The 72089-nt window shown below is 42.7% G+C and overlaps 1 protein-coding gene across 1 annotated transcript; it reads left to right on the plus strand.

Moving 5' to 3' along the window:
- The first annotated feature begins 236 nt into the window (after window positions 1-236).
- On the plus strand, window positions 237-29144 carry ITIH6 (inter-alpha-trypsin inhibitor heavy chain family member 6). Its single transcript, XM_033112198.1, has 13 exons — window positions 237-365; window positions 1582-1736; window positions 6107-6217; window positions 7038-7285; window positions 9435-9604; window positions 14317-14433; window positions 20035-20206; window positions 20928-22997; window positions 24397-24489; window positions 25804-25839; window positions 26024-26137; window positions 27101-27478; window positions 28388-29144. Exons 1-13 carry the CDS (start codon window positions 264-266, stop codon window positions 28597-28599), a joined length of 3978 nt encoding a protein of 1325 aa, XP_032968089.1. The 5' UTR covers window positions 237-263; the 3' UTR covers window positions 28600-29144.
- The last annotated feature ends 42945 nt before the right edge of the window (window positions 29145-72089 follow it).

Consider the following 72089-nt stretch of genomic DNA (forward strand, 5'->3'; position numbering starts at 1 on the left):
TAGTTTCCATTCATCTTACAGCTGGATGGGGAAAAAAAGGGAGGCATGAAACTGGCCCCTCTCCAGGCAAGATGCCAGCCCCAGCTCTTGGACAATCCTGGCTTGTGTGGACCTCAATGCTACATTCAGAGCCTTCTCCACCCTTCAGAATAGTCCCTCCCTCTCAAGAGAAGGGATACCTGGAGGTTTAAAAGAGCAAGAGTTTAAAGATCAGGCTCAGATCTTCTGGACGTGAACAGCAGACCTGGGCCAGAGGTGGCATCATGTCTGGGTGGAGGTGCCTCATCTGTGTCAGCTTTTTGCTGACCATTCTCCTTGAACTGACATACCAGGGACCTCCTGCCCCCACCTCATCAAGCACAAAGGTCAGTTCTGGGATGAGGGAACAAAGCTCTGGGATTTATGAGAAAATTAGCTCCTTGGGGAGAATAGGGGAAGGTTATTCAGCCTGTATCCTCAGTCCCACAACTGATAAGCTTGGGCCAGAGAAAAGAATTACTATTTGCTGAGCACATGTCAGGTGCTGCACCAGGAATTTTAGAGTTATGATTTCATTTAGTCCTCACATAATCCCTGTGAGGTAGGCTCAATTATCCCCACCACAGAGGAGGAAACAGAGACTCATAGGTTAAGACACAGGAGGTGGCAGAACCCAAATTTGAACCTAGGTCCATCGGATCCCAAAAGCCCTCATTTCCCACTCCCCACACTGAGAATGAGTTAGATGTACATTATGTGTAGGTAAATGGAGGGATCTTGGCTTCAGGAAAGGTGAGGAAGAAGATCGATATCTTGCTGTGTCACCTCAGTCTTTGGGCCTACTTAACACATTCATAAAATGTGGACAATAATAGCATCTAGCTCTTAGAGCCAATGTGAGGATGAAATAAGATCATGGATGCCAGCCAAATGCTTATCGTGCCTTTAGTGTATGATTGCACTTATCAGGTGCAATTCTTCACACCTGAGACCCTAAAGGGGATATATATATATATATATATATATATATATATATATATACGCACACACACACACATATAAAGGGGATATATATATATATATATACACATATGTATATATATGTGTGTGTGTGTGTGTGTGTGTATGTATGTATGTATATCAGTGCCTTGCACAGAGTATGCCTCAATAAATGACAGTTGCTTTGTCATATGCTAAAGACTTGCTGCTCAAGTAAACTCCATGGACTGGCAGCATTAGCCTCACCTGAGAGCTTGTTAGAAAGGCAGGATCTCAGGCCCCACCCCAGACTTGCTGATTCAGAATGTGCATATTAACCAGATCTCTAGGACATTCGTGTGCACATTAAAGTTGGAGAAGCCCTTGTCCAGAGGTCCCTTGATTTGTAATCTTCTGTGAGTCTTTGGTTCTTAGACTTGGTAAAGCTCACTGAAATGTTAGACAGATCCACGAAATGGAAAACAGTGACACTTTCTCCTTTCTAGACCTCAGTTTCTCCACCTGTACCCAAAGGCCTGTTCAGGAGTCCTGGGTTCCCAAGGACTAGCCCATCTAGACCAAGGATAGAGTCTACCTAACTTACCTGCTTGCCTTCTCTCCCAGTTGTTGATGACGAGTTATTCCATGCGTGCTACTGTGGTCTCCCGCTATGCCCACACCTTGGTCACCTCTGTCCTGTTCAATCCACATGCTGAGGCCCATGAAGCCATCTTTGATTTGGATCTGCCTCACCTCGCCTTTATCTCCAATTTCACTATGTAAGTCTGCTTCCAAACTCACTGTTTCATTCATTTGTGCATACATTCACTCATTCTTTTGTTTGTTCTTTTAGCAGAGCATAGTGATGAAGAGCATGCTCTCTGAGATCAGGCTTCTTGAGTTTGAATCCTGGTTCTGCCAGCTATGGGACTGAGGACAAGTTACTTCACTTCTCAGAGTCCCATTTTACACATCTGTAAAATAGGAACAAAATTAGAACCCATCTGCAAGGATTAAATGAGTTAATATATGTGAAAATGTATGTTAACATCAGCTCTGAGCACATAGTAAGTCCTTGATAATATTAGCTTGATACTTTTTTAACAAACATTTACTGATGCTGACTGTGTGACTTACACTGTACCGGATACTATGGGAAGAGGAAGATGAATTACACATGGTCCCTGCTCCCAAAGAGTACATAGTCAAATGGGGGACATGAAAAAGGAAGCAGATAATTTTAATAAAGTATGCTGGGGGGAAAGAGAAGTGTGAATGTGGGATAGTGGGAATGTTGAGGTATACCAGGAGATAGTGGCCAGTTCCCCAACCCCAGGCAATCATAGAAAGCCTCACAAAGATGACATCTAAACTGAGGCTTGAAATATGAGATGTTCACTAGGCAAGCAGGGTGAGGACAGGGCTGCAGAATATGGGCAAAAGGAGGACAGGAGCAAATATCCCCTCATCAAGGGAACTGCAGGTACTTCAGTGTCACTGGAGTGTAGGGCACAAGCAGGGATAGAGAGGGGTCAGAAATGAAACTGGAGAGATAAGGAGAGATGAGGTGGTAGAGGGCTGCCAATGCCAGACAAAGTACCTAGCCTTTACTTGATGGTCTCCAAACCATCTTGTGTTTGCACACCCATCAGGAAAAATTGATCATGTACTCTCCAGATATGTATACTTATTAATTTATAAATTATATCAATATACTATTGAGCAAATATATTAGGTACATTGTAAAGCAAACGCAAAAATGTAAGGAATGAGGGCAAAAAAAACTATAAGTAGAGTGTTATTCTTTTCCCACTCCCTCATGATTTGTCCCCAGCACCCCCTGGAGCATGAGCACCCCATTTTAGAAATAACTATGGCTCATAATGAGGAGACTTGGCAAGGTTTTAAGCAAGGAGTGCCAATAATGAAGTCAGGGTGGGCTAAAGGGGCCAGCTGGGAAGCAGGGAGCTCAGTAAGGAACCTGTGGCAACGACCACAAGGGATGCCGAGGGCAGAAGCAGTGCGGTAGGGGTCGGATTTGAGAGACCATAACAGGGAAGAAACAACCTGATGTATATGGGAGCAAGTAACTGATTTCAGTTTGTCTGACCTGGTAGATGACAGTGCTTTCCTTGAGAGAGTGGATATGGGAGGAGGAGCAGATAAAGGAAGCTTAATGGAGCCTTATTAGCCCATATAGCACCTTACTGTGAGTTAGAAAAAGCCTTTGGGGAGAGGGACTCAGATTTGGCAGATGAGTGAGGCTGGCACAAGCAGACTTTCAGCCCTTGCTCAGACTCCCTTACTGGAGGAGGGCATTGTACTATAAACAGCTTGTAAGCCTCAACAACAGGCCTGGAGTCTGCGCTTTGTCATCAGGAACCTCCTGGCCTTGATGAGCAGCTGGCACTCTCCTGGAGAGAGGAAAGTTTAAAGGAGGTGAGAGGTGTGCTGCTGGCCAGGGAGTGCAGGGGAGAGGTGTGAGGTAGTCAAGGAGGACTTCCTGGAAGCGGGATTTCCATATGGGTAAGATCTAAAGGGACCAGGATCACTGCAAGTGAGGGACTCAGGGGGACCAAAGGCAAACAAGCAGACATAGGTTTGGAGTACAGGGTGATAACTAGAGAGGTTGTTGGTCAAATGATGCAAGGGCCAAGCAGTCAGACAGAATTTGGATTTTTGCTTCAATAGAAAAAAAACCAAAAGAAATTTTTAGAAAACATTAAGCAAAGCAGGCTGGAGGAAATGTTCTTGGGCAGACTCTGTGGAAAGTATGTTGGCTAGAGGCAGCACACACAGAGGCCCCAGTGTGTTACTGCCAGACCAGCTCCACCCTACACCCCCACACTCTCCAGGAGACCTTGGGGCGATGCCAGTTCGGGCTACCCCCACACTAGCCCAGCCACTAGTCTGTTTCAACTGCCTAGAAACCCTTACCGCCTGAGTGGTCTCTTCTGCAGTCTGTATATCCTCCTCAAGTGCTCCTGGAAGCTGCCGCTTTGGTCAAGTAATTTTCTCCCCACCACCACCAACCCAATATCCGTACCTCAGTTTCTCCATTTGCAAAATACAGACTGTTGTTCCCGCCTCTTACAGAGTTGCACTAATGTTCTCTAGGACACCGCACTATCTATCACTCCTCAAAGGCCAGATCTGAAACATCCCTCCACTTTTCAAGATTTATCCATGACTCCCATTCTCCATAGAAAAAGTCTTCACTGCCATATGAGTTCATTGAGTCTGGGTGTTCAATGCCCTTTGTTATCTAGGCCTACCCAACCACTCCAAACTTCCCTCCATACCTCCTTTCCCTGCTCCTCTGCTACAGCCAAACCTGACTAACTACTTGTTCCCTGAAACACATTCTGTGTTTTCCTGCTTTCTGTCCAAAATGTCCATTCCACAGATAATTGTTGAGTGCCTGCTGTGTGCTAAGCCATATTCCAGGCAGTGAGGATACAGCAGCAAATAAGACAGACAAAATCCCTGCCCTCAAGAAGCTCACAGTCCAATGGAGAAGACAGACAAGGAAAAAATAAACAAGGAAGTATATGTTTGTTTGTAGATGAGAAGTGCTACAAAGAAATAGGAAGTAGAGCAAAAGAGCTAGAGAGTGAGTGGGAAGGTGTTATTTTAGAGTGATCAAGGATGTCTCTCTTGAGGAAATGACATTTGAAAAAAGACCTGAAGGAAGAGAGGGTATCAGACTGCAAAGATCTGGAGGAAGAGTGTTCCGGGCAAAAGGAACAGTAATTGCAAAGACTGACACAGGTGTGTGATAAACAAATCAAGAAACAGTTAAGGAGGCCAGTGTGGCTGGAGCAGAATGAATGGGGGAAGAGTAGGAGGAGAAGGGCTTAAAGAGGTGACAGTGACCCAGACTGTGTAGGGCCAGGGACTTTGACTTTTACGCTGAGTTGAGATGGCAGCCACAGAGAGTTCTGAGCAAAGATGGAACACTGCCTTAGGATTTAACAGAATCACTCTGACTGCTGTGAAAAGAACAGATAATAAGCAGGCAATGCTTTAAAGAGTGGGCCCAGTTAGTTATTGCATTTATCCAAGTAAAAGATGGTGGTAGTTTGGACCAGGGTAGCAATTGTGGGAGTGCTGAGAAGTAGTCAGATTGTGAATGTATCTAAAGATAGAGCCAAAATTCCCTGATGGATTAGATGTGGCGTGTGAGAGAAAAAGGGGAGTCAAGCATGACTCTAAGATTTTCAGCTGAACAACTATTTCCTGAGATAAGAGAGACCAAGGGAGGAACAGATTGGGGAGGTGGGGGAGGTGCCAGGAACTCGGTTTTGGATATGTTAAGCTTTAGGTGCTTATTGGTCATTCTACTGGAGATATCAAGTAACCCTGTCTTTCATGCCCAGAATCAAGGCCACATCCTCTAGGAACCTTTCTTGGAGACATGGACAAAAGTGTTCTCTCCCTTCTTTGAACTCCTTTACGCTTTATTACCTTCCTTAGAGCAATGGGAAAAACAGGGGTAAGCAAGTCTGAGTGAGCATCCCATCAGTCTCTGAGCTCCCTGAAGTCAAGGTCCCCTCCCTACTCAGGGTCAGATGCCTTTACAGAAATTTGCATTCTGCTTTCATAATTTTTACTGCCTGTACCACCTACCACATTATTTACTTAATACATTTTCTTTAAATAGATACACTTTTTAAGATTACCTAAGTTAGTCTTATCCTAAGAAACAATATGTGAGCTCACAGGTTCAATGTGATACTTATATGTTTAATGCACATTACAGTAAATACATAACAATTATAATTAAAATATTCAGTTGTGTCCCACCTCAAATCATTTTGTGTGCCAAAACATGGAATTTATTCAACACTTTAGGAAACATAAAGTCCTAACAGCAGATCACATGCCAACTGTGGGGTCTCTATTTCCCCACATGACAAAAGGAAATAATGATAACTGTTCCACCTGGTTTTATTTCCGTCTCCTCTCCTCTCTCCTCCTGTTCCTGCTCTCACTCTGGTTTTATGGTACTATTTTGCTCTTTTTCTCTCTCCATCTCCCATCCTCCTCCTTCATCTTCTTTATATGTCTCTTTCCCTCTCTGGCTCTCACCATTTCATTTTATCCTTTCTTTTTCCCTGTCTGTCCTTCTTCTTTCCTGCTCCATCAGGACCATCAACAATAAAGTCTACATAGCAGAAGTCAAAGAGAAGCACCAGGCAAAGAAAATCTATGAGGAAGCCCATCAGCAGGGAAAGACAGCTGCTCATATAGGCATCAGGTAAGGCTCCATCCAATCGGAAGCGTGACAAGTTCATTTTAGCTGTGTGATCAGGGGCTTATGCATGTTCTCTCAGGGCCTCAGTCTCTACTTCTGCAAAGTGGGGACAATAATCTCTACTTCATAGGATTACAAGAAGATGATGTGATTTAATGAATATCAAAGCCTGTAAGGAGCAGGTGTTCAATAAACGGGAGTTTACTTCCCCATTTCTACTTTCCTCCTGCCAGCAGGATGTGGCTTGCTTAAGAATTGGCATCTTCCGGTAAGGTTATGTTCGAATGAGATTTTTCCAAATTGAATCCTGTTTCCTGAGTTCCATTCTGCTGGCAGGAATGTATTGTCTTCCTTCAGTGTTTCCTCCCAGCTTCCAGAAGAGTTTTGACAAGCACGTAAATGTTAGGTTTCACTACTGCATACTGAGAAAAGCTTAGTCTAAAGCATGGGGGGGTGGGGTATGAGGGGCTATTTAAAGGGGAAGAGGCATACTGGGTTAATTGAAAACTCTTTTTGTAAAAGAAATCATTAGCCCCTTATTGTGCTATTCCAGATTCAGATTTTCACCGACAGTTTCCTTATGACTAAACTGCCTGTGGTAGAATTTCTCAGGCATAATATTTAGGAGGGTGAATGAGGGAGAAGGACAGATTAATGAGTGGATGAGTGGATGACTAACTGTGGACAAGAGACTTAGTTGAACTAGAAGCCTGATCAGGTCTACTGGGCAAAGGGTGGGGGTGGGCAGAACTAGGTCACTAACAGCTCCCATCCCCCTTATGAGATCCCATCCCCTTCCCACCCTCCTCCTTTTCATGCCCAGGGACCGGGAATCAGAGAAGTTCCGCATATCCACCACCCTGGCAGCAGGCACTGAGGTGACTTTTTCCCTGGCCTACGAGGAGCTGTTGCAGCGTCACCAGGGCCAGTATCAGCTGGTGGTGAGCCTGAGGCCTGGCCAGTTGGTGACAAGGCTGAGTGTAGAGGTCACAGTGTCAGAAAGAACGGGCATTGAATATGTTCAAGTACTACCTTTGAGGACCAGCCGCCTGCGCACAAACATCCATACAAGTATGTCGGCAAAACTACACTGAATGGGAAATGCTCTTTACACTGAGCTTCCTTCTAGTACCACTTCTGCTCGGTGTTCACTGCCAAGATATCTCCACATTCAAAAAAATGAGGAGAGATCATATTTGGAGTTAAAGATTTTTGGGTTACAAACGTGGTCTGATCCTTCCAAGCTGTGTGAAATAGCAAGTTCAATAACCTCACAGAGTTATAATTTCCCTCAAGAAAAAATACAGATTGGGGAGGGTTTGCTGGGTGGGCTCCATGAAATCTTGTGTTGACAATACTATGTGTTGTGGAAGCCACACTGGCCAAATCTTGCTTTCCTCTGGAGTCACCACTCAGAATGGAAGGACCCTGTGAAGACAATATAAAGTGCAGGCTGTCCTTGATGATACCATCTGAAGCCTGTAGGTCAGAGAGATGTCCTGGCTGCCAGCCTTGCTTCAAATTTCATTGAGAGGTGTTTGAAGGCCAGACTGGCTGCATCAGAATCACTATGTTAGAAATACTGTTCCTGGACCCGACCCTCTGAAGTCAGCTTCAGTAAGTCATGCAGGGGCCCAAGAATCTGTTTCTAACCAGTTTGCTGGTGAACTTGGTATCCGGCCAGATCACAGAACCACCAAGCAGGCCTACCAACCTCCTCTGGGATGAGAGCACAGGCATAGAGAAATCGCCCGTGTCCTGTGGCCACCCTCACCAAGCTGTTTAGCTTGGAGGTCCTGGCTCATTTGACCACGCAAACCCAGAGACACAGTATGGTGCATGCAAAGGAGAGAGACAGACACACAGACCTGGGTTCTAGTCCCAGCTTTGGCTTTCACCTAAGGTGGGACGGACGGCACATCACTCAAATGCTCTGCTTCACTTTTTCCATGTGTACAATGAGGAGATGCCATCTGTGGCCCAGGACCATTATGAGAATTTGAGAAAATTCTTCCCTGCAAATCACTGTTGCAGAGTAATGAACATTTGATGATAACAGTAGCTGCTGCATTATTGAGCACTTATTAGATCCAAGTACGGTGTTAAATGCTTTATATAAATGGTCTCATTTAATCCCCACCGACACTGTCTATGAGATTGGAGCTATTATCATTCCCGTGCTACAGATGGGGAGACTGAGGCTTAGGGAGTGTGAATAACTTTCCAGGGCCCCACAGGCAGCATCTGAGTCCTCCTGCATTCTTAAGCCCTAAGCTAAAAATGGCAGCTCCCTCCCACTGCTCCTTAAAGGTTAAAACACAGGGTAGAGCCAATCCTGTGGGGATAAAACAGAACAAAGACCTCTGAAAGGAAGGAAGCCAAGGGAATGTATGTAAGCAGGCGCCTCAGAGAGTATAGGGGCTCAGTTTGCCCCTAAGCTTCCTGACAGCTGTAGCAAGAAGGCGGGGGAATGGGGGGTGTGGGAGGGGGCACAGAATTCCCAAGTTTCCATTTTCTGGGAAAAAAGGGAGGCACAGAGACATGTCTAAATGGACATTTGTCTTGGACTGAAATTCCAGAGCAGTTGATCTTGTGGCCAGCTCAGCAAACATCCGGGACCAGAAATCCATCTGTGACTTCATGAGGCGCTAAAAGGGTTATTCACACACGTGATTCTGAGAGTCAGAAGGCAGAGGGAGAAGAAAATACATGAAATTCTATCCGAGAGGAGACCCTTGGTACACTGCAATTCCCCACAGCAGTTAAGGGGCCTAGGAGGAAACCGAAGCCCTGTCTGTGTGTCTGCCTCTCTCCACAACACTGAGTGCATGGCTTCTGCGGGAGAAGACCCGGGCCCCTGGACTACCTGGGGGCATGACACTCTTTCTGACACTGGGCCCCGGGATGGATGGCAAGTGAGCCATGGCAAAGTTGTGTGTGAGGATCAGACTGCCAGAGCCCGGGAGCTGAGAGGAGGCCTGGGTCTTTCAGGCTGGGCTTGCTGGAAGAGGCAAAGCAGGGGGAGCTCCTTGCAGGATTTGGGGAGGAAGGAGTGTGGCATTTGGGCAGGAGGAAAGTGTTCTAGGCAGAAGGAGCAGCAGGAGGTGCGGGGGTTACTTGCCACCCTCCCCAGGTATTGCTGCTTTTGACGCCCCTTTGCCTGGCTTTCAGCCTAGTGAGCCCTTCATGCCACGCCAACCCACCCTCCCCACCTGTACAGGTGAGGCTGACTTGCCTCCATCTACCAGAATTGAGAGGGGAGAGACCTGTGTCCGAATCACCTTCTGCCCGACACTGCAAGACCAGTCTGCCTTCTCCAGCTCAGGCATCATGGCCGACTTCGTGGTCCAGTACGATGTAGTCATGGAGGACATCATTGGCGATGTGCAGGTGAGTGGGCCAGGGCAATGGGAAGAGCATGGGCTCTGGAGCCACACAGGTCCGGGCAACCATCTGGCCTCCACAAGTTGCTCATTTGGTTCTCCCTAGGGATCAGGGAAGACTAGTGAACACGAACAAGAAGATGTGCAGTGACACATGACTTCACACCTCGGGGGGCACATGTGCTCCCCCAAAGGGTTGGAGACGACCTGGAACTGTATACATTGAGTCGAATTCCAAATGAATCTGTCCCTAATTGAATCCAGTCATAGTCCACTCTTATCCAGTCCTTTTGGAAAGTGAATTATTGGCCAGTAATTGGCCTCTCACACTCATGGGCTGTCACGCTTTCTGCAGCTCTGACACTCTGATGTTCTCTTGGACCTTCTTGCTCTCTCCCACTTTTACAAATTCTCTTTGCCTCACTAGAGCCATCTGCCTAAACAGGGACCACTTAAATTCTGAGCTCCCACACTCACGCAGAACAAGCAGAGTTCTCCTGCCTTACCAGAGAGGTGGAGCACTGATCCTGGTGCTGTGGCTTTACGACAATGATTGCACAGCAGCCTGAGATGTATGGTCCCAGCCTGCCTTCCCCACCACACCTCTCACTGCCTCAAGCACACAACCACCCTCCAGCTGTCCCCCACACACACCACACCACACCCCTGTTCCCCAAAACACCTGAACCTGCCATTCATCTATGTCTGAGCATTTGCTCATACTATCTGTTGTGCTGGGAATATCTTCTCCCTCCGTTCCCCACTGGTCAGTGTCCTCCTTGTCCTTAAAGACCTTGCTCAAATGCCGCCTCCCTGATGACCACACCCCACTCACAATTCCTCTCTCTGCTCTGGGCTAATATAGTGCTTTGGTTACACTTGTCTTTGTGTGCTCATTCATTCATTCATTCATTCATCCATCCGTATGTGGGCACATCTCGATTGAGCAGAGCTGCTCTAGCCCAGCCCTGTACTCAGTGACTCTGAGAACTCAGAAAAGAGTTGGACACAGCCCCTAATCTCCCTCCAGAATGTCCCAGTCTTGAAGGAGCCAGATACATAGAACCATGACAATCATAAAATGTGCTAAGCGTGTGTATAACTCTATAATGGGCGATGTGCAGATATGTATCGCTGAAGAGGTTTTTAAGAAAACCTTCCTAAAAGAATTGGCTTTTAATTAACATGGGAAGAATGAATAGCGTCCATCTTTCCCTAGGCCGGTAGGGTGATGGGAATGGCATGCAGAGAGAGGTGGAACAGCATGTGCAGAGGCACAGGGATATGGCACAGCCTGCTGTGTAAGGAGAATAAAAGTAATTCGCCTTCTCAGATTAGGAGCTGAGGGCACCCTGCCAGTAGGTGGCAGCAGGGTCTTAATCTGATATTGGGGGAGGGAGAGAATTAAGGTATTTATTTATCTGCTTGTTTATTCTTTACTGTTTCCACGATTGTCTGGAGTAGAAATACAGGTAGAATAGGTGGAGTAAGGCAATAAATAATGTGACCCATACTCCCATCTGTCGTGTGTCCTGACTCCTGTGTCCCCCCAGCAAGAACCCCTCAGTTTACCTCCCTTTCCTACTCGAGTATGCCCATCTTCCCAAGCCCAGCACGTTCACCCCTTTATTCAGTCAGTCCGGACTCCCTACTATGTGTCACACCCACTGCTGGCTGATGTTGGGAACCTGAGGTGAATCACACCTGTTCACTGTCTCTGGGTGAAACAGAGAGAGGCAATACTGTCATAAGATGAGAAGTGCCCTTTCAATGACGACCCAAGGTATGATGGAAGCCATCATGAGGGGAGAAGGTGGTCAGGGAAGGCTCCCTGGAGGAAGTGAAGAATGAGCTGGGTCTTAAAGAATGTGAGAAGAGAGCCAAGTTTGGAGGAGAGCCGTGAGAGAGCAAAGGTATTCTCGCAAACTGAGGGCTGCATGGTACAAAGAAGGGAGGCTGGAAATATCCAAGGGTGTATAGGGAATGACAAGTGGGTTGGAGTTCCTGGAGCATGGGTTTTAGGCACAAGAAAGGTCGGAGGTGAGCCTGAAGGCCGCGAGTGATGCGGGGGCATGATAAGGAACATGCAATTTGTCTTCAGGTGACCAGGGAGCCACGAGAGGCATGACATTATGAGCTTTGTGTTTAGAAAGACTTGATCGAGCAGGTGTCACAAAGATGTATGGATGGGAGGGGCCATAATAGAAGCAGGGAAACCTGAGAGAAAGAAGTCCTGAATTTGGACTTTGTAATTGTGGCATTGAGGGGAAGCGTGGACCTGAGATAGCCAGCAGTTGAAACCAGCAGGAATTGGTGGTTGGTTGAATGGGTGAGGGAGGGGGGGGGCACAGGAGGACTCAGGGGTGACACTCAGGTTTGTATCTGGAGTGACCCTGTAGATGATGGCACCTCTAAATGACAAAGGCACACAAGGGCAGAATGGGGGGTGGGGAATAATGAGTTTATTGTTGGGCAGGATGCAGCGGAGGCATCTTCAGACATCTAAGGGCACATGTCTGACAGTGAGTGCGTATGCGGTTGTGGAGGGAGAAGAGCACAGGGAACTGGACTGGAGAAAGAGATGTGGGGTCATCAGTGGACATTCAGCCATTGAATCCAAGAGAGCCAGCCAGATGCCCCAGGGAGAATGTGTGGAGCACAAGAGCAGATCCACGACGGCAGTTGCTAAGGCAGAGATTCCCACGCAAGGAACTGTTGCTCTCTTCATCCCTCAGGGTGTCCGGCCACACCAACTGCCTGTTCAGAGCCTGTTCAGAGCTCTAAATTCCCACCACTTCCCTGCATTGTGCCACACACACATAATCATTTTCTTGCATGCCATGGCCGAAAAATATTGGGACACACTTCTTAAGGGACCAGGGGAGAAAATGCAGCCCAAGAATGAGACTGAATCAGATGGGCCAGAGAGCTAGTGGTAAAATAAGGCGAGTTCGCCATCTCAGAATGTCGGGGGAAAAGATTCTTGAAGAAAGCAGAAATAACCATCCATTGTGAAACTCACTGGGGAGGTGCAGTCCGATGAGAACTGAAATACAACCACTGAGTTTGGACATTGTTGCCATTAGTGAGAGAAGGGTCAGTGTGTGGTGGAGGTGGGAGCCAGTCTGTGGTGAGTGGAGGAGTGACATGGAGAAGAGAAGACCCTCGCAGGTGCCGAGTTCATGACCGTGGCGTGTTGCAGGGAGGAGGGAAGCTGGTTTGAAGTTTAGGTGGGATTGGGATCATTGGGGGTTGTCTTCGTGGATGGAAAAAAACACGAAAACTTTATATTCTCAGGAAGATCCTGTAGGGTGTATGGGGTGGGTTGGAAAGCAGGGTCCTGACGGGTGGAGGAGGTGCTAGCGGCTAGTAGTACGTTAGGTGCAAGGCAGGAGTGTTTTGTCCTTCAGTAGAGAGAAGAGGTGCATGGGGATGTGCACCCTGTGTCAGGGTGGAGTGGGTAGTCCAAGGGACATGGCCTGGTGTCATGAACTTTGTTCATGAGGAAGGAAGGGAGACATGTCTTGAGAGTAGAAGGGCATGACAACCACCCATAGTAGAGTGTGAGTGGTTGGTGAGCTGGCTCATGCATGCCTCTGGCTTATAGGATGTGAGGTGTGGGGCCACCGGTGAGCCTGCGACCGTGGAGAGGTGGACATGTGATTTCTCCAGAAGCTCTCACCTACCCATGTTTGCGAGCAATAGAGGCGACAGCTGGCCTCTGCTTTTAGGTTGGGCAGTTGCAGGCTGGTTGACCCAGGCCTTTGGGAACTGCTGTAGAGTGCCAGGAGAAAGTGGAGACATGCACTTGCGAATTAATTCAAAGGCTGAGGTGGAGGGGAAGAGCAAGATGTCCTCCCATGTCCTCCGAGATCCCCTGAGGGAGGAGGAGAGAGAGTGTCCAGCCTTGTGATCAGAGAGTGCCTGAATGGCAGAGAGGAGAATGAGCTGGTTATCCTAGGGCAGAGCTTGCTTCAGGATACTGAGCAGCACAGACCCTCAGCAAGCTCATACTTCCCTAGGCTGAGCTGACACTGGTCCTGGGGGCCCTTCCTGCTCTCCCTCCCGTTCCTTCAGCTGTCCCAGCCCACAGGCTCTGCGGAGGGAGAGATGGAGTGGGGGAAGGGGTCAGCAGCCAATCACATCCCCTACAGCCTTAGGCATCTGCACCTGGTCTAACCAATCCCCTCTGAACAAACAACTCGCTCAGCCTCTGCTCTCTCCTCCCCTCCCTGCTCTGCCCAGCAACAGCAGAAAGGAGGTTTGAGGAGGAGAGGGAGGCCCTGCAAACTCCCAGCCCCTGGCAGCAACGGAGCTGGGCCCCAGGCTCACTCTATAGAGGGAGGTTAAAACAATACTTACAGTTCCTGGAGCCCAGGCAAAATGTCCCTAGGGGCCCTCAAGACCGTGCAAGCCCAGCTCTCATGGACAGGAACTCATATATTACAGAGATCCTGCTTCTTGGAGCCTTGGGCCACAAGCCAGTCTAGATCACTCCACAGCTCTGGGGCACGTCCTGGATTGACAATCTGAACGGCAGAGACACAGTTCTGGGGGAGGAGATGGACATTGAACAAACAAGCACACAAATGCCTATTTAACTAGAAACAGTGATAAGGCCTAGGAAGGAAAAGAGCTGTTTGTTATGTAGGAGAATAAGAGGGGCCTGATTTAGACTGGCTTTTACAGTTTGTGTTGGTTTCACTTCCTTTTGTCCAGATTTACGACGGCTATTTTATTCATTACTTTGCCCCCAGAGGCCTCCCACCTGTTGAGAAAAACGTGGTGTTCGTTATTGACGTGAGCGGCTCCATGTTTGGTACCAAGATGAAGCAGGTAACAAGGACCTTGGGGACCTTTCATAGCTCTTCTTTTATAAGGCTCAGAAAACAGAGAGTTCTGGAACATTGGTTCCCTGGGGCCAGAGACCGCACCATCGCATCACCTTTGAATCTTATAGGCCTGGGCCTACCTTAGGGTCCAGGTACCTTATCTATCAGGAGCCGTGTAGACCTGGAGCCACAGAATTTGAGGAACATTGAAACATTGGACTATGGGGCCTGAAAGCATTGAGACCTTCAACCACAAAACTCCTGGGCTCACAAGTTCCCAGAATGGTAGAGCTTTTGAGATAGAATACTCTGGTATCATTAAATGTGAGTTAAAAAAAAGAAGAAAAAAGGAGAAAACCTTAGGTGTTTTAGACTCTGAACATTTCTGTTGCCACAGGTTTTTGGTTTTTGTTTGTTTGGTTGTTTGTTTTTACTTGAAAGCCAGAAAAATACAACGTACTGGCACCATAGTGCTTAGATAGCATAGAATCCTGGGTCCATCTAGACTTAAATGTTGTAGCTCTTCTATCAGAGCACCCTTGAAACAGAATATTGGAGTTATAGACCAAAGAAATTTTGACTTTGAGCTTGAATCCTTAATGTTTTGTAAGCAGTATATCAAACCATAGTTTTCTGGGGTTCTAGAATTGTAAGGTTCAAGTGTCCTGGGGCAGTATAGCCTTTGTACCTTGTAATTATGAACTACATAGCCCATGGGACCTAAGGCTAACTGACTTGTGTTTTACCACAGTGCAATTAAATCCGAAGAAGGGAAGAATTAAAAACTATCTCCCTCTAGTCTTTGGTGTAGAAGAAGCTATATACCCAACTCCAAACCTTTTTAGCCTTCCCATCTCATCTAAGATGGTAAAAAACTGAGGAGCACTTATGAAGGTCATATTCCAGGGACACAGGTACCCTAAAAGATGAGACCTAATGATAGAGCTATGGAATGCTTCCCCTCCTCCACACATTACTACCACATCAACTATGCTCCTATATAACAAGGAAAGGTTTCAGCTGAAAGAACTGGAAACCTACATTCTATTAAGAAAGAATCTTTTGGGAAACCCAAGGCAACAGAGGAGACGATAACAGGGACCCTATACAAAATTTTATCTTCTGACACTTGCAATTGCAGCAACCAGCAGACACAATTTAACTCTTAGCCATGTAAATATAAAACCTCACACTAACGGCCATTTACCTTGGTTCCTTTTACCTGATACATCCTGTCTGGCTTTACCAGGCATGATAAAAGTAAAAACACAGTCTGAAGATGTAAATCAAGAATCAGAACCAGACTGATACGTTAGAATGATCAGAGTGGGAATTTTAAATAACTGATTAATATGCTAAGGGTTCTAATAGGGAAAGTGGACAACATGCAAGAATAGATGGGTAATGTAAGCAGAGATGGATGCCCTAAGAAAATGATAAACAAATACTATAAATATAAAACACTGTAATAGGAATGAAAAATGCTTTTGATGGGCTCATTAGGAGACTGAACATGGAATCAATGAGCTTGAAGATATGTCAATAGAAACTTCCCAACCTGAAAAGGAAAGAATGAAAAAACAAAACAAAACAAAACAGAACATCCAAGAACTGTGTACTACTACAAAAGTGTAATGTATGTGTAATGGGAGTACCAGAAAAAGAAAGACAGAAAGTAAAAGAAGAAATATTTGAAGGAATAATAGATACAAATTTTCCAAAATAAATGCCAGCCACCAAACCATAGGATCAGGAAGCTCAGAGAACATTAAGCAGGAGAAATACCAAATAATCCATACACAGGCACATTTTATTCAAACTGCAGAAAATCAAAGACAAGAAAGAAAACCCTGGAAAAAAAGAAAGCCCATAGAAAATAACACTTTACTTATAGAGGAACAAGGATAAGAATTACATCCAACTGCTCTTGAGAAACGATGCAAACAAAAAGAGTGGAATGAAATATTTAAAGTGTTGAAAGAACAAAACCACTAGCCTATAATTCTGTATACAGCAACATTGTCCTTCCAAAGTGAAAAAGAAATAAAGACCTATAAGCCAAAGAAAAATTGAGGGAATTATCTCCAGTAGACATGCCTCTCACAGGTAAATGTTAGAAGTTCTTCAGAGAGAAGGAAAATGGTATAGCTCAGATAACTGAATCTCCAGAAAGAAAGGAAGAGTGTTGGAGAAGGAATAAATGAAGGTAAAATAAAATATTTTTAAATTAATTGATCTAACAGATAACAGTTCAAAATAATAATAGCGACAATGTATTCAGTGAATCAGCTTATTGATAAGTGAAATTAATGACAGCAATGGCATAAGGGACAGAAGAGAAGAATTGGGAATACTGTTACAAGGTGCAGATGCTCCTTGACTTACGATGGAGTTATGTATCTGGTAAACCCAGCATAATTTATAATATCGTAAGTCAAAAATGCATTTAATATACCTAATGTACCAAACATTATAGCTTAACCTAGCCTACCTTAAACATGCTCAGAACATTTACATTAGCCTACAGTTGGGCAATTATCTTGAGTTTCATCTGAAGAGTAATTGCCTTCCTCATCTTCTCACCAGAAACAGGAGACATAGATGGATGTCTTGTGACATGATGGGATGTGAAATTACAAAACACAATATCCAAAAAACGCTGGCAACACAGTACACTGTGGAGTATCTGTTACTAACACTCATGGTTGTGTAGCTGAGTGGGAGCTGCAGCTCACTGCCACTGCCTAGCATCGTGAGAAACTATTGGTCCTCATGTCACTAATCCAGGAAAAGATCAAAATTCAAAATTCAAAGTATGGTTTCTACTGAATGAATATTGTTTTTGCACCATCATAAAGTCAAAAAATTTTAAGTCAACCATCGTAAGTCAGGGACTGGCTGTACTTGCACTACACATGAAGTTGCATAGTGTGATTTGAAAGTGAGCTTGTGTTAGTTGTAAAGATATATTGTAAACTCTAGGACAACAACTAAGAAAATTTTTAAAAATATAATAGATATGCTAAGAGATGAGAGAAAACAGGATCATGTAAAACACTCAATTGAAAGCAGTGAAGGCAGAAAAAGAGTGGAAGACAAAAAAAAAGAGAACAAGGGCAATGAATAAAAAACAATTCAAATATGGCAAATATTAATCTATATCAGTAATCACTTTAACCATAAATGGCCTAAATACACAAATTAAAAGACAGAGACTGCCAGTGTTGATTTAAAAACAAACAAACAAAAAAGACCCAACTATATATTATATACAAGAAACCCATTTTTAAATACAAAGACACAGATAAATTAAAAGTAATATAGTCACGGGATGTATAGTACAGGATAGGGAATATAGTCAATAGTATTGTAACAGCTATATACAATGTCAGAGGGGTAGTAGACTGGGGGGGATTATTACTTTGAGAGGGGTGTAAATGTCTAACCGTTACGTAGCTTTGTACACCTGAAACTAATACAAAAAAAATTTTTTTAAAGTAATAGAATGGAAAAAAGATGTACCATGCTAACAATAATCAAAAGAAAGCTGGAGCAGCTTTCTTTAATTTCAAACAAAATAGACTTCAGAGCAAGTGAATTATCAGGGATAAAGAGGTGCATTGTATAGTAATAAAAGAGTCAATTCTCCAAGCAAACATAGCAATCCTTAATGTGTATGCACCTAATAATAGAGCATCAAAATACATGAGGCAAAAACTGATCGAACATTAAGGAGAAATAGATGAATCCACTATAATAGAAACGAACTCCCCTCTATCAGAAATGGACAGATCCAGCAGGCAGAAAATCATTAAGGACATAGTTGAGCTGAACAGCACCATCAGTTAACTGGATCTAATTGGCATCTACACAATGCTTCATCCAACGATAGCATAATACACATTCCTCTCAAGTTTACATGGAACATTTGCCAAAACAGACTATGTATATTGTGAGCCATAAAACACATCTTAACAAATTTAAAAGAATATAAATCATACAAAGTATGCTTGCAAACCAAATGAAATTAAACTAGAAATAAATAACAGAAAGATAGTGGAACAAATCTCAAAATAATAGGAGATTAAACAACATACTTCTAAAACCATAATCTGTCCCTGGTTAACAAGGGTCTCAGAAAAGGCCATCCTCTATGTCTTAGCCCTCTCAATAGAAACAAGAATATGGTGCTCACTCCCTATCCCAGAGTGTGTGACCTCTCCCCTGAGTTCATTCTATGGCGGAAAGGACTCTGGTCCACTTAGAAGCATTCAAGTCATCTTCTATCAGTTTAAGATGTAGAAAAAGGTGGGCCACAAGTGTCCTTCCTGGGGTTTCTGGAACCCATAACGATATAAAGGGTGGAAGGTATAATATTATGCTTAAAGTCACCGGATTTAATACCTCCAAAATATAGATTTGAGTCCCTGGTCCATCAATGATTAGCTGTGTGACCTTGAGCAAGTCACTCCATCCCTCTGGGCCTCAGTGTCATCACCTGTAAATGGGGGATAATATTAGCATCTTCCTCATTGTGTTGCTGTGAGGATTAAATGAGTTGATGCATCTAAAGTATTTAGTACAGTGCCTGGAACATAGCAAGCGTCCTATAAATGGTCCCTAATACTAGAACCTACATACCTGAAACTCCTATGTGCCTAGCCCTATGCTAAATACTATCATAGAGAAGGGAGCCAAGAAGAAGAAGCGTTCTAAGCTCTGTTCAAAGAGGGCTCAATATCTGGATGGAGAATGAAAATACTTTACATAAGACATTCGGTGAAAAGTCTGAGACAGGGAATGTCTGGGTGAGAAGGGCATGGGTCAGAATAGGCAATAAAAGAAGGACTTCCCAGAGAAGGAGCAACTGAAGGAGCAGTGAAGATATGAATAAGTAAAGGAGAAGTGAGAAGATCTGCTATCTAAAGGACAAAACAATAGCACAGTCGTAGAGACAAAATGGAATCTGGGTTATCTGGGGACTGGTGAAAAGACCAGCCTGGAAGAAACAGATGGTGAGGTAGAGGAACAGAATAGATGGAACAGAACTAAAGTATGCAAAGTCATTGAAAGATAGGCATAAAGACCTGGAATCATAAAGCTCTTAAATTTTAGGGTCCTGGAATCATTGAATCCTGGGTCATGGGGTCCAAGAACCATAGAACATATGAATCCTAGCACTCTGAAAACATAGAGCTTGAATCTTCCAGACCACCACTGTCCAACAGAACTTGATAATGGAAATGCTCTAAAATTCTGAGGTTTCCAATACAGTAGCCACTGGCCACATATGGTTATTGAACACTTGAAATGTGGCTATTACAAATAAAGAAAAAAATTCTTTGATTTTAACTAACTTACACTTACATTTAAATAGCTCCATGTAGCTAGAAGCTACCATTGGGCAGTGCAGGTCTGGGTTTTGGGCCATAGAGCCTAGAGAGCATTTTGACCTGAGAATCCTAGACTGACAGAGTGCTGGAGTCAGAGAGTCTTAAAACTATACAACACTTAGACCTTAATACCTTGTATAGAAAGAGAGTTTCAGTCTTGAGCAAGACCTCAAGTCTTGATCCATCTCCTTCATTTTATCCATATCCCACAGACTAAAAAAGCCATGGATGTGATCCTTGGTGACCTGCAGGCCAATGACTACTTCAACATCATCTCCTTTTCTGACACAGTTAGTGTCTGGAAAGCTGGAGGCTCCATCCAGGCCACCATCCAGAACATCCACAGTGCCAAGGACTACCTGGGACACCTGGAAGCTGATGGTTGTAAGTGTTAGAACTACCTACAGACGGGCAGGCTGAGGTGATATGGGAAATTCTTCAAAGGCTTCCTTCATTCCCCCATCCACTTCACCTCTCACAATGCCTGGAATATCACCATTACATTTTACACAAATACGGGCCTTCCATATCCCTTTTTCTGGTGGAAAGAGTACAGCTGATTCTTCATGTATTTTAGGACACATTCCTCTTTGTACCAGAGTTTCCTCCTCTTTAAAGTACATATGTAGAAGAATTTGGTAAGGCTTTTTAAAATCAATAATCTAGATATTTATTTCCAAGCATTTGAGCAAGTTGCTGCCCTGATTCTGGCTTTTGATCAATCTTCTCACAATTACTGAAGTCTTCCCACCATCACCACCACCACCTCCTATCAACTCAGCCCTTTCTTTCCTTGCAGCATGGAGGTGGGGGTGCTATCACTGGGGTGCTGCCAATTTGATTAGTGAATGAGACATCCCCCAAGGAAACAGGCAAAGCAGTCTGATCTAGGGAGTTATAAAAGCCAAGGACATATGGGCCCCACTCTCAGATCTCAGAGAGCATGTGTGGGGGTGGGGGACTTGGGAAGGATAAGCAGCAGAAACAGTCTAAGCAAAGATGAGGAGATATGACTGAGCCTGGGAGGTTGGTGAGGCATCCAGGGTGTCTGTATGGGGGTTGAAGTAACCAGAAAATATGGTCTCACAGTCTGCTCCCCAATTAGGGACCGACATCAATGCAGCTCTGCTGGCAGCTGCTTCAGTGCTGAACCATAGCAACCAGGAGCCTGAGAGGGGCTCCAGTGTGTGGAGGATCCCTCTCATCATCTTCCTGACAGATGGGGAGCCCACGGCCGGCGTGACAACCCCCAGTGTGATCCTATCCAATGTCCGTCAGGCGCTGGGCAACAGGGTGTCCCTTTTCAGTTTGGCCTTTGGGGATGATGCTGACTTCCCACTGCTACGTTGCCTGTCCCTGGAGAACCGGGGAGCAGCCCGGCGCATATACGAGGACACCGATGCAGCCCTACAGCTAGAGGGCCTCTATGAAGAGATTTCCATGCCTGTGCTGGCAGACGTGCGTCTGGACTACCTGGGCGGTTTGGTTGGGGCCTCCCCTTGGGCCCTTTTCCCCAACTACTTTGGTGGCTCAGAGCTGGTGGTGGCAGGCCTGGTGCAGCCAGGTGAACAGGAACTGGGCATCCACCTGGCAGCCCGTGGCCCCAAAGATCAGCTTCTTGTGGCCCACCACAGTGAGGTGGCCACCAACAGCAGCCAGAAGGCCTTTGGTTGCCCAGGTGAACCAGCCCCCAGTGTAGCCCACTTCATACGCCGCCTCTGGGCCTATGTCACCATTGGAGAACTGCTGGAGGCACGCTTCCGAGCCCGTGACACCACCACTCGCCACCTGTTAGCTGCCAAAATCCTCAACCTGTCTCTTGAATACAACTTTGTTACACCTCTGACTTCACTGGTCATGGTGCAGCCAAAGGAGGCCAGTGAAGAGGCCAGGAGACAGACTTCTTCCACAACTGGACCAGGCACCATCATGCCCTCAGCCACCAGCAGGCATGGCCCAGGGGCAGGCACAGCCCAGCCAGCCTTTGTGTCCAAGGTCTCTCCCAAATCGAGGCTTGTGAAACCAAAGTTCTACTTATCCTCAACTTCTCCTGCTACAAAGAAGATGACCAGTTCCAAGGAATTGGAACCACTGGGTCAGAGCCCTAGTACCCTATCCACCTTAGTACACCCAAGGCCCAAAATTCCAGCACAACATGATTCTGGTACCTTGGCTCAGCCAACTCTCAGGACCAAATCTGCTGCCCTTGTGCCCTCAAATTCCAGTACCCTACTACTTCTGAAGTCCAGCACTCTATCATACCAGAATCCTGGTACCCTATTACCCATGAATTCCAAATTACAAGTCCCACCTCTGAATCTTGGCACCCCATCCCAGCCCAAAGCTGGCACTATGAAACATGTCACTCCACTGCATTCCAAATCTGGTGCTCCATCATCACAACCTAAACTGGGTGCCCCATCATATCCCCAACCTGGGGTATTCACATCACAGTCACCGAAAAATCTGCCATGGCCCAGGCCTGGAGTCTCCACACTTCAGATCCCCAAATACCCACCACAGAACAGACCAAAGGTTGCTGTTCCCAAGACCCCAAACAACCTGTCACCTCCTAGACCTGGGATCCTCTTACCCAAGACCCTTAAAGTCCCACCACCTCTTAAACCTAGTGTTCCACCTCACCAAACTTCCTCAAGTTTATCACTTTCCAAACCTAGGACTCCAACCCCCAATAAACGCAATACTCCATTACCCTCCAGACCTGCCAAATCCAGGCCCCCACCTCCTCAGAGCCTAAGCACATTTCCAAGCACAATCTCAAATCCCACAACTCCCAGAAGTAACACGACCACCTCTGTCCTTGGAGAACCACCCCCTACTCCCTTTCATCCCACCCTGCCCTCTCTGCTGTCCCCTGGAAAGCTCCAGCATCAGCATGACCTGCTGCCAGGGCCCCAAAGAACCAGGCAAATTCTGGGGCCATCCGTGTCAGCAGTCCCAAGAATGGGTTTACCCAATAGTTCTAAGCCTATGCCAGAAGGAAGCCCCCCAAACCTGCCAGTTTTGCTGCCTTCTAGCACCCTCCCTGAGACAGTCAGCCTGCTCCTTCTCCCTGAGGAGCTAGAGCTTCTGTCTGAGTCAATGGTGGAGTCCAAGTTTGTGGAGTCCTTGAACCCACCGGCTTTCTATACCTTCCTCACTCCTGATGAAGATGGTGAGTGCCATGGACAAGAGGTAAAGACACGAGGGGGAGGTATAAATTGAGAGCATCAGAAACTGGGAGTGTACAAGGCTTATGCAATATGTGCATTTTGCACATGGGGAAACTGAAGCACAAAGAGAAGTGAAGTAATTTGCTCCATGTCACACAGCTAGTGAGAAAGTTGAACCTGTATAATCCAGTCCCAGACTGAATGTGCTTCACCATTCCACTATTCTGCCTTCCTGAGAGGAGTGACATTTCCTGGGTGACATTATAGGGCAGGATTAGAACCAGTTGAGGGTGGCGGTAAATCACAGGGATACAAATTTGGGTATGACATCCTCAACATGCCCCTCTCCCTCACCACCACCCCAATATCCCTTCCATGTTCAATTCCTGACAATGTTGCCTCTAATATATTTGCCAAATGCACCCACTTCTCACCACCCCAATTGTCACTATCACAGGTCAGACTACCTTTGTGTCTCACCTAGAAAACTGTTCCTGCCTCCTCACTGGTCTCCCTGCTTCCTCTCTTGAGAGAATCTCTTGGCCATTCTCCTCCAGCAACTAAAGGGATCTTTTAAAAACATAGATTCCTTCATGTCCCTTCCCTACTTAACCCCCTAAGGGTTTCCCTTTCTTCACACTTAGAATGAAGTCCAAAGTCTTCTTTATAGTCTACAAGGCCCATCATGATCTGCCCTCTATCCCATACCTCTCTGATCTCACCATCTCCCACTCACTCTCTGAACTCTAGCCCCACTGTTGTCTCTGATCCACCAATGGGCCCTGCCCCCACTCCTGCCTCCACCCAGGGACTGCTTTCAAGCTGTTCCCCTGCTTGGTAGACTATCTGACCTGCCTTGACCTGTCACTTTCCCGTTACCCTCATCTCTTCCATTGCCACTCATACTCTAGCTCATGACTTAGATCTCAGTCCAGATGTCCTTCCCATCCACCCCCACCACCCCAGACTACCTCAAGTATCTGTAACTCCCCCAATCACTCTGTTATTTTTTCTTATAGCATTTATCATCTTTGGTAGTTAAGATTTCATTCATGTCTGCCTCTCAGACTAAAATATGAACTCCATCAGGTCAAAAATCATTATTGCCTTTTTCACCACTATATCCCTGATGCCTAAACAGTGCCTGAATTAATGAATGGATGGATGAATGAATGAATGAATAAAAGCTATGAGGATGAGAAAGAATTTTTAATATAACTAAGCTTGAAATACTAAGATGCTGTGGAGAGCATAAGGTCCCAGTCTTGGCAATATGCAGGTCAGATTGGGTCTCCAATGGGGACTCTCCTGGTCATAAGGAAGGTACGCCCTTTGGTTGGCCCAGGGCATCTTTTCCCTGGGAGTGTGAAAGATTTCTTTAATTTCTTTTGTGCTTGGCAGGAAATCCACATTGGGAAGGCAATTCTGAAGAGACCCTGGGAGGAGCTGGAGGCAGCATGGACTCTCAAGGAAGTTCTGTGGAACTAGTAAAAGGTGAACAAGGAGCTCTCCTGACTAAGACCCCTAAGGTTTCATTTCCATTTAATTAGAATTCTCACAGGTATTGTGTGAGCCTAAAGGAGAGACCAGGCAATGTGTTAATTTTCCATTACTGAATAACAACCGTGTTTCCCAAAAAATAAGACCAAGCCGGATAATCAGCTCTAATGCATCTTTGGGAGCAAAAATTAATATAAGGCCCGGTCTTATTTTACTATAATATAAGACTGGGTCTTTAATATAGTATAATATAATATAATGTAATATAATATATAATATAATATAATATACTACCAGGTCTTATATTGCTTTTTGCTCCAAAAAACGCATTAGAGCTGATTGTCTAGCTAGGTCTTATTTTCGGGAAAACACGGAAATTACCACAAAACTTAGTAGCTTAAAGCAACATCTATTAATTATCTATCTCATGGTTCTGTAGGTCAGAAGTCTGGACACATGTTAGTTGGATTCTCTGCTTAGGGTCTCACAAGACTGGAATCAAGGTGTCTGTCAGACTGAATTCTCGTCCTCTTCCATGCTCTTTCAGGTTATTGGCAAATATCCGTTCTTTGAGTTTGTAGCACTGAGATCCCTTTCTGCTTGCTGGCTGTTGGCTGGCAGTCGTTCTCCACTTCTAGAGATCACCTGGGCCACTTTCAGGCCCCAGAGGTCTTCTGCATTCCTTGCCACATGACCCCTTCCATGTTCAAGGACAGCCATGGAGAATCTCCCTCATGTCAAATCTTTCTCACACTTCAAATTTCTCTGACTTCTCTGACCCAGATTTAAAGGACTTGGATGATTAGCTCAGGCCCAACTGGATAATATTCCTATTTTAAGGTCAACTGCACCACATAACATAACCTATTTATGGGAGTGATGTCTTGTCCTATCACAGTCTTGGGGATTTTACAGAGTGTGTACACCGGGGGATTTTGGGGGCCATCTTAGAATTCTACTTACAGCAGGCAGAGAGTATGAGAAAATAGAATTTGAGTTGGCATTGAAGGGTAACTAGAAATTGATCCTTGGTAGATAAGGAAAAGGAAAACATTCCAGGTAGCGGGGAAACAAGCAAAGGGCCACTAGCAAGAGAAGGCAGGGAACTCAAAGTCAGTTCAGTTGGGCTGAAGCATAAAGAGAAGACTGGAGAGCTAGGCAGGGGCTAAATTCCAGAAAAGACTTAAATGCTGAGCTCAGAAATTTGGCCCTTATCTGGGAGGAGGTGACTCAGATGCCAGGTGTCCCAGAGTCCTGGGAATGTGATAGATCAGTCCCCTGACCAACACAGTCCCCTCTCCTTTGCAGGCATGTTGCCAAGCATCTTCACCTTTTCATCCTCAGGTAAGCCAGCCACTCTCACTGTACTGTTTGAGTATAAGACAGCTTGTGCACTGGGACTAGGGCTGGGCTCTCTCTGTGGGGAAACAGACATGGCTTCCTACCTTCCTCTCCTCTCGCCTGCCCTCTCCTCTCCTCCCATTCGTTCTAGGGCCATAACTTCAGAATTTCATCTCCTGCCTTGCAGTAGATGGGGACCCCCACTTTGTGGTCCGCATCCCACACTCAGAAGAGAGAATCTGCTTCACACTGGATGGGCGCCCAGGGGACCTGCTACAGCTCATAGATGACCCAAAGGCAGGTGAGAGCCCCAAGAACTCCACCTCATATAACACCACAGCCAGATATACTCATGTCAACACCCCCAGACATTTGTAGACTAATACAAACACACAACAGTACACATCACTAATATACAAGTAAACACCTAGACAAATGAAAACACACATGAATATACTCAAACACCAAGACACTCATAGATACACACACACACACACACACACACACACACACAAACACACCTGGGTATACAGTAAACTCACACAAATATATACCCAGACACACACATTTTGATACTGTCCACACCCACACAAAGTGACGTACAAATATGCATCCAGATACACAGTGACACACAATACGTGCCCAGATATACACAATGGCACATACATCAACACACTCAGACATACATGCACTAATACTCCAGATTCATCCCAATACCCAGGAATTCAACACACACACAGGCACATATATTCTGCTACTCTAAACATACGAAACACACCAGTGCACACAATACTCACCATGACATCCCCAGATACACATCAGTATCTGCCAACATACCACCAGACAATACGACATAAATTATTCAATCAAGACATATAACACAACATATCCAGAGATACACAGAAACATACAACCAAAAAAATACACACTCCAACACAGCATCTTCTGTAAATATGCAGATACACTGATAGGCTCAGAGATGCTCATGTGAACATAACCAACACACACATTTACACACTCAGAGGCAAACACATGCAAACAGCCCCACTGGGGTGAGTATGCACACACATACATATATGCCTACACACTGCATAAGAAGGGGCAGCTACATGGGCTGTGGCAGAAGCATTTTCCCCAGGAACTCGCTCTCTAACCGCAAATCTGCACCTTGGGCCCTGATCCCTCACCCCTTTCTGTGCTGTGAGTGACTATGTAAATGACCATGTGAAGCCTATGCTCCAGGCACACACTCTCCTCTCTCCAGGGCTGCATGTGCGTGGACAGCTGCTTGGGGCACCACCAAGGCCAGGCCATGAGGACCAGATCCGTACCTACTTCCAGTTCATCACAGTCACTACAGACAAACCCCAGGCCTACACGATCAACATCACCCGCACTTCCATATCTGTACGAGGCGAGAGTACCTTGCTTCTGTCCTGGGACCAGCCGGCTCTGCTGAGGCGGTCTCAGCTGGAGCTCCATATGTCTCCTAAAGCCCGCCTCACCCTGCACCTTGGGCCCCACCTCGAGTTCCTAGTCCTCCGGCACTGCTACAGGCACCCCAGCACCCTGCAACTACCCCACCTTGGATTCTATGTGGTCAATGGCTCAGGCCTCAGCCCCATGGCCCGTGGCCTGCTGGGTAAGTTCTACTGAGGCTAAGAGGGGCCAGGGAGCACCAGTCCCAAGAGACACTCTGCCAGGGTGAAAGGCCAGTGAGCCCCTAGCACCCTGTCACCCCAAACCACAAAGAGGAATCACAGCCAAGCTCTGCCCTTGGGAAGCTCCTAGTCTAGGGAGAAGACAGACCCAGAAATGGATAGCGACCACAGGAGTTATTAGTGCTAGATAGAAAGCAGACCAGGGCACTGGAGGTACCCAGGGTGGGGTACCTTGCCAAGCCTTGGAGCTCAAGAAAGATCTCCTGGAGGAGAGAAACTCACAATCTGAAAGTCTGAGCAAAAGTGGTAAAGGAATAGAGGTTAGAGGAGATAGCGCTGGAGTGGCCAAAGTCAAATGCCAGGACAAAGAATTTGGCTTTATCTTCAAGACACTGGGGAGCCATGAAAGGTTATAAGCAGGAGAAAGACACAGTTAGATCTGGGTATAACAAAGATCCTTCTGGAGGCTTCTGTGAATGGGCATTACAGAAAGTCAGACGGTACATCAGGAGACACTGGCAAAACCTGAGACAGAGGCCTACACAAGTGATGGCAGTGATGGTGGTTTGGACAGATATTTGTACTTCCTCTGGGCCTCCCCACTCCTCTCCTGCCCTTCCTGCCAATGTTCCCCGTCATTGCCTTCAAGCCTGACTTTCCCCCTTCTCTTGCCATCTCATTCACCTTGGCTCCCTACTTCCTTGCTATACTCCTGTGCCATCTGGCTCTTCCACATTTCCCACAATGCCCAGCCTCTTCCCTTCTCCAGGCCTTTGCTTCCCCTCATCCCTCTCACTTCTACTTCTAGATTTCCAAATTTAGGCTCCTCTCAGAGCTCTCAGTGGGGAGCTCACCACTGCTCTGACTGGTGCTGCATCTTTCTCCCTCAGGGCAGTTCCAGTACGCAGACATCCGACTGGTGGCAGGGTCTACGGGGCCATGCTTACGGAGGCAAAAAGGCCCAGATGTGCCTGTGGTTCTAGGCAAGAAGCTGCTGAAGTACTCGCCAAGGCTGCTGCCCCGCTGGGCTTCCTGCTGGCTAGTGAAACGTTCTCATGTACAGCAGCTGCTGGGCCACCCCTACCTTGCCTATGTCCTGTGATGGCACCTGAGCCCCAGAGCCTGGAGACCTGAGTTTAGGAGACTCAGAATCCAGGGCATGGGGTGAGCCAGGAACAAAGACCTAGCGACATGAAGACACACACAGGGAAAAACACACTCCCACATTCATGAAGTGACACATATACAAGGACAGACAAACATACATAGACATGCAGACCTAGAGACTTAGGGACTCCTGCCTCCTCACAGTCCTTGCTATCTCCAGTCTCTACTCTCTTCAATCCATATTCCACACCAGCTTTAGAGGTGACTTTCTTAAAACCAAAAACTGAGTCACCAGTCCTGCTCACAACCTTCTCTGGCTCCCATAGCGTATTTAAGGCTCTTGGAGTTTCCCTAACAAGCTATACTGTCTTCCATTGCTGGGCCTTTGCATGTGCTTTTCCTTCTGCATGACTCCCTTCTTTAGCTTTATGTAGGTAAATTTTACCCATCCTTCAAGTCTTAGTTGCCATCTCCTCTAGAAGGCCTTCCCTGATCCTTCTCCCTAGATTGAGTTCAGTTCCCTTCTGTGTCCTTATAGCCCCATCCAAGCTCATAGCATTTATCATACTAGTAATTATCTGTTTACTTGTCTGGATCCCTGACAGACTGTGAGCTCTTTGAGGGCAAGGAACTTTTCTGAATTATCTATGTATCCCCAGTGCTTGGCACATAATAGGTGCTTAGTAAATATTTGCTAAATGAATGAATAAAAAAGGAACCTATGACACAGCAGTAGACATACACATATACATACAACCAAAGACACAGGATCACACACAGAAAGACAGCAACAAGGACATAGACATGGATGAGGAAATAGTGTGATAGAGATATTCAGAAACACGAGGCACAGGGATCTGAAAACACAGAGAATGCATGTAGGGACACATAGGCATACAAAGAGGGTGGCAAGGATAATATTTGGGACATAAACCCAGAGAAACAGATGTTCACTTGCTGGGCTTCTGTATTCCCATTTTGAGGTACATTTTGAGATCTGTCCCTGTCACAGACAAAGAGGCAGGGAGACAAAAACAAGGTCACCCAGGGACAGGCACACAATAAGTATTGTGAAGACACCGAGACATAACAACATGCAAACTAAGAGATAGATATGCAGAGATTCAGATACAGGAGCAGAGGGGTCAAGACACACAGTGACATATAGAGACACAGGGACACAGAGGTAACCAGGGAGACATCAGTCAAGACCATAGTCCAAAACACCAAGAACAGAGAACTAGAAACACAAAGACATACTGACATGCTGACTTGCAGACATGGGGTGGGGGATGAGAGGAGAACACAGAGACACAGGGCCAGAGGCCTACAAATATGTAGAAACAGATGTTACAGAGGCTCAGACTTGGTGACAAAGACCCAAGGACACAGTCACATGCAGAGGAACACATTAAAAGTGAGACAGGAACACAGAGATCCAGGGACAAAGACATGGGGATAGAGACACATGAGCAGTGACAAACACTGACAAAGAGATAGGAGTCAGGCCAGGTAACAAAGACATAAGGACAGGCAAGTGGATTCCCATATAATGGAAACACTGAGACACAGTGACAGGGACAGAGGAATTTAGAGACAGAGATCCTAGAACAAGTAGAAATGGGGATGTGAACCCCCAAATTTGTATCCACAAATACAGTCATATGGATACACGTTGGGAGAGAAACACAGGAACACATCTAGGAGGATCAAGATAGGAACAAAGAAACTTAGACACATAGGAACAGACACACAGAACAAAAGCAAATGGGCAGGACACAGTGACAAGAGAATCTATCCAGAGAGGCAGGGATGCAAAGACACGGAATTAATATACCTGGGGCCACCCAGAAATAGAGACACACAAAGAGGCAATCAAGGCCACAAATGAAGGGATAGGGACAGTGAATCAGCCCCAAGGAAACAGAGAGTGTGGCTCAAAAAGAAAAAGACATGGACCCAGACACCAGACACAAACAGAGAAACACTACCAACACAGAGGTGGAGACTGAGGTCGAAACAAAACCAGGGACAGAGGAAGACAGAAAAAGAAACAGATGCAGAGAGACACTCTGTCAAACAGACCCATAGAAACAAGCACACAGTCATGGGGACCCAAAGGAAAGATCAGGGACTGAAAAAGAGAGCATTATTGAGTCACAGAACAACTTAAGGCACAACCACAGCAACATAAAGAAACAATAATACAGAGACATTGGCAAAAGTGGGGAAAATAAATGGAGAAGTGGGATAAAGACAAAATCACAGACATGGAGGGCAAAGTCCCAGAGATGCAGACTCAGGGACTCACCAACAAAGGGCACATGGAAGGAGGCATATGCAGATTCATGAGCACAGACACTGGAGTACAGAGACTCTGGGATACTCTTAAACTGGATCACCAAGGTTCAGGGATATACAAAGACTTGAGGATGTACAGGGATAGGAACACGCAGATACTGGAACACAGAGGCTCATGGGTGCTCAGACACAGAGATACATGGACATTCGATAAATGCAAAGATGCAAGGAGGACATGTAAAGATTCAGGGACATGCAGACTCAGGGATGCACAGTGACTCAAGGACACATAAAGACTCAGGAACATGCAAAGATTCAGGGATACGTAAACAATCAGAAACAAACAAAAACTCAGCAATGCACAGAAAAAGGCACGTACAAACACTTGAACACAGAGGCTAACTGGATGCCCAGACACTGATACAGAAATCCATGGGCACACTGAGACAAGGATACACAGACACTAGATCACAGAGGCTCAGGATATGCAAAAACTCAAGTACATTCAAGGAAAAGGATGCACATGCACTAAAACACAGGAATTAGGGACAGACAGAGACAAAAACATGGAAGAAGAGGAATACAGAGATTCAGGGATACCCAGAGATAGGAATACATAGACATTGAAACACAGAGACTAAAAGGATGTACAACACAGGGATGCATAAAGAGTCAGACACAAAAACTCACAGATTTACAGAAGACCAAGGACATGCAGATACTAGACCACAATATACAACTGAAATCACAGACACCAGAATACAGAGACATTGGGACACAGGAACCTTGGGAAACTAAAATACGCAGACACTGGAACATAACCAAAAAATTGCTCATACAGATATTAAGATACACACAGCCATAAGGAAATGTAGAAACCACTAACACACCAGAAACACTGACACATACAAACACTTAATACACATGGACACTAGAACAGATGTCAGAACACAGAGGGATGCTGGTACACAAAGACAATGGGACCAGATACTGCTATACAGGTACTGGTACATGCAGACACTGGGATACACAGACAAAGGGATATATAGAACCCGGGACACACACACACACACACACACACACACACACACACTGGGATACACACCACTGAGACACAAAGGAACTGGGGTACAAAGACTGTAGCACAAAAACCTGAAACTCAGAGACATACAGTGATATGTTGATACTGGGAAACACAGACAATAGGACACAGACACTGAACACACAAACACAAGGACATACAAAAACATTGACACTCACAGACACTTTGATTTACAAACAGTGAAACAAGCAAACACTGAAATGTACAGACACTGGGCTACAGATACTGAAATACACAGAGACCCTTAAACTAAGAGATTCATGCAACATGCAAATGGTCACTAGGGTACACAAACGCTGAGACGTATAGACATGACGAACACAGATATTGGGATATTCACAGACATCAAGACACACAGACATGAGAACATACAGTCATTAGGACATAAACAGATATTGGAACATCCAGGCATTAGAGTACAGAGAAGCTGTGATCTACAGATATTGGGAAATATGCAGATACTGGGAAATATACAGACACTGGCACACAGTCATTTCAACGCTCAGACACTGGTGCACAGTTGGGTAGAGACAGAAATTGGAACTTATAGACACTGGAGTTCAAAGACACTGGGATACATAAACATTGAGACACACAGACATTTGGGTGAATAGACACTGGGACCCAGCTGCTGAGACACACAGACACTTGTATGTACAGAGACACTGGGGGATACAGTCACTAGAACACTTAGGCACTGGGAAACAGGGTGCATAGACACTGATATGACCACTGGGACATACAGACACTGAGATACACAGACACTGACACATGCAAATGTGGTAAACAGACAATGGAACACACAAATATTGGGGTGCTCCAAAACTGGGACATACAGGCACTGAAAAACACAGACACTCATAGTAAACACTGAAACCGACAGTAATAGGATACACCAAATACTGGGATATACAGACACTTGGATATAGTTAGTTCCTGAGGCACACAGAAACACCGAAGCTCAGGCACATTACAACATACTTACACAGGGACACAGTTGCTGGAACATACAGACACTGGGATATGCAGACTCAAACACACAGAAACTGGAGTACAGACACTAAGGCACACCAAACACCAAAACACGTAGACACACTGCAACATGGTTACTCTGGAACACACAGTCCCTGGAACACACAAACACTGGAACATACAGACATTGACACAAACACTGGAATATACAGTCATTGGGACATGCACAGATACTAGGACACATAACACTGGAACTTACAGACATGGGGATACACTGACACCAGGACATACAGACATTCTTTTCACCAAGACTGAGATACACTGACACTGGAACAAAAACACTAGAGCACACAGACTGGGATACAGACACTGAAGCACACAGAAACACTGAAACATACAAAACTGGGATATACAACCAACATGCTGACACTGTGATATACAGACACTTGGGGCACACAGACATCAATGCACTCATTTACAGAGAAAAAGAGAAATTAGTATACGCAGACATCATGGTACATAGACACTGAGAAATATAGACTTTAAGACACACAGACACTTGGGTATACAGAGACATGAGGACATACAGTCATTGAGACACTCAGACACTGGGACACATAGATAATGGTGTACAGTCACTAGGGCACACAGACTGGGATATAGAGGCACTGGAACATATAGATACTGGTGTACACACACAGGGAACACAAACATTGGGACACACTAACCCTGGGACATTCACAGATGGTGTAAGACACACATACTAGGAAACACAGGTATTGGGATGCACAAACACTGGGGCATATAGACATGGGGACACACAGACAATAAAACACATATACAGGGATGTACAGACACTGGGGTACATAGGCACTGGGACAGAAAAACTCTCTCTCTCTCTCTCTCTCTCTCTCTCTCTCACACACACACACACACACACACACACACACACACACACACAGCTTACAGAGACCAAGAAACACAGACCCTGAGATATAGAGTCATTAGGAAATATACAACATTGGAACACACAGACAGTATGATGCACAGACACTGGAAAATAGTCATTAGTATATATAGAAATACTAGGACATATTGGGACACACAAACATAAGCGACTTGGTCAACAGGACACACAGAAATATAATGCACACAGACACTGGGAAACACAGATACTGGAGCACACAGGCTGGGACAGTCATTGGAACATACCAGACCCTGAGACACACAGACACTAGGAAACAGACATTGAGATGTACAGCCACTGGGACATACGGAAAAAAACAAACACACTGAGATATACACAAATACCAAGATACATGAACACTGTTCAATATAGTTATTGGGATATGTACAGACATTGAGGCACAGAGACAAGGGCACCTACACAGAGCAGTAAATACCAACACCGAGAAAACAGATGCTGGGATACACAAACACTGACCCTAAGACACATAGACACTTGGGCATAGAGAAAAGCTAGGACATACGGTCACTGGGATACTCAACCACTGCAACACAAAGACACTAAGACATAAAAACATTAGGACACACAAAAGCTGAAACATATTGACACTTGGATACACTGTCACTGGGATATACACAAACACTATGACAGTCAGACATTAAGACAAAAAGACACTAGGATACACAAACAATGGGACATATAGACAGTGGAATATGCAGACAATGAGACACAAAAAATCTGAGAAACACAAAGAATCTAAGTTGCTTTTGATGCCAGGTCTTGCAGGACCAGAGTGTTCTACCATTGGCAAAGAGGAGGAAAGGAGAGAATAGGGGAGGGAGGAGTCTCATCCTGAGTCTTGAGACAGGAGTGAGCACAAGAGTACTCTGTGTGAGGTGAGTGCTGACTGGAGAGGAAGGTAGACGGCAAGGAGAAAAAAGTGAAGTGGAAGAGGGAACGTGGATAAGAAATGTGAGCTTTCTTCCAGGGCCAGTACAACCAGTGCAGCCTGAGGCAAGGGGTGGAGGCGTTTGGAACCCAACTTGAGGAGCTTGGTCTGAGAGGATAGGAGGAGAAGAGAGGGGAGAAGAACAGGCCACGGTGAGGTGTTAGTGGGTGGAATGGGAATGAACAAACACAAAGGCTCCATCCTTGGTACACATTCACACTCTTCATTCATTCATTCAACATATGTTCACCACAGACTTCCTCTGTGCCAGACCCTGTGCTGAGCCCTAGGAATAAAACAGATAATGTGACCTAGGCCTTACCTTTCAGAAACACTGAGCCTTCTTGGGGATATAGATGATGAAGGAGACAATGATGGCACAATGTGACCAGTGCTTGGACCGAAGTGAACACGTGGGCACCCACGGAGCTAAGGGAATCCAGCCTGGGGTTCAGGGCACGCTTTCCAGAGGAAATAATCAATACCCAGGCCCAGTCTAGAAGTACAAAGAAGAACTAGTTACAAAAGAAGCAGAGGTGGGGAAGAGCATTTCAGACAGAGGGGCTATTTGAGTAAAGGCTGAAAGATTCATTCTTTTATTCAATTATTAATTTCATTACCATTATTGATCACCTAATATATACCAAGCAATCTGCTAGGTGCTGGGAATTCAGAAGTAAACAACTGGACATGGCCCAAGCACTCGTGGAACTTATCTTCTACTCATATAAGGGAAAAGAAAATACTGCCAAATTTGTGTAGAGAACAGTTCAGCATAGCAGGAACAGAGAGATCAAGGGAGAAAGAGGAGCATTACATGAGATGTGAATGGGAGACAGGAGCCAAATCACAGAAGTTCTTGTGAGCCATAGTATTTGGACCAAGGCAGTGGCAATGGGTTAGAGAGATGAGGACAGGTTGCAGAGATAATAAAGATATAGAAGGGAGAAATTATGAAGACTAATTTGATTGCAGGTGAGAGAGAGAAAGGAGTCTAGCATGACTTCCATGTTTATTTCTAGTTTGGGCAACTGAGTGAATGATGGAGCCATTATTTCCTAAGATGGGGGAACATAGGAAAAGAGCTAGGCTTTGGTGGGGAGCCTACACTAATTTAAGGTGTCTGTGGAACTCCCAAAACATTTATTCATTAGTTAAGCTCACGTGTTTCTCCAAACTTCTTGGGATTTCATAGATCTCTTTGTTAGGATGATTTTGGTTGCAAGCAATAGAAAATCCAACTCAAACTGCCTTAATAAAGGGAATTTATTGGCACATGCAACTGAAAAAAATTCAAAAGTATGGTGGGTTTCAGATGAACGCTGAGCCAGTTCAGCTGCTCAATGATGTCACCAAGGCAACATCCAGCTTCTTTCTCTCTCTCTACTCTGCCTTCCACAGAATCACTCTACCCTAAGTTTGGCTCCCCTAATCATAGGGTGCCCCAGTGCCTATACACCCAAATGTCTGTGTGTCTCAATGTTTATGTACCCAGTGTCTTTGAACTCCAGTGTCATTAAGTTCCAATTTCTGTCTCTGTATACATATCTATCACAAATAATTGTGAAATGCACATTTTTTTCAAGCACATATGGAACATTTTTCAAGATAGACCATATTCTAGGCCATAATACAAGTCTCAGTAAATTTAAAAGGATATATGCTCTGTAATGTTGTAAAGATTATGTGAGGTGCCAGACGGGCACTGGACTTATCAAGGGGATCAATTCATAGACTGTGTAGATGCATGACCAATGTTCTGTACACTTGAAGCTGAAGTAGAATAATATTGTATGTCAACTATAATTAAATATAGACATAGATAGATATAGATGTAGATATAGATGTAGATATAGATATATATATATATATAGATATGGTTACGGGAGGTGGAGTATACCATAAAGAAAATAGTCAATGGTATTGTAACAGTTATATAAGATGTCAGAGGGATAGTAGCTTGAGGGAGGGGGGGTTATCACTTTGTGAGGGGTGTAAATGTCCATTACGTTGCTTTGTACACCTGAAACTAATAAAATAAAATAAAATAAATACTTAAAAGGATATGCATTCTAACCACAATGAAAAATGAGAAATCCCCCAAATATTTTGGAAAAGAAATTTCAGAACAACCCAATTAAAAAATGGGCAAAAGATTTGAATAGGCATTTCTCCAAAGAAGATGTACAAATAATCAATAAACACATCAAAAGATGCTCAACATCATTAATCATCAGAGAAATGTAAATCCAAACCATGAGATATTACCTCATACCCATTAGGATGGCTACTATCAAAAGGAGAAAAAATGAAAATAAATGTTGGCAAGGATGTGGAGGAACTGGAATACTTGTGCATTGTTGGTAGAAATGTAAAATGGTGCAGCCGATATGGAAAACAGTATGGTAGTTCCTCAAAAATTTTAAAATAGGATTACTGTATGATCAAGCAATTCCACTTCTGGGTATACCCCAAAAGAATTGAAAGCAGTGTCTTGGAGAGATATTTGTACACTCACATTCATAACAGCATTATTTACAATAGCCAAAAGATAGAAGCAACCCAAATTGTCCATTGATGAATGAATGGATTAACAAAGTATGGTGTCTACATACAATGAAATACTATTCAGCAAGAAAAAGAAATGAAGTACCAATGTATGCTGCAACATGGAAGAACCTCAAAAAATGATAAGTGAAAGAAACCAGATAAAAAAGATTACATATTATATGATGCCATTTATATGAAATGTCTAAAAAAGTAAAATATTGAGACAGAAAACAGATCAATAGATGCCTAAGACTGGAGGTGGGAGTTCAGATTAATTGTAAACTAGCAGGGGGGAATTTTTGGAGGTGGTAAGAATATTCTAAAACTGGATTGCAGTAATGATTACACAACCCTATAAATTTACTAAAATCTTTGAAATGTACATTTATAATATGTGAATTTTATGGCATATGAATTATACCTCAATATAGCTGTTTTTTAAAATTACTCTAAGATGCTGAATTTTCAAAACAATAATATCATAAATAAGTAAATTCAGTGGATTTGTAGTATATATACAGCTGCAAAACAAGAACTATCACCTCTTCTTTCAACCAGATTGCTGTTTGTAAACCACACTGTTCTCTCCAGTCTTGAAGGAGTGGGAGTTTCCCAGTACCCAAAGTAGGGCATCCCAGGTAAAGGAAACAGCATTTGGTTTTTTAAAAGCCTGTAGCTTTCAGGAACTCTATGTAGTTCAATACGTCTGAATTAGAGGATTTATGCTGGGGAGAAGAAGAGGGAAGCCATAAATAATAAGCTGTGGACTGTCTATACCTGCAGTTCTTGGAAAGCCTTGAACACTGGGCTGAGGAGCTTTAACTTTATCCCAGGGACAGTAGGAAGCTAGTGAAGATTTTTGGCAGAAGACTGACATGTTTGGATTTTCAGATTAGGAAAAGCTGTCTGGAAATTTCTGTAGAAGATAGATTGGAGGAGAGTAGCCTGGGAGCTCCTATTATGTTCTAGGCACTGTGCAAGCCTCTGGCGACAGAACAGTGAACTAGACAGACAAAAGTCCTCGCTCTCATGGAACTAGTGAGGGAGAACAAACAATAAACACACAAGAAAAATAAAAATGATTAATTTCCAAGAGCAATAGATGTTATTAAGAAAACAAAATAGGGCCGGCCCGGTGGCTCAGGCGGTTGGAGCTCCATGCTCCTAACTCCGAAGGCTGCCAGTTCAATTCCCACATGGGCCTGTGGGCTCTCAACCACAAGGTTGCCAGTTCAATTCCTCGAGTCCCGCAAGGGATGGTGGGCTCCGCCCCCTGCAACTAAGATTGAACAAGGCACCTTGAGCTGAGCTGCCGCTGAGCTCCCGGATGGCTCAGTTGGTTGGAGTGCGTCCTCTCAACCACAAGGTTGCCGGTTCAATGCCCACAAGGGATGGTGGGCTGCTGGGCTGCGCCCCCTGCAACTAGAAAACGGCAACTGGACCTGGAGCTGAGCTGCGCCCGACACAACTAAGACTGAAAGGACAACAACTTGAAGCCGAACGGCACCCTCCACAACTAAGATTGAAAGGACAACAACTTGACTTGGAAAAACAGGCCTGGAAGTAAACACTGTTCCCCCAATAAAGTCCTGTTCCCCTTCCCCAATAAAATCTTTAAAAAAAAAAAAAAAGAAAAGAAAAAAAAGAAAACAAAATAGGGTAAAGAAAGAGTAACTGGTCGGTTTCTTTGGCTAGGTAGATCAGGGAACACCTACCTGAGGAGGTGACATCTCATCTGAGACGTGAATGAAACAATGGACCCAGTCATGGGAAAATCCGGGGACAAAATGTTCCAGGCAAGAAGGAACAACTAAAGCAAAAACTCTGAAGCTGGAACCAAATTGGAGTGTGATGAGTTTGGTCTGTTTTAGGAGGCAATAAGGCCTAATCTAGGGCAAGGACAATAGGGCTTCAAGGAGGAGATGAATACAAGAAATATTAAGAAGGTAACATTGCCAGGACAAACAGCTCAAAACGACAGAATAGAACCTAAGCCAAATGTAATTAAATGACTAAGTCTGGTAGTAGAATGCCTGGCAGAGTGAGTGATCATGACAGTAAGTCTTCCTAGCCTTGGAGTTCAGTGATTTAAAATATATATATATCTCAAGCTTTTTAGAGGGAAACTGGATGTATTTCATGCAACAGTGAATATTGATTACTTGCTATGTATCAAATACTGTTCTGTGTTAGGGATACAGCAGTGACAAAACAAAAGCACCTGCCTTCATGGAACTTATGTTGTAGTAGAAATAGATTTAAAAATAAACAGAGCTGAGATTAAAAAAAAATAAATAAAGGAGAATAAGGAATAGAGCTTGTGGGAAATGGAGCATGCAGTACTTTAGAGTGGTTGGTCAGGGAAGGTCTTGCACATGTGACAATTGGGTAACTAGAATAATCAACCATCTGGTTTTCCCAGCACTGCCTTGGTTTTAGCTGAAAACTGCACGTTCTGAGAAACCCTTCAGTTCTAGGCAAACCAGGGCAGTTAGTCACCCTAAGAATGGAAGGAGGTGAGGGAGTGTCCATGCAATTTTCTGGGGGAAAAAGGTTGTCCAGATAAAAGGAACAGCCTCATCTCACCTGATACATTTTTGCTCTTTCACTGCAGCAGGATGGGAAAGTGCCTTTTCCCTCATAGCACTTCCACCTACACTGCTAGAAGATAAGGAAACTGGAAGGAATGAATAGGACTGGAAACATTGAGGAAGGCAAATGATACTTCAGGTCAATGCAATGTGTTTTTGCTCTCTTTTTTTACACAGGTGCTAGAATAACTCAGAACTGAGTTCTGAGCATAGCAAAACTAAGGTGTGGTCATACATTTAATGTTCAACATATCTAAAGATAGTTACTCGATGCAATGTTGAAATAAATTCTTGGCTGGCATCTTTGTGGCATAAAATTGCACTCAGGGACTTGTGCCCTCCCTTTGCTATGCCCTTGCATGAATTCCAAGGTCAGGAATGTGGAACTTACTCTGTTGGCAATGAGTCACCACTGAATGGTTCTGAACAGGGGCAGATTATGATGGCAAAGGAAGGCTTTCAAGGGAATCAGGTTGTATTGTGGGAGAAAGAAGGAGGTTAAGGCTCAAATAAGACAAATCAACTAGAAAGACCCTTGGGAGGGAGGGTATCCTGTATTACTGGATCTAACTAAAGGCAAATCTGGAAGCCAGTTCCATGTCAGCTTGGGGCCCAGGCCCCTGAAATGATGGATGCTGGAGAAGAAACACCACAGACAGAGCAAACCTACCAAGTTTAAGTTGAATAGGTGTCCCCTTCCCCGAGCCTGACTCAATGCCCTCCTGTTCTCTCCTCCTGTAAGTCAATTTCCATCTTGGACAGAAAATTGGAAAACTCATTTACAAAGAGGCTGAAAACTCTTAACAGAGTTTACCTTACTGGGGGATTAGTCTCTTGACCAGCTTTACCCCAAAGAAGTGCCTCTGACAAATGGTGGTATTTCAGGCATCAGTAGAAAAGGACAATGAGAGGTTTTCTTTTTGGTTGGAGGGAAGACATAGAACTTCTTGCCAACCCAGTCAAATTAGTCCAGATCTATCTCAAACCGACATAGAGAAAAGTCATAGTCAGCTTCCAGAATGAGTTTTCCATCCATGGAGCTGTCTAAAGTGTGGCTTATTCCTTTGCAGGCACCTTGGGGAAGAATGGAAGTCAGTCCTCCTTTGGATGGACAGTTGGTTTTAGATGAATTCCCAGGCCTTTTCCACTCCTGAGATGGGATCTAATGATTTTAGCAACGAGTCTTTCCTCCTGTCTCCCTACAAAATACATTTAGAAGCTCTACTCTTGGTCTTGATGGAGTCTGTTAACCTGCAGGACCTGACCCAAATTTTGAGTGGTTACTCCCATTATGCTATACACTACTTGGACTCTGGACTCATCTTATTACAGCATATTCTACCCTTCTAATCTATAAGATCTAGAGAGTATTATGATCAGTGAAAAAAGTCAGACAGATGGAAAAAAATACTATAGGATTTCACTTATATGTGGAATCTAAAAAACAAAATAAACAAATGAAACACAAACAGACTCATAGAAACAGAGAACCAACTGGTGGTTGACAGATGGAAGGGGGGCAAGGGGACTGAATTTAAAAGATTAAAGGGATTAAGAAGCACAGACTGGCAGTTACAACATAGTCACAGGAACGTAAAGTATAGCACAGGGTATATAGTCAATAGTATTATAATAATAATGTATGGTCCCAAATGGGGGCTAGGTTTATTGGGGTGATCACTTTGTAAGTTATATAAATTTCTAATCAATATGTATACCTGAAGCTACTATAATACAGTATATGACTGTAATTTAAAAATAAATTTTAAAATATATTAAATAAATAAACTATGATTAATATGCTAAGGGTTCAAACTGATAGTGTACAGAGCATGCAAAAACAGATGGGCAATGCAAGCAAAGAGATGAAAATTCTAAGAAAGAATCAAAATTATATGCTAGAGATTTACCAAAAAAAAAAAAAACTAAGAGAATGAAAGAATGCTTTTAATGGGCTCATTAGTAGACTGCACACTGCTGAGGAAAGAATCTCTGAGTGTGAGAATATCTAAATGGAAACCCCCAAAGCAGAAAAGCAAAGAAAAGAAAGCTGAAAAAAATGGAACAGAATATCCAATAGCTGTGCAACAACTACAAAATATATAACATACACATACTAGGAATACTCAGAGACAGGAAGAAAAGAAATATTTGAAGTACTGTTGATTGAGAATTTCCCAAAATTAATTTCTGACATGAAACCACAGATTGAGGAAGCTCAGAGAACACCAAGCAGGTTAAAAATAAAAATAAAAAATACACCTAGGCATGTCATATTCAAACTGCAGAAAATCGAAAAGAAAGAAAAAACACCTAACCTATAGAGGAATGAAGAAAAGAATTGCATGAGATTTCTCCTCAGAAACCGTGCAAGCAAAAAGAAAGTAAAGTGAAATAAAATACTGAAGATAAAAACACCAACCTAGAATTGTGTGCTCTGTGAAATCATCCTTCAAAAGTCAATGAGAGGCTTCTGGTTAAGACGGAGAAGTAGAAAAATGCTGTGCTTGATCCTCTAATGACTACATCAAAATTACAACTAAACTACAGAAAAACCATCGTTGAGAATTGCCTGAAGTCTAGGTGAACAGAAGTCCTATAACTAAGGATATATAGAAGAAGTCATGTGAAGACTGGTAGGAGGGGTGGAGACACAGAAGGGGCTGGTCCCACACACAGGTGTGGCAGTTAATAATAGAGAGAAAAATCTCAGCTACGGAGTTCCCTCCCAAGGAACTAGAAGCCTCACCACACCAGCCTCCCCAGCCCATGGTTTGGTGCCAGGAAGAGAAGTCCCCACAACTTCTGGCTGTGAAAACAGACAGAGATTGTGGCTGAGAGAGATAGAGGACTGCTGGAGACTGCCGGATTCCAAGCACTCCTTTTAAAGGGCCTGGGCATGAACTTACTCACTGAGGGACTCACTTGGTCTGAGCTCCAGCCCTGGAGCAGTAGCTCAAAGGTACCAGGGACATATGGGAAGAAATTGAATTGTCTGGCTTCAGGGAGGGGGATGGAGGGGCTGCTTTCTAGCAGACAGAGCAGTGGCAGACGCCATTGTTCCTTTATTGGGCTATCCCCCGACCCAGCATGCAGACACAGGAAGATGCCATATATTAGTCTCCATAAACCAACCAAACACTGTTCCTCTCTCCCTGGTGACTCCCTGAGATCCTGCAACACCCAAATAGTGAGCCCACCCAAGCCACTTCCAGGGGATTTTCTATACAAATGGCCTGCCTTGGCTCATGCTGCAGACTTTCTTAAAATCTCTGAAAGATTCACAAACCCTAAACAAGCAGCATCTCACCTCAGCGTTCCCTGTACCTCTTGCTAAGCAGTGCCAAGCTCAGCACTAGCAGCAGGAGGCCTCAGATCACAGCTTAGACTCTCCTAGGTACCATCAAGCCCAGGACACAAGGAAACCATCTGCAGATCATTTTGTAGCTCTTACTAAGAGATGCAGGGCAGGGCACAGGCAGCATCTGACATTGGCCTGTAACACAGCCCCAACCAAGAGGCTCCATAACCAACACACCTGGTGGCTAGCTTCAGACCACACCAGAGCACCACCCAACCATTTCCACAAACAAAACACCCAAAGGGCAGACTCGGCAGGCACCAGAAACCCAATAAAGCAAATCCTGTACTGTATGGTCAGTCCCATCACAGCTCCTCCATTATATTCACTACCTATCCTCCCAACCAATAAGCATCCCACTGACATGCAAACAGCAATCAAGGTTCAACTACAACAAGAGGGCACACAAAACCCACACAAGGGACATGCCTGGAGCACCTGGCTCAGGTGAAGAGGGAGACTGTGCCAATGGGCCCCATAGGACACCTACTACAAAAGGCTACTAAGACCAGAAGACATAGCAGTCCTACCCAATACATAGAAACAAATACAGGGAGGCAGACAAAATGGGGAAATAAATAAACATATCCCAAATTTTAAAAAAAAAAAAAGAAGAACAAAGCTCCAGAAAAAGAACTAAATGAAATGGAGATAAGTAATCTACCAGATGCAGAGTTCAAAACAATGGTTATAATGATGCTCAATGATCTCAATGAGAATTTCAACAAAGAGAAAAGTAACATAAAAATGGAGATAGAAAACATAAAATAGAACCAGTCAAAATGAAGACTACAATAACTGAAATAAAGAATACTTTACAGGGAATCAACAGTAGATTAGATGAAGCAGAGGATTGAATCAATGATTTGAAAGACAAAGCACTTGACCACAAACAAATGGTGGTGTGAGGTGAGCCTCTTGAAATTGCCTCTAGAATTTACAACACATTGAACAACTATAATTCCACAAGGAACTCCCGGCACAGCAGACAGGCAAGACTAAGAGGCGTGCACCTGAAATCACCTAAAGGTAGGCAAATTGGGCAAGATGGGGAGAGGGAAGCAGGAAGTTGGGAAAGGCGATTCGCATGGGCCCAGGACACAAACTGAAGCTCAGAGCTCTGAGATCGCTGCATTCCAGAAACACTGGAGCTGCAGAAGGGGAAAGAAATCAAACTGCTAGTGCCCTGCTTATGGTCCACAGTTCCACCTAAGGGACCAGCATATAACGCAGCTGAACCCAGTGTTCATGGCAGAGACCTTGGAGCAAAGACTGAAGGAAGAAGGGTGAAAACGACAGCTTAAGCCCTCACTGCCAAGCAGAGAATGGAAGGCTTAGGCACTGAGCCTACAGTCCCCTACCCAACCTCCCAGAGCTCACCCCACCCCCAACCGCCCAGTGCTAGAAGCAGAAAAGTAGCAGTGTCACATCAAAACAATAGAATATTTGCAGTTCTGAGAACTATGGCCCGCAGCTACAGACTCACAGCCGAACTAAATCCAGCAAGGGGGAGGGAGTCTTGGGTGCAGGACTGGGAGTGGTGGTACTCACTGCCATTTCTCTAGGCCACCTCTCACAACCAACCCTGCCCCTGTCCCCACCTATCTGGGTGGATCCCTGAAGGACTAAACAGAGCCACTGAAACACACAGGCTCTGAATCTGGTGCAGGAAGACCTTTGGAACACCAGAAGCTCTCCACATCCCCCCACGAAGGTGGCATCCTATGACACAGGCGAACTATTCACAGAGGAGATGCCTGCCTTCCAGGGAATCCCCCCACTGTGTGAGAAGCTGGAGCAGTGCAGAGAAAATATAAAACTACAGTGTGAGAGAGAATGAAAAGCTGCAGTTGGAGAGAAAAATAAAATATTCCATGAACACAAACAGAAAAACAAAAGAAAGACCTCTTTCTATCAACCTGTTGCAGAACCCACTACTGTATATGCCTAGGAAGACAAATAATAATTCATTAATTGCAATGGATAACCAAGGTAACAAGACAGCTCAGAAAGAAAATGAAAAGTCCCCAGAAAATGAACTTAAAGACAGGGAGATATGTGACTTAAATGACAGAGAATTCAAGATTGTACTCCTGAAAAAACTCAACGAGATGAAAGAAAACACAGAGAGGCAATTTAATGAACTCAGAAACACAATCAAAGAACAACATGAACATTTAACCAAAGAGAGTGAAATTTTAAAAAAGAACCAAATAGAATTTCTGGAGATTAAGAACGCAATAAAAGAAATGAATAATGAAATATCCAGCTCACATAGTAGAATTGACCAGATGGAGGAAAGAACCAGTGACACTGAAGACAGAAATTTGGAAATGACACAGATCGAAGAGAGAGAATTAAGTTAAAAAAAAAAAATGAAAGACCGCTACAAGAACTGTCTGACTCCAAAGAGCAATATAAGATTAATGGGAAAGATGTCATCAAAATGGAGGCGTGAGGTGACCCTCTGTAAGTCTGTAAGTCTCCCCTGGAATTTACAACAAATCGAACAACAATAACTCCACAAAGGACTCCCTGCACAGCAGACAGGCAAGACGAAGAGGCCCACTACTGAAATCACCTAAAGGTGGGCAAATCAGGCAGGCAGGGGAGGAGGAAAGGGAGAAGGGCGGAGACGGAGCCGCTCTGGCACAGGACGCACCCTGGCTCAGTGCTCCCGGAACTTCCGCAGTTGCAGGAGACAGAAGAACTTGGACTGCTAGGGCTCTGCTTAAGGCCCACAGGGCTGAGGGGACAGCATATAACACGGCTGAACCCAATGCTCATGGCAGAGACCTCGGAGAAAAGACTGAGGGAAGAAGGCTGAAAACAGTGGTTTAAGCCCTCACTGCTGAGCAGAGAATGGAAGCCTTAGGCACTGAGACTAACCAACCGCCCCCTCCCTACCCTCCCAGAGCTTGCCCCACCCCCACCTGCCCGATCCTAGTAGCGGAACAGTAGCAGTGTCAGATCAAAAGAACAGAATATTTGCTCTTCTGAGAACGGTGGACTGCAGAAACAGATTTGCAGCCCAACTAGTTCCGGCAAAGGGGAGGGAGCTGTGGAAGCAGGACCAGCTGTGGTGGTGGTGGCCGCCATTACTCTGGGCCACCTCTCACAACTCACACTGCACCAGGCCCCACCTATCTGGGCAGATCCCTGCATAAGTAAACAGAACTGCTGAAACATACAGGCTCTGAATCTGGTGCAGGAAGAGCTTTGGAACTTCATAAGCTCTATGCATACCCACACGGACACTGCGCCCTGTGACCCAGAAGAACTATTAACAGAGGAGAAGCCCGTCTCCCAGGGAATCCCTCCATTTTGTGAGAAGCTGGAATAGTGCAGAGAAAACATAGCACTACCAAGTGAGAGAGAAAAACAGGCTGCAGTCGGAGAGAAAATAAAACATTCTACCAACAAGTACTGGAAAACAAAAGAAAGACCTCTTCCTATCAACCGGTTGCAGAAACCACTCCTGTAGATGTCTAGGAAGAGAAATAATAAATCAATAATTGCCACGAATAACCAAGGCAACAAGACAGCTCAGAAAGAAAGTAAAAAGTCTCCAGAAAAGGAACTTAAAGATATGGAAATCTGTGACTTAAATGACAGAATTCAAGATTGCAGTCCTGAAAAAACTCAACGAGATGCAACAAAACCCAGAAAGGCAGTTTAATGAACTCAGAAACACAATCAAAGAACAACATGAGCATTTTACGAAAAAGATTGAAATTTTAAAAAAGAACCAAATGGAATTTCTGGAGATTGAGAACTCAATATAAGAAATTAAGAATGAAACAGCCAGCTTATGTAGTAGAGATCACCAGATGGAGGAAAGAATCAGTGACATAGAAGATAGAAGCCTAAAAATGACACAGAAGGAAGAAAAAAGAGACTTGAGACTTAAAAGAAATAAAAGAACTCTACAAGAACTTTCTGACTCCATCAGAAAGAGCAATATAAGAATAATGGGCATACCAGAAGGAGAAAAAAAAGAGAAGGGAACGGAGAATATTTTCAAACAAATTGTCGATCAGAGCTTCCCAAACTTGTGGACAAAACTGGATCCTCAAATTCAAGAACTTAATAGAACACCTACTTACCTCAATCCCAACAGGCCTACTCCAAGGCACATTGTATTGAAGCTGTCTAAAATCAACCACAAAGAAAGAATCCTCAAGGCAGCCAGGGAAAAGACGGTAAACTACAAAGGAAAGCCCATTAGATTATCATCAGATTTTTCAGCAGAAACTCTATAAGCCAGGAGGGAGTGGAAATAATCTTCAAACTATTGAAAGAGAGAAATTATGAGCCAAGAATTATATATCCAGCAAAGATATCCTTTAGATATGAAGGAGGAATAAAGACCTTTCAAGACATATAGAAGCTGAGGGAATTTTCTAATACACGACCTGCACTACAAGAAATACTAAAGGAGGCTATTCGACCACCATCGATAGGGACAATTTGTGGCAACCAAAACATAAAAAGGGGGAGAGTAAAGGCCTGAACTGGAATATGGGAATGGAGAAAGTAAGCATGCTGAAGAAAATGGAATACTCTAAATATCAAACTCTCTTTTACATAAACTTAAGGGTAACCACTCAAAAAAAAAATCCAGAACTGAAATATATACTGTAATAAAAAAAGAAACAGAGGGAAACATCATAGAATATCACCACACAGAAATAACTGACAACAACAAAAAGGCAAAGAAACAATGGAGACACAGCCTTACCAGAAAACTAAAGATAGAATGACAGGAAATCCTCACATATCAATAATCACCCTAAATGTAAATGGACTGAACTCACCAATAAAAAGGCACAGAGTAGCAGATTGGATCAAAAAACTAAACTCAAGCATATGCTGTCTCCAAGCGACACATGTCAGCTACAAGGACAAGCATAGACAAGTGAATGGGTGGAAATTTTCACTCCAAGCAAATAGTATCCAGAGAAAATCAGCTGTAATCATACTGATAACAGATGAAACAGACTTTAGGGTTAAAAAGGTAACGAGCGACAAAGATGGACATTTCATAATGGTAAATGGGACTATATAACAAGAAGACATAACAGTCATCAATATTTATTCCCCCAATCAGGGAGCACCGAAATATACCAAGCAAAAACTAACAGAACTAAAAGGAGAAATTGACCAAAACACAATTAAATTGGGGACCTAAATACATCATTGACAGCTATGGATAGATCATCCAAACAGAAAATAAATAACGAAATAGAAGCCCTAAATGACACATTAGATGAAATGGACATAATTGACATCTATAGAGCACTTCATCCTAAAACATCAGACTATACGTTTTTTTCTAGTGTGCATGGAACATTTTCAAGGATAGACCATATATTGGGACATAAAATCAGCCTCAGCAAATTTAAGAAGATTGAAATCATACCAAGCATATTCTCTGATCACAAGGCTTTGAAATTGGATATCAACTGCAAAAAGAAAGCAGGAGAAAGCACAAATACATGGACATTAAACAACATACTTTTTTTTAATTTATTTGGGTGACAATTGTTAGTAAAATTACATAGATTTCAGGTGTACAATTCTGTATTACATTATCTATAAATCCCATTGTGTGTTCACCACCCAGAGTCAGTTCTCCTTCCATCACCATATATTTCATCCCCTTTACCCATATCTACTACCCCCTGACCCCCTTACCCTCTGATAACCACGAAACTATTGTCTGTGTCTATGAGTTTTCGCTTCTCATTTGTTTGTCTTGTTCTTTCGTTGCTTTTGGTTTATATACCACATATCAGTGAGATCATATGGTTCTTTGCTTTTTCTGTCTGACTTACTTCACTTAGCATTATAATCTCAAGATCCACCCATGTTGTCAAAAATGGTCCTATTTCATCTTTTCTTACCACCAAATAGTATTCCATTGTGTATATATACCACAACTTCTTTATCCATTCATCTATTGAAGGACATTTTGGTTGTTTCCATGTCTTGGCCACCATAAATAAAGCTGCAATGAACATTGGAGCACACGTCTCTTTATGGATAAATGTTTACAGATTTTTTGGGGAGATACTCAGGAGAGGGATGGCTGGGTCAGGTGGTAATTTTTTGAGGAACCTCCACACTGCCTTCCAAAGCAGCTGCACCAGTCTGCATTCCCACCAACAGTGTATCAGGGTTCCTTTTTCTCCACAGCCTCTCCAACACTTGTTACTACTTGTATTGTTGATGATAGCCATTCGAACTGGGGTAAGGTGATATCTCATTGTGGTTTTTATTTGCATTTCTCTGATGATTAGTGATGTTGGGCTTTTTTTCATATGTCTATTTGCCATTTGTATGTCCTCTTTGGAGAAATGTCTCTTCAGGTCATCTGCCCATTTTTCAATTGGGTTGTTTGTTTTTTTGTTGTTGAGTTGCATGAGTTCCTTGTATATTTTGGGTATTAGCCCCTTATCGGAGGCACTGTTTGCAAAAATCTTCTCCCATTCAGTTGATTGCCTCTTCATTTTGTCGATGGTTTCTTTTCCTGTGCAGAAGCTTTTCAGTTTCATATAGTCCCATTCATTTCTTTTAGCTTTTACTTCCCTTGACTTTGGAGTCAAATTCATAAAACATTCTTTGAACCCAAGGTCCATAAGTTTACTACCTATGTTTTCTTCTATGCAGTTTATTGTTTCAGATCTTATGCTTAACTCTTTGATCCATTTTGAATTAATTTTGGTACACGGTGACAGATAGCAGTCCAGTTTCATTCTTTTGCACATGGCTATCATCTCATTCTCCCAGCACCATTTATTGAAGAGGCTGTCTTTTCTCCATTGTATGTGTTTTGCTTCTTTGTCAAAAATTATCTGTCCATATTTACGTGGTTTTATTTCTGAGTTCTCAGTTCTATTCCATTGGTCTACGTGTCTGTTTTTCTGCCAATACCATGCTGTTTTGATTATTGTTGCCCTGTAGTACAAGCTGAAGTCAGAGAGTGTGATACCTCCAGCATTGTTCTTTTTTCTTAAGATTGCTTTGGCTATTCGGGGTCTTTTGTGGTTCCAAACAAATCTGATAATTTTTGTTCTATTTCTTGAAAAACTGCCATTGGGATTTTGATGGGGATCACATTAAATCTGTATATTGCTTTGGGTAATATGGCCATTTTAACTATGTTGATTCTTCCAATCCATGAGCACAGAATGTCTTTCAATTTCTTTCTGTCTTCTTCAATTTCTTTTTAAAATGTCTTATTGCTTTCAGGATATGGGTCTTTCACATCCTTGGTTAAATTTATTCTTAGGTATTTTATTCTTTTTGCTGCAATCGCAAAAGGAATTGTTTCTTGTAATTCTTTTTCTGAGATTTCATTGTTAGTACATAGGAATGCAATGGACTTTTGTATGTTGATTTTGTAGCTGGCAACTTTACTGTATTAGTTGATTGTTTCTTTTTTTCTTTTTCTTTTTTTTAAATTTATTGGGGTGACAATTGTTAGCAAAATTACATAGATTTAAGGTGTACAATTCTGCATTACATCATCTATAAATCCCATTGTGTGTTCACCACCCGGAGTCAGTTCTTCCATCACCGTATATTTGATCCCCCTTACCCTCATCTCCCACCCCCCACCACCCATACCCTCTGGTAACCACTAAACTATTGTCTGTGTCTATGACTTCTTTTTTCTCATTTGTTTCTAAAAGCTTTTTGGTGGAGTCTTTAGGGTTTTCTATATATAGCATCATGTCATCTGCAAAGAGTGACAATTGGACTTCTTCATTCCCAATTTGGATGCCTTTTATTTCTTTCTCTTGCCTGATTGTTCTGGCAAGGACTTCCAACAGTATGTTGAAAAGCAGACATGGTAGGGGACAGCCCTGTCGTGTTCCTGAACGTAGAGCAAAGGGCCTCATATTTTCACCGTTAATTATGAGATTAGCTGAGGGTTTGCATACATAGCCTTTATTATGTTAAGTTATTTTCCTTCTATACACATATAACTAAGTGTTTTAATCATAAATGGATGTTGTATCTTGTCAAATGCTTTTCTGCATCAATTGATATAATCATATGATTTTTTCCTTTATTTTGTTTATGTGATGTATCACATTGATGGATTTGAGGATGTTGAACCATCCTTGTGCCCTGGAGATGAACCCCACTTGGTCATGATGAATAATCTTTTTCATGCATTGTTGCACTCGATTTGCTAGAATTTTGTTTAGGATTTTTGCATCTATATTCATCAGAGATATTAGTCTGTAGCTTTCTTTTTTTATGTTGTCCTTACCAGGGTTTGGTATCAGGGTAATGTTGGCCTCACAAAATGAGTTGGGGAGTACTGTCTCTTCTTCAATTTTTTGGAAGAGTTTGAGCAGGATTGGTATTAGATCCTCTTTGAAGGTTTGGTAGAATTCACAAGTGAAGCCATCTGGTCCCGGACTTTTGCTTTTAGGAAGGTTTTGGATGACTGATTCAATTTTGTTACTGGTGATCGGTCTGTTTAGATTTTCCAGTTCTTTTTGGTTCAGCCTAGGAAGGCTATATGTTTCTAAGAACTTGTCCATTTCTTCCAGGTTATTGCATTTGGTGGCATATAGTCCTTCATAGTATTGTTGGATGATTCTTTGTATTTCTGTGTCGTCCGTGATAACTTCCCCTTTTTCATTTCTGATTTTGTTAATTAGTGTCTTTTCTCTTTTTATCTTAGTGACCTTAGCCAAGGGTTTGTTCATTTTTTTAACCTTTTCAAAGAACCAGCTCTTTGTCAGATTAATTTTTTCTATTGTCTTTTTGTTCTCTATTTCATTTAGTTCTGCTCTGATTTTTATTATTTTCTTTCTTCTGCTGACCTCGAGTTTCATTTGTTCCTATTTTTCTAGTTCTTTAAGGTATAACGTGAGTTTATTTATTTGGGATTATTCTTGTTTCTTGATATAAGACTGTAATGATATAAATTTCCCTCTTAAAACTGCTTTCGGTGAGTGACGTCATAGGAATGGCGGCAGCAGGGCGCACTTTCTGAGTTCTCCTCCGGATCTTGTTGCAAACGGGAACTATAACCCATCGGGGAAATTTTCGCTCACCACACAGTATAGTGGGGAGATTCGTGGATTGCTTGAAGCTGAGAAATTCTTGAGGGTGCGCTAGCTGGACGGAGCAAGGAGGGGAAAAAGAGGAGCGGCGTGAGAGCGCCCGGCCGGCAGCGGTGGGAGAGCCCAGCCCCCAACGGAGCCTCAGCTGGCGGGGGCGAAAACCGAAAACCACTGAGCCAGGCACGCACGGGATCCCAGGCGGAGCGGAGAGCGCAGGCACCGGGGGTGGGCTCTTTCCCTGCGTCCCACGGCTGATTTCTCCCGCCGGGAAGGCGGCGCGCCCTGCGGCGGACGGGGGGTCGCAGTCTCCATACCTAGGCCCCTTCCCCGCCCCGCTCTTCCAATCTTACCCCGCCCTTCCAGAGACTTAAACCGGCCCCTGAACCGAGGAGTGGTATCTAAGGCTCACGCTTTGGGAAGCCTGACGGGCAGCCCTGACCCAGGCAGACTGGGCAGTGTGCGTGATTTTGGCTGCGCTAGGAGAGAAGAGACGCCTCCACCCACAGCCACCACCTTTTCTGGCCTGCGGGAAGAGGGCGACGCACGGCTGGGCTGGGAGAGTGAAGACCCCTCCATCTCCAGCCCCCACCCTTCCTGGCTTGCCTAGGGTGGGGTGGGTACAGCTGCCGAGACACACCCTGAGATCAGCAGTGAGGCAGGCGCAGCTCTGGGCTTTCAGCAGATCAGAAATCTCCCGCCCGCACTCACACACACACACTGAAGAGGTGCCTTAAGACTCAAGAGTTTTGGTCACGTATCTGGTGGTGCCACTCTCAGTGTGCATTTGTGCAGGCAAGGGCAGAAACTGCACTGACATTGTAAAAACTATCACCCAGACCCCTCAGGCCCACGCTTTTAAGTCTGCAGTCCCAAAGTCTCTCTGGGCACCAGGTGACCGGCTCTGCCTGCGCAATAAGCAGGGGGCTCCTTGGTACAGCAGAGAACAACCTGGACATTGCTTGGTGGGCTTAGGCCGAGACTGTGCTGCTTTTTGTATTGCTTTGTTTTGTCTTGTTTTGCTTTGTCTTTATATCTTTGATATCTTTGCCTCTGTCGAGTGGGGTTATCAGGTGGTTTTGCATGTGAACGTATTTGATTTTGTTGTTGTTGTTGTTGTTGTTGCTGTTGTGCTTGGTGATTTGCTTTGTTCTGAAACTGCCCTGCCGGGGCCCAGCTTGTGAGGCACGGTCAGCAGATCAGAAATCTCCCACCAGCACCCATACACACACACTGAAGGAGTGCCCTAGGACTCTGGAGCTCTGGACAAAGGACTGGTGGTGCTCCTCTCGGTGTGCATGCGTGCGGACAAGGGCAGAAGCTGCACTGACTTTGTGGAGACTATCATCCAGACCCCTCAGGCCCACGCTTTTAAGTCTGCAGTCCCAAAGTCTCTCTGAGCACCAGGTGACCGGCTCGGCCTGCGCAATAAGCAGGGGGCTCTTTGGTACAGCAGAGGACAACCTGGTCATTGCTTGGTGGGCTCAGGCCGAGACGGTCGCTGCTTTTTGTTTTGCTTTGTTTTGCTTTGCTTGGTTTTGTTTTGCTTTGTCTTGTATCTTTGATATCTTTGCCTGTGTCGAGCGGGGGATATCGGCTGTTGTTGTTTTTTATTTTTTTTTTTTCTCTTTGCTGTTGTCGTTGCTGCTGTGCTTGGTGATTTGCCTTGTTCTGGGACTTCCCTGCCGGGGCCCAGCTTGGGTGGCACGGGACTCGGCATATCCGGGGGCCAACTCCAGACCAAATCGGAGTGCAGCCGGGTTTGACCTGCAGGTCACACACCTAGAGGGGGTTCTCGGCAGGATCTGGAGCCCATAGAGGCCAAATCACATTGGGGTGGTCAACCCTCACGCAGCAGAGTGCCCTGCGGGGGGCAGAGCCAAGTCTCACGGCAGGTCAGCCCAGGAGTTGACCCCACCTGCTCATTAGCGGGAAGCAATTAAAGATCTTCTTGAACGGGACAGTGTACACAACACAAGACTCACCTTTGGAGCACACGCAGAGGAGGACGACGTAGTGCGAGTCAAATATAAAGGACACATACTACATAAGATAACCTAGCAAGAACTAAGAACTCTAGGGGATCTACCTAATATATCAAAATAAACACAGTCAGCCAGAATGGGGAAACAAAGATACACGTCCCAAATAAAAGAACAGAAGAAGCTTCCACAACTGGAACCAAATGAAGCAGACGTAACCAACCTCTCAGAGACAGAGTTCAGAACACTGGTGATAAGAATGTTTAAGGAGCTTAGAGAAGACATAAAGAAGGATGTAGAAATCATAACAAACGAGCTTAGAGAAAACATAAAGAAGGATGTAGAAATCATAACGAAAAACCAGTTGGAACTAAAGAACACAATTACCGAAATTAAGAACTCACTTGAAGGAATTACCAGCAGGCTAGATGAAGCAGAGGATCGAATCAGCGACTTAGAAGACAAGGTAGCAGAGATCACCCAAACGGAACAACAAAAAGAAAAAAGAATAAAAAACAATGAAGATGGCCTAAGAGACCTCTGGGATAACATCAAGCGCAACAACATGCGCATCATAGGAATACCAGAAGGTGAAGAGAGCAAGCAAGGGATTGAGAACATATTTGAAGTAATAATGTCTGAAAACTTCCCCAACCTAATGAAGGAAACCAACATACAAGTCCAGGAAGTGCAGAGAGTTCCAACCAGGATTAACCCAAACAGGTCCACACCAAGACACATTATAGTTAAAATGGCAAAGCTTAAAGACAAAGAGAGAATCCTAAAAGCAGCAAGAGAAAGACGGAGGGTTACATACAAGGGAACTCCCATAAGACTATCAAATGATTTTTCTACAGAAACATTGAAGGCCAGGAGGGAGTGGCAGGAGATACTTAAAGTGATGGAAAACAAAGGCCTACAACCTAGATTGCTTTATCCAGCAAGGCTATCATTTAAAGTTGATGGAGAGATAAAGAGCTTTCCAGAAAAAAATAAGCTAAAGGAATTTATTACCACCAAGCCAGCATTGCAAGAAATACTAAAACGACTTCTGTAAATAGAAGAAAGATCAAAACAACCTAACTACAAATTTAAAAATGGCAATATCTATGTACCTATCAATAATCACTTTAAATGTAAATGGATTAAATGCTCCAATCAAAAGACATAGGGTGGCTGACTGGATAAGACAGCAATACCCTTGTATAAGCTGTATACAAGAGACTCACCTCAGAACAAAAGACACACACAGGCTGAAAGTGAAGGGTTGGAGTAAGATATTTCATGCAAATGGAAACGAGAAAAAAGCTGGAGTTGCAATACTTATTTCTGACAAAATAGACTTTAAAATGAAGAACTACTAAAAGATAAAGATGGGCACTATATAATAATAAAGGGATCGATCCAACAAGAGGACATAACCCTAGTAAACATCTATGCACCCAACATAGGAGCACCTAAATATATAAAACAGGTACTGACTGACATAAAGGCAGAGATCAACAGTAACACTATTATAGTCGGGGACTTCAACACACCTCTGACCACAGGGACAGGTCTTCCAGACAGAAAATCAATATGGAAACAACAGCCTTAAATGATACATTGGACCACTTGGATTTAATCGATATTTTCAGAACATTTCACCCCAATGCTGCAAAATACACCTTCTTCTCAAGCGCACATGGAACATTTTCCAAGATAGATCATATGTTAGGCCACAAAACAAGTCTTGATAAATTTAAGAAAATTGAAATCATACCAATTGTCTTCTCTGATCACAATGCTATGAAATTAGAAATGAACTACAGGAAAAAAACGGGAAGACACACCAATTCATGGAGGCTGAATAACTTATTACTAAATAATGAATGGGTCAAGCAGGAGATCAAGGAAGAAATCAAAAGATATTTCGAGATAAATGAAAATGAAAACACGACGACCCAAAATCTATGGGATGCCACGAAAGCAGTCCTAAGAGGGAAATTCATAGCTTTGCAGGCCTACCTAAAGAAACAAGAAACATCACTAATCAACAGTTTATCTTCACATTTAAGGGATTTGGAAAAAGAACAGCAAAATAAGCCCAAAGGGAACACAAGGAAGGAGATAATAAAGATCAGAGCAGAAATAAATGAAATAGAAACCAGAAAAACAATACAAAAGATCAATGAATCCAAGAGTTGGTTCTTAGAGAAGATAAACAAAATCGACAAACCTTTAGCCAGACTCATTAAAAAAAGAGAGAGAGGACCCAAATTAATAAAATCAGAAACGAAAGAGGAGAAGTGACAACGGACACTGCAGAAATACAAAGAGTTTTAAGAAGTTACTATGAGAAACTATATGCCAACAAATTTGACAATTTGGAAGAAATGGACAATTTTCTAGAGGCGTACAACCTTCCAAGGCTACCTCAAGAAGAAACAGAAAACCTGAATAGACTGATTACCACCACGGAAATTGAATCAGTAATCAACAGTCTCCCAACAAACAAAAGCCCTGGACCAGATGGCTTTACATGTGAATTTTACAAAGCGTTCAAAAAAGAATTATCACCAATTCTCCTCAAGCTCTTTCAAAAAATCCAGAAGGAGGGAAGACTCCCAAACACTTTTTACGAAGCCACTATCACCCTGATCCCAAAATCAGACAAAGACACCACAAAAAAAGAAAACTACAGGCCGATATCTTTAATGAACATAGATGCAAAAATCCTCAACAAAATATTAGCAAACAGAATTCAGCAATACATTAAAAAGATCATTCACCACGATCAAGTGGGATTCATCCCTGGTATGTAGGGGTGGTTCAACATCCGCAAATCTATTAATGTGATACACCACATTAACAAAATGAAAAATAAAAATCACATGATCATATCAATAGATGCAGAAAAAGCATTTGATAAAATACAGCAGCCATTTATGATAAAAACCCTTAAGAAAGTGGGAATAGAGGGATCTTATCTCAACATAATAAAGGCCATATATGACAAACCCACAGCTAACATCATACTCAATGGGGAAAAGCTAAAACCATTCCCCCTAAGATCAGGAACAAGACAAGGATGCCCACTATCTCCGCTTCTATTCAACATAGTTCTGGAAGTTCTTGCCACAGCAATCAGACAAGAAAAAGAAATAAAAGGCATCCAGATTGGTAAGGAGGAAGTAAAGTTATCATTGTATGCAGATGATATGATACTATATATAGAGAACCCTAAAGACTCCACCTAGAAGCTATTAGAGCTGATAGATGAATTTAGTAAAGTGGCAGGATACAAAATTAATATTCAGAAATCAGTTGCATTTGTATATACCAATAATAAAACATCAGAAGGAGAAATTAAAAAAACAATCCCATTTACAATCGCTCCAAAGACTATAAAATACCTGGGAATAAATTTAACCAAAGAAGTAAAAGATCTATACTCAGAAAATTATAAGACACTGAAGAAAGGAATGAAGGAAGATATAAACAGATGGAAACACATATCATGTTCATGGATAGGAAGAATTAATATAGTTAAAATGTCCATACTGCCTAAGGCAATATACATATTCAATGCAATTCCTATCAAACTGCCAACGTCGTTTTTCACAGAAATAGAACATATAATCCTAAAATTTATATGGGACCATAAAAGACCCCGAATAGCAAAGGCAATCTTGAGAAATAAGAACAAAGTGGGAGGTATAACAACACCTGACTTCAAATTATACTACAAGGCTACAGTAATCAAAACAGCATGGTACTGGCATAAAAACAGACACATAGATCAATGGAACAGAATAGAGAGTCCAGAAATAAATCCACGCCTATATGGCCATTTAATCTACGACAATGGAAGCAAGAATGTACGATGGAGTAATGACAGTCTATTCAATAAATGGTGCTGGGAAACCTGGACAGACACATGCAAAAAAATGAAGTTGGACCACCTCCTTACACCATATACAAAAATAAATTCAAAATGGCTTAAAGACTTAAATGTAAGGTCTGAAACCATAAAATACCTAGAAGAAAATATAGGAAGAAACTTCTCAGACATTACCCGGAGTAAGATTTTTACTGATATACACCCTCGCGCGAGGGAACTAAGAGAAAAAATAAACATGTGGGATTATATCAAACTAAAAAGTTTTTTCACAGCAAAGGAAACCATCAATAAAACAAGAAGGGATCCTACTGAATGGGAAAAGATATTTGCCAATGATATATCTGATAAGGGATTAATATCACAAATCTATGGAAAACTTACTCAACCCAACTCCAAAAAAACAAACGATCCAATTAAAAAATGGGCAGAGGACTTGAAGAGACATTTTTCTGAAAAGGACATACAGATGGCAAACAGACATATGAAGAAATGCTCAACCTCACTAACCATCAGAGAAATGCAAATAAAAACCACAATGAGATACCACCTCACCCCAGTCAGAATGGCTATCATCAATAAATCAACAAACAACAAGTGCTGGCGCGGATGTGGAGAAAAGGGAACGCTTGTGCACTGTTGGTGGGATTGCAGACTGGTGCAGCCGCTATGGAAAACAGTATGGAGGTATCTCAAAATTCTGAAAATGGAACTACCTTATGATCCAGTAATTCCACTCCTAGGTATCTATCCGGAGAAATCCAGAACTTCAATTCAAAAATCTCTATGCACTCCTATGTTTATTGCAGCACTATACACAATAGCTAAGACATGGAAACAACCAAAATGCCCATCGGTAGATGACTGGATTAAGAAACTGTGGTACATTTATACAATGGAGTATTATGCAGCCATAAAGAAGAAAGAAATCTTACCATTTGCAACAACATGGATGGATCTAGAGAACATTATGTTAAGTGAAATAAGTCAGACAGAGAAAGATAAGTACCATATGATCTCACTTATTTGCGGATTCTAAAGAAAAGAATAAGTGAATGAACTAATCAGAAACAGTTTGGGAGACAATGAGGAAAAACTGAGGGTTGCTAGATGGGCGGGGGGAGTGGGGGGTGGGGGGGAGGGTGAGGGGATTGGAGGGCAGTCGGTCACCACAGGATGGCCACGGGGTTTGAAAATTAATCTGGGGAACGTAATTTGGTGGTTACCAGAGCGTAAGGGGGTTGGGGGGTGGGGGATGAGGGTGAGGGGGATCAAATGTATGGTGATGGAAGGGGAGCTGACTCTGGGTGGTGAACACACAGTGTGATTTATGGATGATGTGATACAGAATTGCACAACTGAAATCTATGTAATTCTACTAACAATTGTCACCCCAATAAATTAAAAATAAATTTAAAAAAAAAAAAAAAAAAAAAAAACTGCTTTCGCTGCATCCCAAAATTTTGATTGGATGTATTTTCACTCTCATTTGTTTCTATGTATCTTTTTGATTTCTCCTCTAATTTCTTCTTTTCCCCGTCGTTCTTTAAAAATATATTGTTTAATCTCCAGGTATTTGTGGTTTTTCTTGCTTTGTTTTTGCAGTTGATATCCAATTTCAAAGCCTTGTAATCAAAGAATATGCCCGGTATGATTTCAATCTTAAATTTGTTGAGATTAGTTTTATATCCCAATACATGGTCTGTCCTTGAGAATGTTCCATGTACACTAGAAAAGAATGTATTGCCTGATGCTCTATAAATGTCAATTATGTCCTCATCTAATGTGTCATTTAGGGGTGCTATTTCATTATTTATTTTCTATTTGGATGATCTATCCATAGTTGTCAATGATGTAGTTATGTCCCCTAGTATAATTGTGTTTTGGTCAATTTCTCCCTTTAGTTCTGTTAGTAGTTGCTTGGTATATTTCATTGCTCCCTGATTGGGGGCATAAATATTGATGACGGTTATGTCTTCTTGTTGTATAGTCCCCTTTACCATTATGAAATGTCCATCTTTGTCTCTTGTTACCTTTTTAACCCTGAAGTCTATTTCATCTGATATCATTATGGCTACACCTGATTTTCTCTGGATACCATTTGCTTGGAGTGTCAGTTTCTACCCTTTCACTTTGATTCTATGCTTGTCCTTGTAACTGAGATGTATCTCTTAGAGAGAGCATATGGTTGGGTTTAGTTTTTTGATCCAATCTGCTACTTTGTGCCCTTTTTATTGGTGAGTTCAGTCCATTTACATTCAAGGTGATTATTGATGTGTGAGGATTTCCTGTCATTCTATCTTTAGATTTCTGGTAAGTTTGTGTCTCCATGGTTTCTTTGCCTTTTTATTGTTGTCTATTATTTCTCTGTGGTGGTATTCTATGATGTTTCCCTCTGTTTCTTCTTTTATTACAGTATATATTTCAGTTCTGGATTTTTTTTTTGAGTGGTTACCCTTAAGTTTATGTAAAAGAAAGTTTGATATTTAGAGTATTCCATTTTCTTCAGCACGCTTACTTTCTCCATTCCCATATTCCAGTTCTGGCCTTTAATCTCCCCCATTTTATGTTTTGGTTGCCGCAAATTGTCCCTGTTGATGGTGGTCGAATAGCTTCCTTTAGTATTTCATGTAGTGCAGGTCGTGTATTAGAAAATTCCCTCAGCTTCTGTATGTCTGCAAAGGTCTTTATTCCTCCTTCATATCTAAAGGATATCTTTGCTGGATATATTATTCTTGGCTCATAATCTCTCTCTCTTTCAATAGTTTGAATATTTGGTTCCACTCCCTCCTGGCTTGTAGAGTTTCTGCTGAAAAACCTGATGATAATTTAATGGGCTTTCCTTTGTAGGTTACCATCTTCTTTTCCCTGGCTGCCTACAGGATTCTTTCTTCATCGTTGATTTTAGACAGCTTCAATACAATGTGCCTTGGAGAAGGCCTGTTGGGGTTTAGGTAATTATGTGTTCTATTTGTGTCTTGGATTCAAGGATCCAGTTCTTTCCACAAACTTGGGAAGTTCTCATTGACTATTTTTTTGAATATACTCTCTGTTCCCTTCTCTCTTTCTTCTCCTTCTGGTATGCCCATTATTCTTATATAGCTCTTTCTGATGGAGTCAGAAAGTTCTTGTAGAATTCTTTCATTTATTTTAAGTCTCAAATCTCTTTCTTCTTCCATCCGTGTCATTTCTAGGTTTCTATCTTCAATGTCATTGATTCTTTCCTCCATCTGGTCAACTTTACTACTGAAGCTGGTAATTTCATTCTTCATTTCTTCTATTGAGTTCTTAATCTACAGAAATTCTATTTAGTTCTCTTTTAAAATTTCAATCTCTTTGGTAAAATGTTCGTGTTGTTCTTTGATTGTGTTTCTGAGTTCCTTAAACTACCTTTCTTTGTTTTCTTGCATCTGGGTGAGTTTTTACAGAACTGTAATCTTGAATACTCTGTCATTTATTTCACATATTTCCATATCTTTAAGTTCATTTTATGGAGACTTTTCATTTACTTTCTGAGCTGTCTTGTTGCCTTGGTTATTCATGGCAATTACTGATTTATTATTTCTCTTCCTAGACATCTACAGGAGTGGCTTCTGCAACCAGTTGATAGGAAGAGGTCTTTCTTTTGTTTTCCAGTACATGTTGGTAGAATGTTTTATTTTCTCTCCAACTGCAGCCTTTTTTTTCTCTCTCACACTGTAGTGTTATGTTTTCTCTGCACTATTCCAGCTTCTCACACAGTGGGGAGATTCCCTGGAAGGCAGGCTTCTCCTCTGTTAACAGTTCGCCTGGGTCATAGCACACCACATCCCTGTGGGAATGCGGAGAGCTTTTGAAGTTCCAAAGCTCTTCCTGCACCAGATTCAGAGCCCATGTGTTTCAGCAGTTCTGTATAGTCCTTCAGGGATCTGCCCACATAGGTGAGGACAGGGGCAGGGTGAGTTGTGAGAGGTGGCCCAGAGTAATGGCGGTGACCACCACCACAGCCAGTCCTACTTCCACAGCTCCCTCCCCTTTGCCGGAACTAGTTGGGCTGCGAATCTCTGTCTGCAGAACACAGTTTACAAAACTGCATATATTCTGTTCTTTTGATCTGACACTGCTACTGTTCTGCTTCTAGCACTGGGCATACAGGGGCGGGGCGCGCTCTGGGAGTGTAGGGATGGGTAGCTAGTCTCAGTGCCTATGTCTTCTGTTCTCTGCTTGGCAGTGAGGGTTTAAACAACCGTTTTCAGCCTTCTTCCTTCAGTCTTTGCTGCAAGGTCACTGCCATAAGCGCTGGGTTCAGCCGTGTTTTATGCTGTCCCCTCAGCCCTGTGGGCCATAAACGGAGACCTCGCAGTCCAAGTTCTTCCCTCTCCCACAGCTGTGGTAGCTCCAGGATGCAGCGAGCTCGGAGCATTGGGCTAGGTTTGTGTCCTGGGCCCGTGTGTCTCCGTCTCTGCACTTCTCCCTTCCCTCCTCCCCTGCTAGCGCTATTTGCGCACCTTTAGGTGAATCCAGTAGTGAGCCTTTTCATCTTGCCTGTCTGCTGTGCAGGGAGACCTTTGTTGAATTATAGTTGTTCAATTTGTTGTAAATTCCAGGGAGATGTCCAGAGGCTCACCTCACGCCTCCATTTTCATGATGTCACCCTCTGCTCATTTTTTAATTGGGTTGTTTTTTTGGTGTTGAGTTGAATGAGTATTTTATAAATTTTGGATATTAACCCCTTATGATATGCATTATTGACAAATATATTCTCACATTCAGTAGGCTGCCTCTTTCTTTAATTGATGGTTTCCGCTGTTGCAAAAATCTTTTTAGTTTGATATAATCCCATATGTTTATTTTTTCTTTTACTTCCTTTGCCTGAGGAGATATATCAGTAAAATATTACTCAGGGTAATGTCTTCAAATTTACTCCCTATAGGATCGATCCGACAAGAGGACATAACCCTAGTAAACATCTATGCACCCAACATAGGAGCACCTAAATATATAAAACAGGTACTGACTGACATAAAGACAGAGATCAACAGTAACACTATCATAGTAGGGGACTTCAACACACCTCTGACAACAAGGGACAGGTCTTCCAGACAGAAAATCAATATGGAAACAACAGCCTTAAATGATACATTGGACCACTTGGATTTAATCGATATTTTCAGAACATTTCACCCCAATACTGCAAAATACACCTTTTTCTCAAGTGCACATGGAACATTTTCCAAGATAGACCGTATGTTAGGGCACAAAACAAGTCTTGATAAATTTAAGAAAATTGAAATCATACCAATTGTCTTCTCTGATCACAATGCTATGAAATTAGAAATGAACTACAGGAAAAAAACTGGAAGACACACCAATTCATGGAGGCTGAATAACTTATTACTAAATAATGAATGGGTCAAGCAGGAGATCAAGGAAGAAATCAAAAGATATCTCGAGACAAACAAAAATGAAAACACGACGACCCAAAATCTATGGGATGCCGCGAAAGCAGTCCTAAGAGGGAAATTCATAGCTTTGCAGGCCTACCTAAAGAAACAAGAAACATCACGAATCAACAGTTTATCTTCACACTTAAGGGATTTGGGAAAAAAAACAGCAAAATAAGCCCAAAGGGAGCAAAAGGAAGGAGATAATAAAGATCAGAGCAGAAATAAATGAAATAGAAACCAGAAAAACAATACAAAAGATCAATGAATCCAAGAGTTGGTTCTTGGAGAAGATAAACAAAATCGACAAACCCTTAGCCAGACTCATTAAAAAAAAGAGAGAGAGGACCCAAATTAATAAAATCAGAAATGAAAGAGGAGAAGTGACAACGGACACTGCAGAAATACAAAAAGTTTTAAGAAGTTACTATGAGAAACTATATGCCAACAAATTTGACAATTTGGAAGAAATGGACAATTTTCTAGAGGCGTACAACCTTCCAAGACTAACTCAAGAAGAAACAGAAAACCTGAATAGACTGATTACCACCAGGGAAATTGAATCAGTAATCAACAATCTCCCAACAAACAAAAGCCCCGGACCAGATGGCTTTACAGGTGAATCTTACAAAACGTTCAAAAAAGAATTATCACCTATTCTCCTCAAGCTCTTCCAAAAAATCCAGAAGGAACGAAGACTCCCAAACACTTTTTACGAAGCCACTATCACCCTGATCCCAAAATCAGACAAAGACACCACAAAAGAATAAAACTACAGGCCGATATCTCTAATGAACATAGATGCAAAAATCCTCAACAAAATATTAGCGAACAGAATTCAGCAATACATTAAAAAGATCATACACCATGATCAAGTGGGATTCATCCCTGGTATGCAAGGGTGGTTCAACATCCGCAAATCAATTAATGTGATACACCACATTAACAAAATGAAAAATAAAAATCACATGATCATATCAATAGATGCAGAAAAAGCATTTGATAAAATCCAACAGCCATTTATGATAAAAACCCTTAAGAAAGTGGGAATAGAGGGATCATATCTCAACATAATAAAGGCCATATATGACCAACCCACAGCTAACATCATACTCAATGGGGAAAAGCTAAAACCATTCCCCCTAAGATCAGGAACAAGGCAAGGTTGCCCACTTTCTCCATTTCTATTCAACGTAGTGCTGGAAGTTCTAGCCACAGCAGTCAGACAAGAAAAAGAAATAAAAGGCATCAAAATGGGTAAGGAGGAAGTAAAATTGTCATTATATGCAGATGACATGATACTATATAGAGAGAACCCTAAATTCTCCACCAAGAAACTATTAGAGCTGATAGGTGAATTTAGTAAAGTATCAGGATACAAAATTAATATTCAGAAATCAGTTGCATTTGTATATACCAATAATAAAACATCAGAAGGAGAAATTAAAAAAACAATCCCATTTACAATTCCTCCAAAGACTATAAAATACCTGGGAATAAATTTAACCAAAGAAGTAAAAGATCTGTACTCAGAAAATTATAAGACACTGAAGAAAGAAATGAAAGAAGATACAAATAGATGGAAACACATCCCATGTTCATGGATAGGAAGAATTAATATAGTTAAAATGTCCATACTGCCTAAGGCAATATACATATTCAATGTAATTCCTATCAAACTACCAACAACGTTTTTCACAGAAATGGAACATATAATCCTAAAATTTATATGGGACCATAAAACACCCCGGATAGTCTCAGCAATCTTGAGAAATAAGAACAAAGTGGGAGGTATAACAATACCTGACATCAAGTTATGCTACAAGTCTACAGTAATCAAAACAGCATGGTAGTGGCATAAAAACAGACACATAGGTCAATGGAACAGAATAGAGAGTCCAGAAATAAATCCATGCCTATATGGCCATTTAATCTACGACAATGGAAGCAAGAATGTATGGTGGGGTAAAGACAGTCTATTCAATAAATGGTGCTTGAAAACCTGGACAGACACATGCAAAAAAATGAAGCTGGACCACCTCCTTACACCATATACAAAAATAAACTCAAAATGGCTTAAAGACTTAAATGTAAGATCTGAAAACATAAAATTCCTAGAAGAAAGTATAGGAAGAAACTTCATAGACATTACCCGGAGTAAGATTTTTACTAATATATACCTCGTGCGAGGGAAGTAAGAGAAAAAATAAACATGTGTGATTACATCAAACTAAAAAGCTTTTTCACAGCAAAGGAAACCATTAATAAAACAAAAAGGGATCCTACTGAATGGAAAAAGATATTTGCCAATGATATATCTGATAAGGGGTTAATATCACAAATTTATAAAAACTTCAACTCAACTCCAAAAAAGCAAACAACCCAATTTAAAAATGGGCAAAGGACATGAGGAGACATTTTTCTAAAAAGGACATACAGATGGCAAACAGATATATGAAGAAATGCTCAACCTCACTAACCATCAGAGAAATGCAAATAAAAACCACAATGAGATACCACCTCACCCCAGTCAGAATGGCTATCATCAATAAATCAACAAACAACAAGTGCTGACGCGGATGTGGAGAAAAGGAAACGCTTGTGCACTGTTGGTGGGATTGCAGATTGGTGCAGCCACTATGGAAAACAGTATGGAGGTATCTCAAAAATCTGAAAATGGAACTACCCTATGATCCAGTAATTCCACTCCTAGGTATCTATCTGGAGAAATCCAAAACTCCAATTCAAAAATCTTTATGCACTCCTATGTTTATTGCAGCACTATACACAATAGCCAAGACATGGTAACAACCAAAATGCCCATCGGTAGATGACTGGATTAAGAAAATGTGGTACATTTATACAATGGAGTATTATGCAGCCATAAAGAAGAAAGAAATCTTACCATTTGCAACAATATGGATGGACCTAGAGAACATTATGTTAAGTGAAATAAGTCAGACAGAGAAAGATAAGTACCATATGATCTCACTTATATGCGAAATCTAAAGAAAAGAATAAGTGAATGAACTAATCAGAAACAGTTTTGGAGACAAAGAGGAAAAACTGAGGGTTGCTAGATGGGCGGGGGGTGGGGGTGCGGGGGAGGGTGGGGGTATTAGAAAACAGTCGGTAACCACAAGATGGACACGGGGTTTTGAAAATTAATTTGGGGAATATAATCAATAATGTTGTAAAGATTTTGTAGGGTATCCGATGGACACTTGTCTCATTAGGGAGACCACCTCAGGGAAGATGTAGATGCTTTATCACTACACTGTACACCTGAATCTGAACAAAAATGAATGCCAACTATAATTATATATATATATATATATATATATATATATATATATATATATATATATATATATATATATACTTACAAGAAGCAGAGTACAGCATTAGGAATAGAGACAGTGGAAATGTAATGGCTCTGTGCGATATCAGAGCGATAGTGGATGGGGGAGGGCGGTTCACACAGTGTGAGGGATATAAATGATAAACGTCTAAGTATTACTTTGTCTTGTGTACCTGAAACTAATAAAAAGTAAAAACTAAGTAAAAAAAGAAATTAGCAACAGTGTTTCCTTCTAAGGAGAGGACCCAAGTGGCTGAGTTACTGGGGAGAAAGGGATACTTACTTTTTACTGAATATCACGTTGTGCTGTTTGATATTTTTGTTACTATTTGTATGTTACATTTTTAAAAGGAAGTAACAGCATAACTTTTTAAGATGTCAAATATTCCAATTTTGAGATATCACCCGATAACCAAGTAGTAACAAATTGAACATTAAAATAAACAATAACAGTCAACAGAAACATGTGACATCTGCAAAAAGAGCCTTGAGTCAATGATATCAAATAAGGAAACTAAACTCTTTTGAAAATGATTCTTCACTGATGTGACCATGACCCAGGTAGGTGCTACAGCATAGTCTATCCTAGTCACAATTTCATACTTAAATTATATTTAGGTGATTTTAGTATGGTTAAATATAAATCCTCAGTCACCTTTGACACAGTCCCAAACACTACTAAATGATAGTAGAGGAAGAAAAATGTATAAGTCACTGGGAGTAAAGAGAATGAGAGGAGACACAATAGTAGATGAGATATTTCAACAAATTTTGGAAACATGAAAATAAGATGAATAAGCAATAATTATCTTAGCAGAGAAGAGAAAGCTACAATCTGAATGCCTCAAAATAACAGCCAATATCTCCTCATAGAACCAGGAAAGATTTGGGAATTGAAGGCATAGAATACTTTGGGAGGTGGAAGTGAAGTATAGGACTTATACAAAGGAGATTGGTTGAAAGTCTGCATACATAGCAGTTAAACACCCAAATTTGCCTCCAACATTGTAAATTAATTACTACTATTTCCCTACTCCACAAGATTCCTAAGGTTTATTCTCTGAAGAAAGTGAAGCTCAGAGGCTTTGGATGTGAGGACATCAAACATAATGGATATTAGAGTGAAATACAGGGCTGCAAACACAGGGATAAAAATTGAATTTTATACCTGAAACAGTGCAACCACATCCTCCTTCCATTGGCCTGTTTCAAGTGTACTAGGGAACATAAAGGAAAAACCAGAGTCTGGTTTAAAGCCCTCAGGGGGTCCAGAAAATGTTTTACCTGGTGAGATTAAAGACCTCAAAGAAAGAACCTCCAGATACAAAGATTTGATTATTCCATTATTACACATGCTGTCTTGCCAACACAGCACCTTCTGGAGAAATCTAATTGTTGAAAATTCCCCGTCACCAACACAGAGCTTTCAGTCAGCTTTTCAGTGCATTTCTCTATCACATTGATATGTTAAGGCCTCCTGAAATGATAGGCAGAATAACACAGACAAACAGGAAAAATAAAAGAATTCAAAAAAAACAGAGTAAATTCAGAGAGCAGAAAAAAACTTCAAAACACTAATAAAAGTCTTCACCAAGATAACAAAAGACATTTAGCCCATGAAACTTCATGTTTAAAAAAAAAAAAAAAAAAAAAAAAGAAGAAGGAGTTCTGGAAAACTAAAAGTAGAATTATCAGAATAAAAAATTCAATAGAAGGAAACAATTAAAAAGTAGAACAAACATAATAAATGGAAAACAATAAATATAATAAGAAAATAAGAGGGGAGTTCTGGTTAAGATGATGGACAAGGAAAATGTTGTGCTTGCCTCCTCCCGTGACCACATTAAAATTACAACTGAATTATAGAAAAATCAACCAGGAAAACTATCTAAAGACTACCTGAACTGAAGTCCTGTAACTAAGGACATAAAGTAGAAGCAAAGTTGAGGTTGGAAGGAGGAATGGAGATGCGAAACAGGCTGGTCCCACACCCACATGTGGCAGTTGAGAATCAGGAGGAATATCTCAGCTTCAGAGGTCCCCTCTGAAGATCAAGGAGTCCAAGCCCCACACCAGGATCCCTAGGCCAGAGCATCAGTGTTGGGAAGAGGAGGCCCCAATACATCTGGCTGAGAAAATCAATGGGGATTCTGTCCTTCCTGGTTAAATAGAAGGCTGCTGGAAACCCAGGAACCCTCTTAAAGGGCCTATGCAAACACTCTCTTGCTCCTAGGCACTCACAATGGGCTCCAGCTGAGAAATGGCAGCTCAAAAGGTACTAGAGACATACAGATAAAGACTGAATTGTATGGCTTCAAGCAAGGGTTAGAGGGACAGCCACCACTGTCCTTGTATTGAGACCTCCTACCTCGTAGCAGGCTGCAGGAGCCATCTTTCCTCTGTGGAGCCCTACCCCGCACAGCCAAATCTGAACCTTCACTGGCCTGATGAACTTCACTCACTCCACCCTGGTGAATTTCTGGGACTCCACCCCACCCAACTCACCCACTGCCAGAGGCTCTTTATGTGATGGTCAGTCGGTATTTACCTTTGCTGCAGACTTTCAGGACAATGCTAGGATGTGCATGGTCCCCAGTCAGGTGGCAGCTAGTCTTGGTGTGCCCTGCACCTTTTGCTGAGTGTCCCAGGGTCAGCACGGACACTAATTCTGAATCTACATTAAACTGATGAACACCACTCAAGCCACCCTGGTGAACCCTGAGACCCCAACTCACGTGCCACCCAAGGCTCTTTCAGCAGCTGAGATGTATGGGAAGCCAGCAGGCAGTGGCAGGCCTCGGGGTGCCTTGGGGCTTTTGCTAAACTGCCCCAACTCCAGTAGTAGTGACGACCAGCCTCGTTTCACAGGGTCGCCTCTCACTTGTGGCTGTAGGTCCAGCAAAAGCAGCAACCAACCACGGATCACTTTGTACCTCCTACCATGTAGCCCCAGGCTGGTCACAGACAGCAGCTAAATTTGGCCTGCACAGGAGACCCTCCCAAGAAACTTCAGAATCAACACACTGGTGGCTACATCCAGTCCACAACAGAGCACCATCCAATTGGCTCCACAAGTGGCACAACAAAAGGGGAGTATTGACAGGCACCAGAGCCAGCTGGGGCAAATGCTACTCTATGGGATCAGCCCCTACACAGTACTTCCTATGCTGTGGTCACGGCCAATCCTCATAACCAGTCGGCCTGAGTGACAATTCAAACCACTGATGTGCCAACAGAAATAAAGGCTCAACTAAAACAGGAGGGCACACACAACTGACACAAGGGATGCTCCTGGAGCCCCAGTGCAGGGGCTCAGGGAGAGAGTGCCACTGGGCCCCACAGGACATTTACTATATAAGGTCACCCTGCAAAGACTAGTGGATATAGCAGATCTACCTAATACATAAAAACAAACACAGAGAGGCAGCCAAAATGAGGATACAAAGAAACATGTCCCAAATGAAAGAACAGAACAAAATGCCAGAAAAACAACTAAATAAAATGGAGGCAAACAAATCCACGAGATACAGAGTTCAAAACACTGGTTAGAAGCATGCTCAAAAAAATTAGTGAGAATTTCAACAAAGAGAGAGTAAACATAAAAAACAACATAAAAACCATAAAAAAGAACCAGTCAGAAATCAAGAATACAGTAACTGAAATAAAGAAAACATTAGATGTAATCAACAATAGATTAGATGAAACAGAGGACTGAGTCAGTGATTTGGAAGACAAGGCAGGAGAAAAAAACCCAATCAGAACAGCAAAAAGAAAAAAGAATCCAAAATAATAAGGACAGTTTTAGGGGACTCTGGGACAACATCAAACATGCCAACATTTGCATCATAGGGGTATCAAGAGGAGAAAAGAGTGAACAAGGAATTAAAAATCTATTTGAAGAAATAATGACAGAAAATTTCCCTACCCTGTCCCAGGAGATAGACATACAAGCCCAGGAAGTGCAGAGATGAACAAGATGAACCCTAAACAAGATGAACCCAAAGAGGTCCACACCAAGATACCTCATAATTAAAATGGCAAAGGTTAAAGACAAAGAGTGAAACTCAAAAACAACAAGAGAAAAGCAGCTAGTTATCTACAACGGAGCTCCCATAAGACTGTTAGCTGATTTCTCAATAGAAACTTTGCAGACCAGAAAGGATTGGCATGAAATATTCAAAGTGATGAAAAACAAGGACAGACAACCAAGATTACTGAACCTAGCAAAGCTATCATTGAGAATCGAAAGACAGATAAAGAGTTTCTCAGACAGGAAAAAGCTAAAGGAGTTCATCACTACCAAATCTGTATTACAAGAAATGTTAAAAGGACTTCTTTAAGCAGAGGGAAAAAAAGATTAAAAATATGAATAATAAAATGGCAATAACTTCACATCTATCAACAATTACTTTAAATGTAAATGGTTTATATGCTGTAATTGAAAGACATAAGGTGGCTGAATTGATAAGAAAACAAGACCCTTACATATGCTGCATATGAGACTCACTTCAGATAGAAAGACACACAGAGACTGAAAGTAAAAAAAAAAAAAAAAAAAAAAAAAAAAAAAAAAAAGGAAATATATATTCCACGCAAATGGAAACGGAAAAAAAAGAAAAATCTGAAGTAGCAATATTTATACCAGACAAAATAGACTATAAAACCAAGGCTATGATGAGACAGAGAAGGACATTACATAATGAAAAAGGGATCAATCCAACAAGAGAATATAACCCTTGTAAACATTTATGCACCCAACATAAGAGCACCTAAACATATACAGAAAATATTCACTGACATAAAAGGAGAGATGAACAATAATACAGTCATAGTAGGGGACTTTCATACCCCATTGGCACCATTGGACAGATCTTCCACACAGGAAATAGCAGCTTTAAATGCTACATTAGATCAGATGGATTTATTTGATATTTTTGGAGCATTTACCCCAAAGCAGCAG

Source organism: Rhinolophus ferrumequinum, chromosome X, assembly GCF_004115265.2.
Source record: "Rhinolophus ferrumequinum isolate MPI-CBG mRhiFer1 chromosome X, mRhiFer1_v1.p, whole genome shotgun sequence".
NCBI classification, from domain to species: domain Eukaryota; kingdom Metazoa; phylum Chordata; class Mammalia; order Chiroptera; family Rhinolophidae; genus Rhinolophus; species Rhinolophus ferrumequinum.

Bases quoted from the DNA above. Each gene is read 5' to 3' on its own strand.
- ITIH6 (XM_033112198.1), top strand. From the start codon at position 264: ATGTCTGGGTGGAGGTGCCTCATCTGTGTCAGCTTTTTGCTGACCATT. The intron at 1,737-6,106 runs GTAAGTCTGCTT...CTGCTCCATCAG, and splicing joins TTTATCTCCAATTTCACTAT to GACCATCAACAATAAAGTCT. The intron at 14,434-20,034 runs GTAACAAGGACC...CATATCCCACAG, and splicing joins TTGGTACCAAGATGAAGCAG to ACTAAAAAAGCCATGGATGT.